Consider the following 60,948-nt stretch of genomic DNA (forward strand, 5'->3'; position numbering starts at 1 on the left):
ATGCATGCGAGTGTGTGACTACCTACGTGTATGTGTGGGTGTATAGTATCTGGTAGACTGCTTCCAGATAAAACATTTTTGAGCGTCAATATCGATATGCTACAATTACCATAACAACCAAAGTGACAGTGATGGCCATAACAACAACAACAACAACTGCGACTGTGGTGAGACATTAAACAAGGGGGTTGAGGAACAGTAAGGGATATAAAGTGACCCAGCCTTAATAGTCCTTAGACAAAGCCGTCTAGTGTGCGGCGTGCGCTAAAAACCTGTATTAACTGCCAAACTTTAAAGTTAGTTTGTTAAATGCGTGTTATCTTAGTCGGAAGTGGTTTCAGTAGAGCCAAGCAGTGGTGTTCTGGTCGCGAAATAGTTGTCCATTAACATACAGTCTGTCTACTGCGATGACAGCTCGGGCTCCCTCCGCAATGAATTTTTTCCTGAGCTGGAACAGGATTCTGCGACGATCCAGGATTTCTTTGGGAAATTGGTCGTTGACGCTGAAGTCCGTTCCTCTGAGCTCCCTGCCTTGGCTTTTCACCAGCTCCTTTTGTTTGAAATGTTCAAACTTGGCCACGATAGGTCTTGGACGCTGAGCTCCTTTCCTCACCCCTCCTATGCGGTGGACCCGATGAAACGTGATGTTGTTGACAGTGTCCCGAGGAAGTTTAAGTTCTTGTTGCATGAAGTTTCTGATGGTAGCTTCTGCATCTTCCTCTGCGCGCTCCGGAATTCCGGCGAACACTAAATTGTCCCGCATACTTCTTGCTTGAATATCAAGCAGGGACTCTTTCATGCACTTATTTTCTGTGGAGAGTTTCGCCATACCTTCCATGAGGGATTTTTCTCTGAGAATCTTGTTTTCAGATGCTAGCGATTCAACCTGTTGTTGACTGTACTCCAGAGATTCCCGTAGTGCTTGAAATTCCTTGTGTAGGATTTCTACAAGTGCCAGTCGGGCGTCAAAACTGGAAAGTTTGTTATTAATGGAATCTAGGATATCTCCGTATTCCTTATCCGGCGATGAAGGGCTGCTTGAGGGGCTGTTTGAAGTACAGTCCAAGCGGGTTCTCTTCGTGGACGGAGTCGCTTGGTTCTTCTTCATGATGAGTTGCTCGTAACACTCGTCCACGTAATCCTGTAAATCTTCCAAGGTTTCTTCGTCCAGGATACATGTAATGAGTGAACTTATCTATCCGATAAAGTACTATAAATACTATTATTAATATTTTGGCTTGGTTAAGTTGGCTATTGAAGTAAGTTTTGTTTGTTTTTTTAGTAGGACGCTGCCATGTTGGATTACGCACAGCTCTCGCGAGATCTCACAGCATTACCGCCCCCTAGCCACCTTCATTACTTCATTACTTAAAAAACGTCATGGTTAAGGGGTTTTTTTGAAATAACAGGAGTACCGTTGTTGCCGCCATTTTGAAATGGAGTGTCTGCGTGAGTGCGCCTGCGCCAAGTGCTGCCCCCACGGGCAATCATTTGATGCGCAAGTTATGAACAGGCCGGCAGCATGTCGGGTTCGCTCCGAATAATGGCCGCCTTGACCCCGCTGTTTGTGCGCCATCGACGGAACCCAGAGCTGCTATCGTTGGATCTTCACGTTTGGTGAAATACTTTTTCTATTTTACATTGAAATAAAACTGTTAAACTAATTACGGCTTTTTCTCATTTTTAAAAACTTGGGCTAAAATAGTTGTGCTTGTTTTGCTTGGGCATGTTTAAAAGTTTAAAGTTTGGGACTTGTGCCAAAGTTGCAAACTTTGGCACAAGAATTTAAAGAATACGTGTATGCGCTAGCTTACATTGAGTCTACTACAAGCTTTATTATTCCTTAAAACATAATTAATAAATGTAACCATTGTTTTAATACAAGCTTTAAATTACTAATTAAAATTTTAGCTAGGTTGTGGGGGAACGGGGACAGCTGGCCCTGTCAGTCATCGTTTTGGTGGGGGTATGCAGCTGGACCTGTCAATCGTCGTTGGGGTGGGGTCATGCAGCTGGACCTGTCAATCATTGGTGATGACATCATAGATGGAGCCCTCATTTAAGCTCCGCCCAAAGTGCCACCTAACCTTTTTTCAGGTTGTAACCCATTATTCATATTTGTTTTCATGCAGGATGAACTAGATGACGTTGTGAGGACATGGAACTCTCATAAAACAATTCCAAAGCTAGCCCAAGGAGTGCCTGGAGGACACCCAATTCTAATGTTTTGTGTTCCGCAAATTTATGGGGGGGACAAACTAAAATCTGTTCTCTCAGAAGAGGTAGATATTTGCAAAGAGGAATGCACCCCAAAGGGTCAGTACCCCTGCAATGAAACTGTCTTTGAACTCTGTGCCCTTCTCATGGATGAAAATGGTTGGACTACACCTGAAGATGCATACTGTACCATGCAGCTGAACTGTACACTAGACAATATATAGAAAGAAAAATTACTCTTAAATGAGCATGAATAGGCAAAGCTAGCCTAATCCAAAATGAGACAACAACCTAAGAGAAGTTACATTTATGTATACTATATATTATTTATGGGTTAAGATTTTAGTGAAACATTTTGAATTCTTCACACATGCAGTATGTTTACAGAAAAGAAATGAGCCGAACAAATATATGTTTTGTATATTCAAAAAGTTTATTCAAAAAGCTCTTTATACACAAGTGCCAGTTGGGCGTCAAAACTGGAAAGTTTGTTATTAATGGAATCTAGGATATCTCCGTATTCCTTATCTGGCGATGAAGGGCTGCTTGAGGGGCTGTTTGAAGTACAGTCCGAGCGGGTTCTCTTCGTGGACGGAGTCGCTTGGTTCTTCTTCATGATGAGTCGCTCGTAACACTCGTCCACGTAATCCTGTAAATCTTCCAAGGTTTCTTCGTCCAGGATACATGTAATGAGTGAACTTATCTATCCGATAAAGTACTATAAATACTATTATTAATATTTTGGCTTGGTTAAGTTGGCTATTGAAGTAAGTTTTGTTTGTTTTTTTAGTAGGACGCTGCCATGTTGGATTACGCACAGCTCTCGCGAGATCTCACAGCATTACACCTACACCTCTTTATACACAATGAATGTGTAAATATTTTAAACTCCCTATTTCAAACAAATTTTTACCTATTAATTCAATTACTGCAACTTTAGAAAAATACTTTTAGAACTCAAAACATATTTTAAGGTGTTTTGAACAAAGCTGCAATACGAACAATCTTTCAGAAAAGTGTCATTAAAGCTATTTCAGTAACAAATTACTAATGTTTTTGTAAGGAAAGCAGGAGGAACAATTTCAGATAGCTCATCTGGCCCATAAATTAGTGTGTCACTCAGAGAGTCAACATCAATCACTTGCAGTGCACCAAAAGTGATCTCAGGGTCAGAGTTATGTGTTACTACAGTATCTGAAATTAACCTGACATATGTGTTTGTAGTGTGTTCTGTGTTACCTGAGGACTGTGTGGTTTCAATTTGATCTGAAACAATGAAGACCTCTGGAAGGAAAGCCTGAGATCTGTCTCTCTCATATTGCTCCCCTGCTCTTTCCAGTGTAGACTCAGATGTAAGCCCATCACAAAGTGTTGATGAATCTGTTGCTGAGACAGAAATAGATTGTTCATCAACAGATTTTTCATTCAGGTTTGGTTTTGCATGGGTTTCTATGTAGAACCGCAGCATGGGGAGTTTGACAGTGTTATGTATCATTTCAACAGATACATCAAACTCAAAGTTAGATTCATGACCTTTGCTAGAATCTCCATTTGGAAAGAATAAGCCCTTTCCTTCTTACAATATCTCACTGAAGTCAGCCTGTATGTTTATTGCAAGTTTCATTGTTCCTCCACCTTGCTTTGCTCTAACCTGTTTTATGACTTTATCCTCGGTGTGAATCCATCCAATTTCAATATTCCGTGTTGAGTGTCCTGGTCTACCCCTTGTTTTGTATGAGGTCTGTGGTTCCTCCTCAGCTTTGTCTTTTGCCTTTCTAAGTTCAAGTTTTTCCCTTAGCTTTTTGAAATGGCCCAGCTTTCGTTTAGAGGACGGTGTCTGATGCCGGCAAAAATTAAAGAGTGCAATCCTGTCTCCATATGAGGGTAGGTAATTGGCCAGTTCTGCATTCTCCATGAGCATGATGACATCTCTGTCAATCTTTAAGAGGGGAAGGAGCAAATGTTAACTTATGTGCAAGGGAGTCATAGAAGCAGGTTACCAATTCATAAATGTATAGAAACATCACAAGTAAAATGACTCAAAAGAAAAAATCAGAAATATATATAATATAATATATATATACACTCACCTAAAGGATTATTAGGAACACCATACTAATACGGTGTTTGACCCCCTTTCGCCTTCAGAACTGCCTTAATTCTACGTGGCATTGATTCAACAAGGTGCTGAAAGCATCCTTTAGAAAAGTTGGCCCAAATTGATAGGATAGCATCTTGCAGTTGATGGAGATTTGTGGGATGCACATCCAGGGCACGAAGCTCCCGTTCCACCACATCCCAAAGATGCTCTATTGGGTTGAGATCTGGTGACTGTGGGGGCCATTTTAGTACAGTGAACTCATTGTCATGTTCAAGAAACCAATTTGAAATGATTCGAGCTTTGTGACATGGTACATTATACTGCTGGAAGTAGCCATCAGAGGATGGGTACATGGTGGTCATAAAGGGATGGACATGGTCAGAAACAATGCTCAGGTAGGCCGTGGCATTTAAACGATGCCCAATTGGCACTAAGGGGCCTAAAGTGTGCCAAGAAAACATCCCCCACACCATTACACCACCACCACCAGCCTGCACAGTGGTAACAAGGCATGATGGATCCATGTTCTCATTCTGTTTACGCCAAATTCTGACTCTACCATTTGAATGTCTCAACAGAAATCGAGACTCATCAGACCAGGCAACATTTTTCCAGTCTTCAAGTGTCCAATTTTGGTGAGCTCGTGCAAATTGTAGCCTCTTTTTCCTATTTGTAGTGGAGATGAGTGGTACCCGGTGGGGTCTTCTGCTGTTGTAGCCCATCCGCCTCAAGGTTGTGCGTGTTGTGGCTTCACAAATGCTTTGCTGCATACAGTACCTCGGTTGTAACGAGTGGTTATTTCAGTCAAAGTTGCTCTTCTATCAGCTTGAATCAGTCGGCCCATTCTCCTCTGACCTCTAGCATCAACAAGGCATTTTCACCCACAGGACTGCCGCATACTGGATGTTTTTCCCTTTGCACACCATTCTTTGTAAACCCTAGAAATGGTTGTGCGTGAAAATCCCAGTAACTGAGCAGATTGTGAAATACTCAGACCGGCCCGTCTGGCACCAACAACCATGCCACGCTCAAAATTGCTTAAATCACCTTTCTTTCCCATTCTGACATTCAGTTTGGAGTTCAGGAGATTGTCTTGACCAGGACCACACCCCTAAATGCATTGAAGCAACTGCCATGTGATTGGTTGATTAGATAATTGCATTAATGAGAAATTGAACAGGTGTTCCTAATAATCCTTTAGGTGAGTGTATACTGTATATCACAATACTTGAGGACAAACTGGAGACTTCAGAAGCTTAGTAGTGATTTCTCACCAGTGAAGTGACTTAATTATGAGGTAATAATTGTCAGAGATTCAAAGTATATAAAAGGCATGTAGTTCCTAAAACTACAACAAACACGACAGACATTACACTTAACATGAAACAAAGACAAAATAACAGAACAAAGCAGAATAAAATCAATGTGCAAGATGGAATATGGAAAAGCTTAATTAAAATTGGTTCCCTTAAAGTAATTACTGTTTGTAAGCCTTTGATCCTAGAAGCAAAATTATAAAACAGATAAACAAGATAGGTTGGATCCACAAGTGAATGAAAGGGAGTTTATGTGGTTCCAGATTTTACTTGGATACATGGTTACATTTCTTTAAATCTTTCCTAATTACTAGACGTGAGAATAAGTGGACATTGGCAGGTATATGACTATATACCTATATATCCTTTAGGTGAGTGTATATTATATCAATACAGAAGTAATATTTAAGGCATTAATTCAATATATAATGTACAAATATGGCAATGTATAATGGGCAAAAATAGCAGAGTGTTAATATAACAGTAGACAAACACAGTAGAGTGTCAGGATCTGTCATGTGTTATGTTTCCATTTGGCCAGCAGGTGCTGCTGGCCATCTGCTTCTGCTGCAATTCCAGAGCCCTGCCCAGTGTACGTTGCCACCGTGATTCCAGAGCCCTGGAGGTTGTCCTCCAAGCTGGAGGTTGCCAGCTTGATTCCAGAGCTCTGCCCAAATATGGTTGCCACCAGGATTCTTGAGCCCTGCCCAGAAGAAGTCACCGGTGCATCTCTGCCTAGGGCAGGCTATTGTGGCATTTTTAGCACCCATGTCCAGGGGAGACTGCCACCCATCCTGAGTTTCCAGAATCTGGCCCAGAATGGGGCCCCACCAGTCCTGAGTCCAGTCTTCATGGTCCTGCTCCACCCAAGCCTCCCTAGCTCAGCCCGTAGGGTTCTGCTCCTGCTCTGCCTGAGCTTCCAGAGCCTGGCCCACAGGGTTCCACTCGCGCTCTACCAGAATCTCACAAGTCCATCCCAGAAGGGGCTGACACTCAACCTCGGCCTTCCAAGTAGACCCCAGAAGGGGCCGCCAGCCATCCAGAGCATCCCAAGCCCGGCCAACAGGATCCTGCACCTGCTCCACGCGAGCTTCCAGAATCTGACCCACAGGGGTCCTCTCATATTCTGACCATGATAATGATTGGTTTTCTTTCATATTACACCTAATGGGCTAGATAAGGCTAACTAATATTTCACATGTCACTATTAAAAAATTATAATAAATAGCTTATGAATGGGACTATATCAGTAATAGTGTCCATAGAAACATTTCAAAGCCAAAGTTGGATAGTAAAATAAGTGTATTTGATGTTGGCTTGTAATGGCGTGTTAATTTCAAACATTTCACTTTCATTTTTATTTTTATATATGGTTATAAATAACCTTAAATTGCATGCCTCATTCCCATAATATTATACTGCTCTGTAATGTACTTATGATATAGACTGAAATTCATTCAGTAAGGCACATTCATATAATAGCTCCCCGTAACTTGCTGTAACCTGTAATTGATATGAACTCATTTTACACTGCCTATCCCCTAGAAAACATTTTTTTAAATTTTTATTATTGTTTATAGTATGTGAACATGTAAGTTTCAATAACAGGGTGTTTTGGAGTCACATAAGGGTGGCAAGGTGGTGCAGTGGTTAGCACTGCTACCGCACAGCAAGAAAGTCCTGAGTATGTGTGCCCTGCGGTGTGTTGGTGACTGTCACGGGTTGGTTCCTGCCTGTGCCCATTGTTCCTGGGATATGCTCTGGTCCCCCCTGCAACCCCAGTTGGGATTAAGTGGTTTCAGAAAATGGATGGATGGATGGAAAATATAGCCCCGATATGGGTGCATTCTACCAAAAAAAAATCTAAATTGTGAATTTTCAAGTTTTGGTCTTGATTAAAAGTCTTGATCATGCTTTGTTCTTGATCTTGACTTGGTCTTTGGTTGGAAGAGTGTTCATTTTGTCTTGATCTTGAAACAGATACACTTGAGCACATCACTGGCGTGACCATGTCAGGTCCTCAGAGAGGTGTACTGCTGTATTTAAAGTTGCTTACCCTCTCCACTGGTGCCCTCCCTAAATATCCAACTTCCTGGTTGTGCATTTTTGTGCTTACATGCAGCAGGTATGTGTGCAAAGTGGCAGGACCATCATGTAAATTTCAGAAACATAGGATGACAGGGGAAGGCTCGTTGATATTCATGAAGGAAGCACTGCTTTACATTCTTTGCACTACAACTGTTTTGGGACACTCACTCCCTAATAGTTAACATAATATTTATGCTACAGTATCATGCTTTTGTGAAAAGCCCTGTTTTGTAGATTAAAAAAGTTGTTCTTTGTGGTAATTTTTTCATATTAGTCCATATCTATATCACAGTATAATTCAAGTTATTATTTCTTTACTTCAAGGTTCCATTTTTTCTTAAAATTCTTTTTAGATTCCTTTTAAACATGCTAATTTAATGCCACAACTGAAGGACAAAGGCAGCAGTGAATGAACTCTTATCACGGAAAGCAAACTGTTATGTAAGGCTTCTAACTACTGTCTTTATCTCCATGTGGTAAAACGGCAAAGCTTGGATGGAAGGGAATGCACAAGAAACATATTACAAAATGATACCTGGATCAACAATTAATGTACTGAGAAGCCAAAGGGTTCTATGTGGCAATGACATTTGTCCAGCAGTTATTCTCATCAAGGATGGGAAAATCAAGAGCATTCTCCCTGAAACTGCTTTAACTCTGGATGCTGGTGAAACAGAAAAGGTATTCTCTATGCTATAAAATAATCCTACATTTGTTTGTCCCAGAATTCTCTAGTATTTTTTATCATAGTGGACATGTGGTATTTAATTGATTTATCTGTTGTGTAGGATTTTGCTTTATTGTGAGGTGCACCAGGTCCTGTGTTTATTCATCCATATGAGTAGGAGATGAGTGGTGGTGATCATCCTGCCCCAACTAGCATATAGGTGGCCATGTATGGAATATACATGTCAGTGGGGCATTTATATATATGTATGTGTGTGTGTGTGTATTATGTGTATATTACTTTGTGGGTGTTATTTTGACATTGCAGGAATCATTTTTCAGGTCCCTACAAAGACCTGTGAATGCAATCAAAAAACTAAAAATGCCAAAAGTCTTGCATTTGATTTGGTTACTTGTGATAATAGTTAAGACAGGGTGTGGTTAAGGTAATCATGTTGGGATAACAGTTTTCCCTATAGAAATGAACGGAGAGTTCCCCCAAAAATATAATTACAAACCTATGTGTGTTTGCATATAGTAATCAAGTAGTCTGCTTAAAGTGTTCATTTTGGGTCTTTTATTTTTGTACACTTTTATACATGACAACACATGGAAAAATGAAAACTACACTATATATATTTTTTAACTTTACTTTGATAAGCCTACTTTTCCTTGCGATAACCCATCTGCTTCTGGCTACCTTACCTGAAGCTAATGCTGCTTGCACAGAAAACATGACAGGAAAAAGAAGTTATTTTCTCTCAATGACAAATATAGACTCATCAAAGCTTTTGATAAAATACTATAAACTAACCACTGAGATGCAATGGTGAAACTACAATAAGCTATATTTTATGTACAATATTGTACTGTATTGAAGTGTTGAGCAGACTGAGAAATCGTGCCAGCAGTGAATGAAAACGACAAGAAACAGACTGACAAGTTGTTCTTTATGTTATTCCTTAAAGCAGGGGTGCCCAAACATTTTCCCTTAGTGGGCCAAAATGAAAATCTATCGGAGGACCGCGGGCCAAATGTAATATTTTACACAAAATACAAACACTAATAGTAAAGTAAAGTAGGCTACTTTTATTTATCAAACAGTTATCTAACCTTCCTTTCTGTGTAAATAACATTAAACAAAATATGACAAATAAGTCATATATAGGCATTTAGAGCACGTCTAAACTTTTGTAATCACATGTAGTGCAAAATGTCAAAGAGTGCATGTCCAACAGCAACACAACAACAGTAGCAACAATATAAGCAAAGACTCATGGGACTTTTTGTAAATTGTTAAAATATGACTATTTATGAAGTGTGGAAATGTACATATGTGCACAGATATACTCTACATTACCCTTATAGTTGCTTGTATTTCAATTTTAGTCTTAGATATTTCAAATGTAATCAAAGCACCATGAGTGAGGACTGTATAATATACAGTCGAACCCACTTATCTCGACCTCAGCTAACCCGCCAACCCTATTAAGTCGACGTTTTTGAAGTGGAACCGCCAAATTCCCTTATTGCAATAGCATTTCTCATCGGTTATGTCGATTCTTTTATGTCGCCGAACCCTAATATCTCGAGCACGAAAGAGGGCCAAAATCGCCACTTAACATCGGTTATCTCGATCCCCGTAACTAATCGCCGGCTTTTTAAAATGTATCACAAGTGCTAAACAGCGCGTATTCAAATCGCATTCGCATGGTAATTCGCTGAACAACGCAGGTGAAACGCGATCTAGGTAAATCCCCATCAAAACCAAAGCCAAGCATATCTGCATGCGGCAATGACAACGAAGATAAAGAAGATGCGGACGAAGATTTGGAACCAATTCCCTCTGCCGGTGAGGTGATAGAAATGCTACAAAAAATTTGACAGTATGGTTCTTTTGTAGGGGATGGACTGTTTTAGACAGCTTAAATAATATCGAAGCATTTGTTTTCAAGCAGACTGTTAAAGGCAAAAAGCAACTAAGCATTTTAGACTTTGTAAAGAAACTATATTAACTGCGTGTACGATACATTTCAGAGCTGTCAGAGCGAAATGACTTGTGAATGTAATTTTGACACTGCAGATTTGCTTTTTGTAACAACGAATTACACCCCGCAGGTTTTTTTGTGATTTTGTGAGCGATCTTTGTGTTTGCAGTGTTGGATAATATAATTAAAGGTTTGTATCGAGAATCGACGGTGGTTTTTATTGTATACTGGTAAATCTCCGCTTTTAGTTGGTACACATATGCCTTTTGTTGTTAGCCGACATGTATGTGCATTTTTATAGCATGCCGATCGCGTCATCAAACAAATCACGGCAACGCCAAAAACCCGTGCATGTACATTCTAATTTATTAACGCACATAAATACATTTCAAGCATATCTTAATACAGTATATTGCCGCCATATTGGTTTTCGGTTATCTCGATCATCGGTTATCTCGACGCTTTTTGGCAACCCCCTAGTCCGGCGACATAACCGGGTTCGACTGTATATTAGTTAGGCCAACGTACACTAAAAAGTAAACGCACTGATAGCTACATTGGGATTCTTGCTTTAAGAATTTTTGAAACAAATTTTAGTACAGTATAATAAAAAATTTTAGATATTCATTGGCGGGCCAATCTAAATAGTACGGCGGGCCAACCTTGGCCCGTGGGCCCCACTTTGGGCACCCCTGCCTTAAAGGGACTGTCGTGAAATTTCTTCCGCCTGTGAGCATGACAGAACTCCACAACAAGCAATAATAATATGAAAGCCATGAATGACAGGGAAACATGGGGAAGTTACACTAAGGATGGCAAGACACACACACAGTGGGTAATTACACAATGGCTAAGATACACGAGGATCAGGTACAGTAAGTACCAAGTACAATCACAGTTATGGGCACATGTGAATACACAGCACAAGTAGTACCTACACTATAAAATACAAACATGGGCTCTATACAAGATATGCATGGGGCTATATACACACGATCGTGAGGCATACTGGGACAAGCAGATGCCACCGGCGCTACTTTATTATAGCATATTTGAATTATACATAGTTCAGTAATTTAATTTGTACAGTACTGTACTTTGAAAAGAGTTTGAAACTGTATTTTGAAAGAGTCAATAATATTCTGTAAATAGCGATGCTGTCTGTTCTATTACCTTATAGGCTACTCATGTAATAAATATACCAATGTCAATTAGGTGGTAATCTGCCTGAGACATAAAAAGAAAAAAAAATCGGTTATGACGATAACCCACTTGTAGTGATCAGTTTCACCCAGACAGACGTGATCATTATATGTGTATTCTAAGACAGCAGTACACAAGAAGGTTAAACAGGAGACACTGGGAATGACCAGAATCCAGTCAGATAATGGACGGAAGTTACCTTCCAATGCCAGAGATGCCCGTAAACTTATCTGACAGTTTCTCATGAATCGTAGGATGACCTTCAAAAGGACTAGGAAAGAATAAGTGCCAATATGGAGTACACTGCTAGGACAGTTCGTATCAGGCTCCTAGAAGCAGGACTGAAGTCCCATAAAACAAGGAAGAAGCCTTTCAGTGAGACACAGAAGAACCTGGCTGCAGTTTCCAAATAAATATGCATTATTCACAGATGGAAACCCGTAAATTGAGAAACGTTGTGCTGTCAACTCTTAATTTTTTCCACAGCTGTATTTATATTTTGTGTATAGTCCTGTACACAAAGTATAAGGCTAACAAACATAAAAATTGCTTGCATCGAAATACAATTGTAGCGTGGAGGTACTGGCGGGTAGTGCAGCATGTTGGACTGATGCCAGCCTTGTAAATAGTGTCCTGTAGTCACTTGGGATGTCACACAGCGAACATGGTGGCCAGTGTGAGTGTGTAGTGAGTATGAGTGGTATGGGTGCAGTAAATACCACCAAGTGGTTAAACCCCTGAACCATCTCTGCCTGATTTCTACCTACAACATGGCTTAGTGACCCACCTTTACACTGGTGTCAGAAGTGGAATTGGAGTCATCTTATCACAATCTTCAACAACCGGAGCAAGGATTCCGGCAGCAGTGGAGGGGAGCACCAGAAGACTAGATGGGAACCACGGGGTCCAAGCAGCGTGCCTTCCCTGGGAGAACTGATGGCAACAGCATGGTCCACCCGCTCTGCAATCAGACAAAGCGAGCCCAAGCGAGCATGCCAGGATGAGCCCATGGTGAAGCTCCTGTGCTACGAAGGGAATTAGTCCCTGGCACAAAGACCAATGGAGCAAAGAGGAGATGGCAGTGCAATTGGCATTGGCACTGGAGGGGGACGTGCTCCAAGCACTCCTCAGCATGTCCCCGATGAGCAGCAAAATCTTGCTGCCTTAGAGGAGGTGCTGGAGCTGCATTTTGGCCAGTGGAAGTCTGTGGGGGCAGAGAGGGCAGAGCTGGTGAACCCAAGACAGGTGGGACGGAGAGTCTCTAGGGGTGTTTGCGGCAGACATGGTGGCCCTTCAGCACATTGGTGGCGGCCGGTAGCGGAGAATGACGAAGACCACTCTCTGTGGGAAGGAAACAGCCCACAGTACCTGGAGAAAGAACATCAGCAACACAGCCTCAAGCCCTGCCATGATCGTGAAACACGGCAGGAGTGTCTCCCGCAGATGGTGCAACCTGTACGGGAGATGAGGCAGCGTAGAAGCTGGGACCTGATAGCTTAGCAGTGGGATGAGCAAAAAGCTCTGTTGGACTCGTTCCAAGATATCTTTGACTCACTTCCCAGGTGCAGCATCACATAGATACAGGAGATGCTCCGTCCATTCACCTGCATCCGCACAGACTGCCCCTGAGGAAGTGACAAGTGGCAGAACAGAGGATAAGTGACAGTGCTGCAGCAGAAATTATAGAACCGTCATATGTCCCCCAAACCGAGTGTGTCATGTACCTCAACGATCTTCTGGTTCACGCTGCTGACTTCACAGGGGCAATAAGACTGTGTTCTCCACGATCCGGCAGGCATGGCTACAGCTGAACCCCCAGATGTGCTCCCTTTTCTAGCGTTGGATGTGCTACCTGGACCTGACCTGGGTCGTTAGTGGGGAAGGTGTGGCCACCGACCCAGAAAAGACAGCAGTGGGAGTGACTGACCCTACACAATGTGAAACAGCTATGTTGCCTCTTGAGGCTAGCATCCTACTAACTTCACTTTGTGAGAAGAGGTATTGGCGTGGTCAACAGGTTAGCATATTCTTCAAAAATGCTTTGAGTTTGATTTTCTTGTGTACACCATATCTGGATTGTCGCGATACAGCATCCAGCAGTAGTCGGCCATCATGCTTTCACTGTAACCAGCTGCACCTTCTCTGTACTCCTCATCACCATCTACAGAATCAAGACCATCATGTGGCGGTACAGGAACAGGCAATGAATTGTCATGAGGAACAGGCCTGATTGCAGAATCTAGGCTGGGATATACAATTTTGTGCTTAGTTTTAGCTGAGAATCCACTTGTATTCGTGCGACAAAAGTAGTCCTCGAGATGGCCTCTACACCTTCGGAATTCCAAATGGCATTGCTGCCTTTTGCTAATTTAGCCAGTCATGCAGATCATTTGAACAACTGGTACAGATGACATGTGGAGCCAAAGATTTATCCTGGTCTCCAGGTAGACAGCCAAAGTAATATTTGTATATCTTCTTAAGATCTGCAGTGATTGGGCGACGTTTCGCTTTCGTTGTGAATGAACCACACACATAACAGAAACTGTCTGGATGATTAATACAATTTCTAGGCATGATAACAACTGAAAGCCAACACCGTTGATGTTGTCTGTCACCTCTGCCTTCGATTTCCAGGTCGATGACCCAGAATTCAAACTCGAGAGTTAGATTTAGTATTTCATTTGCAACAATTCAAGAAATAATAAAAAATTCGTCAAGACTAAAAAGGCGAAACTAAAGAGCTGATAGTGGACTACAGCAAGAAGCAGCAGCGCTCCTTCTCACTCCTCCAGATCAACAGTATTCCAGTGGAGAGGGTTGACAACAACAAATACCTTGGGGTTCTGCTCACTGAGGACCTCACTTGGAACTCTCATGTAGAATCCAATTGGACAGCCGAAGGCTTGGAATGCGTGTAGGTCCTTCCAAGCACTCCTACAAAGTTACTTATCCTTTTTGGTAAAACTGAATTATATCTGACTCCAATTTAATTAACCCCTTGGGACCGGCGATCCCACCGGCGGGATCTGACAGAAATTTCGCAAAACCGTTTAAATAACTCCGCGAGTTTTTGTCATATACACATTTTAAAAATACTCTCAGAAACCTTGGACGGTCTACTTTTCAAATATATATAGGTAGAAACTAAATATATTTTTACAGCTTCGTGATACGAATTGAAAGAACAAGAGTGACTGACTTAAGCGTCTGCGTCTCGAAGCGGCTCTGATCGCCCACCCACTTGCAAATCGCGCTATTCGCATGATAATAACATGATAATCCGACAGTTAGTATTGGGTAAAGAAATATGTGAATACGCCCATTGTGACCGAAATAAACAAGAGCACATGTCTGGGTAGTGTTTACACTGATCGGCTACAATATAGCACACGGATACGTCTCTGCCGCTGAAGCTTTGCGCCAGTGTTGCCACTTTCAGCAGCGAAGCTCATACCTGTGTTCTTAGCTCAGTGGGCTAAGCCTGTGTGCCTGCAATCACGTGGTCGCCGATTCAAACGCAGCGTATTTAGAACGTGAATAGCGATCTTACGCTGAGAGCGGTCCTAAACGCTCCCGACGCAAGTAAAACCAAGAAAGGTGACACGATTTGCTTTTTTGCCTATTTAACCTAATTTTAAAAACTTTAATACTTCTGACAATGGAAGTTTTGAAAAGAAGACAGATAACGGATTTAGTCAGTGTTTTTTTCATGATTCTACATAATGATTTCAGCGAGATATAAACTGAAATACACGAGAAAGATACGCGGTCGATGATGCCCTCGTCCCCAGAGCGTCAATAATAGTCACTGCATCATATTTATCGCTTTCTATATTTATATAGTCACAGTTTTTCATTTTTCATTCCATCTATCAATAAACTGTGAAAGGGATTTTATTGTTGCTACTTTTCTTGCGTTTCAAACTGCCTTTCCAATGTGATGGGTGTGGGGTGCAGTGACATTCCAGACTGATGGGCCATTGACAGTATGCAAACTACTACAGGTGTGAGGACACCTATCTCATCAATATTCATTGTGAAGACCACTGACTTTGAGAAAAAGAGTGTCACTCCAAAGTTCTAACACTTTAGTAATCAAACCATATAAAATTTCTGAATGTCACTTTCACCTATGTGTAGCCAACCCCTGTGTCTATAAGCTTCAGAGCTCAAAAGTCTTACCTAGAAATGTCTATAATGTGATTTTTTACAATTTCTCAGCATGTCTGAAAATAGGTTTTTGAAAAGTATATGTTTAAAGTTCATTTTAACAAAAAATAGAATAATAACATTCTAAGAGGTCTCAGATTATTGGTGCTGAGTTTGTGCTGAATAAAAGCAAATGTATCACTTTGGGATAAATGTTTTTTAGATAGGTGAAATATTTTAAAATGTCAAGGCATGTCAGACTACCTCGAAAGTGGAAAAAAGGCCTCAGGGCCCAGGGGGTTAAAGACCTTTTATGGTGTCTTAGTTATGACATTTCTGTTATTCAGATTTCTCCTGGGCTGTGCCTTCTATTGCTAAACTCCCATTAATCCCAGACGGTGGAGTACACCGTATTTGCCTCAGCCGAGAGGGCAATAGCGGGTCTGCTACGTAGGAGGGAAAGTGGGAAATCCCTACAACATAATACAGTGTCAGCCTAGACAACTGTTCGGGCCCAGCGACCTATAACTCCTCAGAGGCTGGGCTGGTCTTTTACCGTAACTCAGCGTGTGTGCGCCTCAGAAGCTGGGCCAGACTTTGCCATAACCCAGCGTGTGTGCTCCTCAGAGGCTGAGCTGGTATTCAGGTATTCACCGTAACTCAACTAGGGCAGTCGCATCGGGTCTCGGGGAAATGGGATCGAGTCAGAGGCTGCAAGAGAGTGTTAGAAATAAACCCAGTCTACGGGAAACATGCAGAGGTTAGTAATCAAAACACAGTTTATTCGCAATTAATACAAGGCACATCAATTTAACCAAATATAACATTAATGTAATTTTAACACATGGCCACAATTCCTAAACTATACCATCCAATCAAAAACAATAGCAAAATTACATACCTCAGCTGAGTGGACAACTGCGGAAAATATTTGATTACAGATGTAGATTCATGCAGGACTATGTGGGAGATCTGATGTGTCTCCTCTTGCTACTCTGGAGCTCTTCCTTAAGTATTCCAAACCAAGTGACAGAATGTACCAAACATCGTGATTGATTATTTTAGGGACTGTTTTGATCTTGTGTGTGTGTCCTGGAGAACTGCTGATCTTATCAATTTTCAGACCCTCAGCCAATCAAAATGCTTTAGGAGAAATGTGGGAATTCCTTTGTTCCACCAGGTGGGATTAGTCTTATTTTCTATATTTCTCTTATGTTATAACATACTGCTTTATTGTACTTGTCATACTGTGACCATTCAAATGAGAGCAAACATGGGTGTTTGGGTCCCTAATGTTAGTCTGGGGTAATACCTCCTGTGTTAGTGTGAGTTAGAGAGTGTAGGATGCATCTGTGTCTTGAGACAGCCAGGCCTTGTCGCTGGAATTTGGCTGCAGGATTCTGGCCACCCAGTGGGGGTGAGGTGTCCCTTTTGATGTAGTGATCGGGTGATTTGGGTCCAGTCCTGTCGGAGCCAGTGGACACTAGGTTGAACATTGCAGGCTTGCCAGAGCTCAGACCGACGGGGCCTGCAAGGCTTGTGGCCTTACACAGGTATGGAGCCAATATATCTAAGCCGGAGCTCATTTTTCTGGCCCCAAAAGGTTGCTGATCGGGATGGACCACTTCATTTGTACATCTTGATTTAAGCATTTTTGAGACATTTGTAGTTCAATTTGAATATCTTTCAAAAGAGTATATGCAAGTGACGAATGCAATGGCCCACAATTTTTTTCCCACTGGCAACAGCGTCACTTACACTTCGCTGCGATCGCAGCCCCTCGTGTATCATAAACTGTGGCAAATGTGCAAAGAAGCATCTTAGATACAAGCCTCTCATTCAAATGACATGTAAGTGCAGTACTGAAGGCGTGCTTCCTACAGTTAAGCCACATTGCCAAACTGACAATTTCTTACTATTCAAGACACAGAGACACACTCTCTTGATACATTCCTTTGTATACAGTAGGTTAGAATACTGTAATGCTCTCTATCTATCTGGGAGCACACACTGCACACTAAACTGTATTCAAAATGCAGTAGTTTGAATTGTCACCAGAAGCAGGAAGTTTGAACACATAGCCCCTGCTCTTCCTTCCCTACCTTGGCTTTCTGTTTGGTTTAGAGTTGACTTCAAAGTTCTCCTACTTACATATAAGGCACTTAAAGGTCTAGCTCCTGCCTACCTGCCAGAATCACGTGTAAGAACGAGCTCAAGGGTATGGGGCATTAATATGCTGGATACGATCAAATGAGTCCAATAGTAATAAGAAGTCATTAACCAAAAGTTTAGATTGACAAGAAACATGTATATTAAAATTGCCAACAATACGTACTTTATTATAGGAGAGCATAATGTCAGCCAGAAGATCAGAGAACTCAGAAATGAATAATTACAGGAGACCTATAAACCACAGCACACAACCACGAAGATGAGCTACACACTTCGAAAAGTTGCAGTTCAAAGCTACTAAATGGACCCCTTGTGAGGCTCCAACACAGGAACATACTTTTTAAAACAGAGGCAATACTCCCACCAGCACTCCCCCCCACCGCCCCCACGACGAAACCACCAAGGAGAGTTTAAAAATAAGTAACCTGTTGTAAAACAGGAAGAGTCACCATTAACAATCCAGGTCTCAGTGATGAAAAAGAAGTCCAGTTTCCTTGAGGTAATAAGGAAGGTAATAAGGTAGTAAGCTGCGAAGATTAGCAGCATTTACTCCCCTGTACAGAGGAAGACTGATACCGCCTTGCGACAGAGAAATTAAAACCGATATCCAGCACCCAAGGGCCAGGTTTGGAGTCCTGTATGGGGGAAGATGGGTCATAAACAACTCTCTGGAATCGAGAGTCCAAGCCCAGCAAGTAAAAAATGAGTCATTACACTACATAACAAATCTTTATTTTATTTTTGTTCCTGGGTATACAGTGTGTTTTCCTAATCCCTTATACCGAAAATAAATAAACTTTGCTTCTGTGGTCAGGACAATGATATTTTTAAATGTATCAATTTTCGCAAACAATTTCGGTTCACATTAAATGCTGAGTAGACTTCCAGAATGGAAGTTTTTAAAACTTTCTAGAATTTTCTAAGACTGCCCAGTAGCATCAATAGAAGTATAAAAGTGCGGGTGCCCGAAACAAACATTTCAATTTATATTATTGCAAAGTGATAGAATAGTGAATACCAATATTATTTTGGATGGCATCAAGAGGTTGATTGCACCCAGATGCATTTTGCTACATTTGTGGACAATTTATCAAGACAAAAGCAAAAAAGTACTCGGTGAAAGCCTCTGTTAAGATGTGCGAGGCTAACAAGGCATACTTCAGGATGCCTGTTGGGGATCAAGACAAGCCATGGGCATCTCATTTCACATGTGAACATTGCAAGAAAACTTTTGAAGGCAGGTACAGGGGAGAAAAAAGAGCAATGAAGTTTGCTATCCCAAGAATTTGGTGAGAACCAACTGACCACTCCAGGAACTGCTACTTCTGCATGGTGGACCCTTCCAAACGTCGAAGTGGCAAGCAAGCACCTCCTGTCATGTATCCAGACATTCCTTCTTCCATCACCCTGGTATCACACTGCCCTGAGCTCCCCATTCCCACCCCTCCAGAGAGGGATCAGCCTTTTTCAGCAGAGAGCAGCCAGTCAGACAGTGAAGAAGATATTTCAGATCACGATTTCACAGATATGGCTAAGGAGAGAAAGCCATACTTCCCCAACCAGAAAGACCTTAACGATCTGATCAGAGACCTTGGTCTTACAAAGTCCAATGCTGAGCTTCTGACATCTAGGCTCAAGGAGAACTTGGTGGATGAAGATGTGCAAGTCACAAATCAGAGAAAGCGTCACAAATGTTTTTCAAATGACTTCAGTCACCAGGATGGGCTGTGCTTCTGCAGCAATGTGGCCGGTCTATTCGAGGCAATAGGAATCACCTGTAACCCAAGTGAATGGCGCCTATTCATAGACTGCTCATCCAGAAGCCTCAAAGCTGTGCTGCTTCATAATGGGAACCAGTACCCATCTCTCCCTGTGGCTGTACCAGTACCCGTCTCTCCCTCTCCCTGAAACAGTACCAGTACCTGTTTCAGGTGCACCTGAAAGAGGACTACACCAGTGTCAAGATGTTGCTGAATTACTTGAAGTATGACGACTATGGCTGGGAGGTCATTGGAGACTTAAAAATGGTGGAATTTCTGATGGGCCTGCAAGGCGGTTTCACAAAGTTTCCTTGTTTTGCCTCTGGGATAGCAGGGACACTCAGGTGCACTATCACAGAAGTTCTTTGTGGAGAAGAACAATGTCAAATGGAATCCGCTGGTAGACCCTCGGAAGGTGCAGATGCCACCTGCACATCAAGTTAGGCCTCATCAAACAATTTGTCACGGCTTTAGACAAGGAGTCAACAGTTTTCAAGTACCTCCAAGATCTCTTTCCAAATCAAAGAGATTTGGCAAAGGTCAAAGCTGGTGTCTTCGTCGGAACACAGATAAAGAAGATCATAGAATGTGACGATTTCGCCAAGAAGCTGAACAGGAAGGAGAAAGCAGCTTGGAACAGTTTCGTTGCAGTGGTTCATGGATTCCTGGGCAATCACAAGGCTGAAAACTATGAGCATCTGTTTCAGACTCTCATAAAAAACTACGCCAAAATGGGATGCAGAATGTCCCTGAAAGGCCTTATCCTTGATACTCATCTTGCCAAATTCAAGGAGAACATGAGAGCTTACTCAGAGGAGCAAGGAAAGTGCTTTAACCAGGATATAAAGAACTTTGAATGTCGTTAGCAAGTACAATATAACGAAAACATGATGGGGGATATTTGGGGGCTTGTTCGAGAAAGTGATTTGCCGTGTGTCCGCAAATTTTGAAAATTTGCTCATTTCTGAATCATACTGAGTCATTTTGACTGTATTTGTGTATTTGCCAGCAAGTATTGTTCGTACTCTGACTGCACGTATGAACACAAAAAAAATCACCTGCTTTGTCTCTATAAACACGATACTTTATAGACTGTGGTCATACAGGCAAAGTTTGCGATGAATATAGCCATTTTTCAACCTCCAAGGGTGGAAGTTCAAATAAAGTCCCATCAGAAAAAGGAGATTGAGTGGAAAGCATTCAAGAAAAGATGTTAAGTAAAGAAACACGATTATAGAACAGTTGCCGCTGGGATAAACTAGCACATAAAAACGAAATTAAAACATAAATTATCAAGACAAGCAGATGGCCAGCCACACCATTTAGCGGCAGCTTGACCTGGTAGCAGGACAGAGATGCTCCAGGAATGACAGGCACAGAGTGGCTGTCACGTTTGGCGAAGGAGGCGAGCAGGGAAGCAGGAGAGCAAGCCAGGACTTCAGGTAAACTGGGTTTAATTAACCAAAAACGGACAAGCACGGACAATACACGACAATACAATGACAGATCTGGGGTACACTGACTTAGACACGGACTAAATACAAGAGACAGGCTAAGGGTAACGAATCACAGGTAAGAACAATCAGGGAATCACACGAGGTAACGAGGTGGGCATGGCACACATCGGGAGCAGGCGGAGCGGGGCGTGACAGTGGCCATCAAATTCTCAGAGAGATATGGATTCTCAATGAGTGACTGAATATTGTTTGTTCTTAATGAGGCTGAAGGAGATGAGCAATTAAGTTTAACCCAAGATATAAAGTCAACTCCAAAATCAAATCTTCCCAATGCATAAAAGCAGTAGGCCCACTCCATATGTTGCAATGCATTCTCAGCATCTTTGGCAATGAGGGCTCCTGAAACAGAGTGTGAGGAGGAGCTATAAACTGTGCTAAACACTTCTAACATTGAAAGAGTGTCTCTTTTTGATTAACCCAGTCTGTTAGGTCAAAATAATTGTTGGTAAGCGTTTTCAGTCAGGCTAAGTAATTTAAAATCTACATTTACTGAGATGAATGTAAGGAACATTCCAGATGATATTTTCCTTTAAAATCAGGAAAAGTTGGAGGTCTCATTTATCAACCATGCTTACTGTACAAGCAGTTTTGTGTGTAAACCATGCGCAACCACATTGTTACACACAAAATGGTATTAATGAATTTCTTTCTCTGTGTATAAATGTGTGCATTATTTATGAATTCTGCCAACCACACATATGCACAAACCCCTAGCAACAGAGAACTGAAGCAAACTGATCTGCACAATGGATATGCATAGACTCCATATTAAAAAGAATAGAAATGGCAGGATACAAGCCTTAGTTAGAAAGAATAAAATTGTTCAAACTACACAAATGGAAAAAGATACTGAAACCCGGACCAGTTTCCACTGCAAAGGCAGGCACATATATACAATTATTATTAGGGTTAAATAAGGGACAAGTGTGGACTATTAACAATTACAAAGCACTACAGATACAAAGACTGAGATGAGAAACAGGGCATAACTATGAAACTAGACACAGGAAAGTATAGGTTAGAACAAAGTGCAGATTAAAAACTTGAATCCAGGGGGGAGGCGCTGCTGAGTGGATCATGGAGTAGATGTGTATAACTGAGCTCCGCACAATGAAACATTAAAATTATGATTTTGTGAACTTTATAACCTTTCTCAAACTTTTGTGTTGTTAGGAAGCCCCTATCCCCTTTAAATGCGAGATTATGGCCAGGAAGATGACAAAAACTCACAGTACAATTCAAACTGTTTTGCGAGTGATGCAGCCCTGCTGGAAAAAGAGACATCATCTGCTGACCAGTCCCTAGACGCCTTAAGGCAAGAATTGTTGCCATTATTACGTAAGGATAGCTGGGAAATAATGAAAATTGAATTTAAGACAGCTCTAGAAAGTGAGATGATATTAGGTCTGTCAACGCTGAGCTGAAGTCCTACCAGGGAACTATCGCAATGGAACTAAGAACATTAAAAGGGACAGTGAGCGAAATGGAGAGGAGCCTATCGTCGTACTCGGACAACGTGGTGACTTCTTCAGCAGGAAGTTCAGTGGCTTACTACTTTGGCTGAGTTGCTCCAGACTAAATGTGAAGACTTAGAATGTTCCAGAATTAACAATATCAGGATGCGGGGGCTCCCGGCACAGTGTCAGTACTATTGGAGAAGGCGAGTGGTCTGATGCTGCATAGAGCTCACAAATTGCTGCAGTCTCCCCCAAGATCAGGGGAGCTGCCGTGAGTTATTGTGGCCCACCTACACTACCATCATGAATGTGCCAATATTTTGTGCCTTGCCAGGGAAAAGTAACAGATCACAGTGGACGGAGTGACAATATCGGTTTTCCCTGACTACACCTCCTGTTTAGTCAAAGCCAGGGTGGAGCACAATGACATTAAGTGCTAGCTTTGTAGAGTGGAGAGAGTTTGTTTTGTACCCGACTCACTTCACGATTACATATAATGGCCAGGAGCGGATTTTCTTTAAATCAGCTGAGGCTCAAACATACATTTTACAGTCCATTGTAGCACTCCATTCACCAATAACTACTTGAAGGACTTAACCAATGTTAGACTAGCAGCTAGAGAATTCTGTCTTGGTCATTTGTCATTTTATTTGGTTATCCAGAGTGCTATAAACTGGTAAACACTATTGCCTCTTATTACATTCTTTCTGTCTGGAAGTGGTACAATACGGATGTGAGCATTATTTGAGAGCTTGTCTGTAGCTCCTTTGTTAACTATGACTCTATCAGTAGCTCAAGAGATTTTGTACTAGCCCTCTTATTTAAGTAAAAAGGGGGAGAATAGGTAGAATTAGCCTTGCATTCAGGAGGGATATGGTGACCTTTCATTTGGGGAAAGGCTTGTAAGGGGACCTGAAGCTTTTACCCTGTTGGTTTTTAAAATATGATTTATCTTTTTATTTATTTATTTTTCTATTATGTTGTTTGTATTCTCTGAGATGTGTTTTTTCAAAATGGTTACACTTCACTCCATACATAACCCAACCTCAGCTTCTTCAACATCTTACCACATTTACTTTCAATGGCAAGGAATATAACAAGGGTAGAAGGGCTGTTCTGCAGGATAAATTTATAGAAGTCGCCAATAAGTTTAGAAGCAGAACGTCCATGGTGGTATTTTCTGAAATACTCCCCGTGCCACGCGCAAGTCAGGCTAAGTTAGCTGAGATAAGGAGATTAAATGCGTGGCTAAAAGGATGGTGTAGGAAAGAGGGGTTTAGGTTTATGGGGCACTGGAGGACCTTCTGGAACAGGTGGGACCTGTTTAAGCCAGATGGGTTGCATCTGAACCGGAGGGGAACCAGTGTACTGGGAAGGCGTATTTGTAGAGTAGTTGAGGAATGTTTAAACTAGGGACTGGGGGGGCAGGGAGGTTAGTTAAGTATGTAACTGGGGGGAAACGGAAAGCCCCAAAAAATCATATTATAAGTAGGCACTGTAATAGGCCTACCCTTTGTTGTCTGTACTTAAACGAGAGGAGTATTAGGAATAAAATTCATGATTTAGAGGCTCTTATCACAGCGGACTCTTATGATATTATGGCAATAACTGAAACGTGGTTGAGTGAAAAGGATGGACAAGAATATAATATGGATGGTTACACGTTGTTCCGTAAAGACCGTATAGGTAAGAAGGGAGGTGGTGTTGCAGTATATGTAAAGGAAAACTTGCAGGCAAGGGAGCTTGATATAAGTAAAAGTACGGAAGCTATATGGGTAAAATTAGATGCTAAAAACTCAAATAGCCTAATTGTCGTTGTTTGTTACAGAGCACCTAATGTAGCTGCCGAGGAAAGCAGATTGTTATACAGTGATATTAGGATTATGAGCAATAAAAATTATGTGGTAGTTATGGGTGATTTTAATCTACTGAGGATGCAGTGGGACATTGTCGCTGGCTCTTCTGAAAATGAACTTGAGATGGTGGAATTAGTACAGGATTGTTTTTTTACTCAGTTTGTTAACACCCCTACCAGGGGAGATGCCATTGTTTTCTCTAATAACCAGGACAGGATTGGTAAATTAGATGTTTTAGAACCACTTGACAGTAGCGATCATAACATGGTTAAATTTGAGGTTAAGTTTAGTGCCCGAAGAGCAAAGTCCAAATCAAAAATATATAATGTTAGGCAGGCTAACTTCAATTGTATTAAAACTAGAAACTGTGAACTAGATGGAGTTAAATAACAAAACTGTTGAAGAGGCATGGGAATTTTTTAAAAGCACATTATTGCAAGTGCAAGAGGACTTCATACCTGTTTCCAGCAAGAATAAATCTAGGAAATTGCAACCTAGGTGGTTTACTAGGGAAATAAAGTATAAAGTAAGGAGGAAAAGGGCTTTGTTCCAGAAATGGAAAATAACTGATGATGACAGAATAAAGCAAGAGTATCTAAATCTACAGGCTGAATTACAAAATGACATTAGACGAGCTAAAAGGAATGTCGAAAGGAAGATCGCATTGGAGGCTAAGGATGACGTTAAAAGTTTCTTCCAGTATTTTAACTCTAAAAGAGCTCTAAAAGCTGAAATTATTAATCTGCAGGATAGTAAGGGTCTTATAATTGAAAACGACATTGATATAGTAAATGAGTTCAATGATAGTTTTGCACGGGTATTCACTGTTGAGGACACTAGTAACTTACCAGTTCTTATTACTAATCCAGCATCGTCTATAACTAATATATATATAACTGAAGCTGATGTTTTGCAAAGCCTAGCTAAGCTCAAAATAAATAAATCACAGGGCCCCGATGGCATCTTACCTATAGTGTTAAAAGAGATGAGGGATATTATTTGCCGACCCTTAACTTTACTGTTTCAAAAATCCTTATCTGAAGGTGTGGTACCTTCTGATTGGAAGCATGCCAACATAACGCCCATTTTCAAAAAAGGGGATAGAAGTAATTTGTCAAACTATAGGCCAATCAGTCTAACTTGTATAACTGGTAAAGTTATGGAGGCTATAATCAAAGAGAAAATGGTAGATTACCTGGACTCAAATAACATTTTGGGGGATAGCCAGCATGGATTTAGGAGAGGTAGATCCTGTTTAACAAATCTGTTGGAGTTTTTTGAGGAAGCTACTCAGGAAGTTGATGATAAGAAGGCCTATGATGTCATCTACTTAGATTTCCAAAAGGCTTTTGATGTTGTCCCCCACAAGAGGCTCTTAAACTCAAAGCGACAGGTATTTTAGGAAATGTAGCGACCTGGATTGATAACTGGTTAACAGATAGGAAGCAGCAAGTAGTTATAAGAGGCATAATGTCACAGTGGGCCTGTGTTCATAGTGGGGTACCGCAGGGTTCAATTTTAGGACCACTATTGTTCCTAATCTACATAAATGATATAGACACCAATATATACAGTAAACTGGTGAAATTTGCAGATGACACCAAGGTGGGTGGTGTAGCAGATATTGAACTAGCGGCTCAGCAGCTACAGCGGGATCTTAATTTAATTAGTGACTGGGCTGACACCTGGCAGATGAAATTTAACATAGACAAATGTAAGGTACTCCATGTAGGGAGCAGAAATATAAAGTACAGGTATTTTATGGGACCTACTGAAATAAAGGTAGCTGATTATGAGAAAGACCTTGGTGTGTATGTTGATGCTTCCATGTCTCATTCTCGCCAGTGCGGGGAAGCAATAAAAAAGGCCAATAGGATGTTGGGGTATATCTCCAGGTGTGTGGAGTTTAAGTCAAGGGAGGTAATGCTAAGATTATACAATTCCTTGGTGAGACCTCACCTAGAATATTGTGTGCAGGTTTGGTCACCATATCTTAAAAAGGACATAGCGGCCTTAGAAAAGGTGCAGCGTAGGGCCACAAGAATGATTCCTGGTCTTAGAGGAATGTCATACGAGGAAAGGTTATTTGAGCTAAATCTGTTCAGCCTCAAGCAAAGGAGACTGAGGGGGGACATGATCCAGGTCTATAAGATTCTAACAGGTTTGGATGCTGTTCAACCGAATAGTTACTTCAGCATTAGTTCAAATACAAGAACTCGTGGCCATAGGTGGAAATTAGCGGGAGAACATTTCAAACTGGATTTAAGGAAGCACTTCTTTACACAGCGTGTAGTCAGAGTATGGAATAGTCTTCCTGATAACGTAGTGCAAGCTGAACTCTGAGCTATTAGTTAAGTTCTCCCCAAGCGAGCTCGATGGGCCGAATGGCCTCCTCTCGTTTGTATAGTTCTTATGTTCTTAATTCTAACAAGTACTATGTTCCAGAACATGAGTGCAACACTTAGCTCAAACCTCAATTCTCTTTTAGCCAATCTCGTGAGTGTCAGCTGTCTGTCCCCCAGGTGTACTTGCAGCAATATTAAAAAATGCATTCCAAAAGCAGTTTATCTAAAAGCTAGTTAAGAAAATATTCCCTCTCTTCAATTTTCTCTCACAGGTTTTATTTAATTATTTGTTACTTATTTATCTATCATTTATCTATTTCTTTATCTGTTTAAATCTTTGGGTGAAGGTGGGGGGAGTGGTGGATCTTTGTTGTTAGGTTTGTTATTTCATAAAACCCTAAAATAAAGTTTAAAAAACTACAATCCATCCCCAATTTAAAAGTAGTTAGCTCTAGATTACCGAAAGCTGGTGCCTCTTCAGTTGGCACCTTCAACTGACGTGAGAGTGGAGACTTGTTGCACCTGGCTGCAAGGGATCAATTTTAAGATATGTCGACATTTTACTGAACTGAAAAATCCACACAAAGGGCACTAGAATGGTTACTTAGCTGTTATAGTCTGGAGACATCAAAATACCAATTTAACTGTGCTTTGAAAAGTATAAATAATGTCACATTCTCTCACAGCAGAAGGGAAACTTTACCATGTGAAACAGTGCTTCAAATTATTTTTAACTCTTGGCTCTTTCACTTAGAGATGGCAATTTCGAATCATCAAAACAATTTAGAAATATTCGAAACAATGTTTTGAAACGGTTCGAAAATTTTCGAAACACCGGCTGTGCACAGCCTGCTGGCAAAAACCGGAACTGCAGCTATAGCAAATACAGCAATACCTATAGACCTTTTTTTTACAACTTCCGCATTTTTGACCGGAAATACATAATCGTAGGGTATCTTTACTTCCACCGGTTTTTAAAAAATGACGCAAGCAGCGAACTCTTCTTCTTGCAGTGTGCCGGGCTGTTCTTCTAATGCCCAAAAGCAGTCACATCTATCTTTTCATTCCTTCCCTGTTAATGGTGAAGTTCAACGTAAATGGATTCAGGCTATCTGGCGGGATGAAGGACCAAACTTCACAGTTAAAAAGGGGAGCACTTACGTCTGCAGCAGACACTTCACCTCAGACAGAGCAAACACCTTATTTTAGGCACAAATGACACAAGGTACAAACTTTTAAACAAGTAGAGGCATGTCCGACTGAAACACTGTCAAAAAGAGGAAATGCGAAACAAGCACAAATATTTTAGCCCAAGTTTTTAAAAAAGAATAAAAGCCGTAATCAGTTTAAGAGTTTTATTTCAATGTAAAAGAGAAAAAGTATTTCACCAAACTGAAGATCCATCGATAGCGGCTCTGGGTTCCGTCGATGTGCTTAGGGTGTTTTATTTTAAATAACACACTGGCCGAAAAGTGCTTCATTACTTAAAATACGTTATGGTTAAGGGGTTTATTTGAAATGTGCATGTCTGGGGTTTTGCTGTGTGTGTGTGTGTGGGTGTACGCTCGCATGAGCGTGAACAAACATTTACTGAAAAAGCCTGTTTATTAAAATAACTAAGGCATTATTCTACCAAAGTTTCAAAATGTTTTTGATGTATGTCACTAAATACCGGGCACTAGTTCCTATAGCTAATAAATGTAATTAAATAAACCGGGGCCAACTTCTTTAAAATGAACTAACAAAGTACAGCTAAAATCTTTTTTGATGCTTGTTGCCTAAATGATTTACATCACACTCACACTATTTAAAAATTTCGCTACAACAAAGCGATCCTTATACATTTTAAGAAAACTCTAAAGCCCCACTCTTGGTTGTGCGCTTGTGCACATGTCCGGAGTTTTCTGTGTGCGTGTGTAGGGTGTTCATTTTGCGTCTAAAATTAAGGTATATTTATTTATACTAATTTAATGTTAATGTCTTTCTGTAAAAATTTACATATGGTGAGCAGTTCAGTAACAGTTACCTTGATACTTATGGACAAATTCTTCGTGGAAAAATTTGTAGCCTTTATCAAGTTTGCTCTTTCTCATGACGGAGTTTTCCTCCACGAGTTTAGCAACATCCGCAAATGTAAATTTGGGCAAATTTCTCAGAGAGGTTGTATACATTCTCTGCTCAATTTTCTCTGATCCCGGGTTTTCTAATGCATTGACGCTTGACCGGAACTAAGTTTACCCTACGATTACATATTTCCGGTTTTCGTGAAAAAGGTCTATTGCGGCAAATTTCAAATGTCACGAAGCTCGAACTGTCAAAAGTGTGCATAATACTACGGTGGCCGAATAGGGCAAATCAAATTAACATTGCATAAAACAAATTATCATATCATAAAATAAATTAACATATCATAAAACAAATCAACATATCATAAAACAATATTACAAAAATAAAAACAAATTTACAAATGCAAAACACTTTAACCAGTCCCAAAACCAATTTACAAAAGTGAAAACAAATTTACAACATGCGAAACACTTTAACCAGTACCAAAACCAATTTACAAAAGTGAAAACAAAGTTACAACACGCGAAACACTTTTACCAATCACTGACAAAAATTTACAAGCGGAGAATCACAGGGAAAGGGTAGGTATGATACAGAGGAAGTTTGTGCTGTGTCAGTCAAACAGTTTCGCCGGGTGAAGTAAACGGTGCGTGAGAAGTGATATTTTGTCAGTTTTATGGGAATTATTACAGCCAACTGGCTCGCTTTTGTGTTTCCTGTAAGAAACACCACCGCGGTTAAGCCTCATATTCAATATTCAATTTTCTGGCTTTAATAACTTTCAACGGAAGTAAGGTGGGGCGTTTGTAATGACAGAATTGTAATGTCCAGTACACAGACAGCGATGCACACTGATTTTTTTTTGCGCTTCAAACCATTTCGTGATTTGTGCAAAATCGTGTTGATAGCTAATATAATAGGTCCTTTCAGCTGTAATGACATGGTGGTTTAGCAATTTGGGCTCAAAGCGATTGTTGCACACCCCTTTCCCTTATGAAAATTCACTATGGTCTCCTATGGTTTTTATGGAGTAACCATAGTTTTACTATGGTACCTCATGCTACTTTGGTACTACCCATAGTACTACCATGGTTTGGAAAGACCATGGTAAAACGAAAACCATGGTTTATGACCAAGATTATACTAAGGTTTAACTGTAGCGAAACATGATAAAACAATAGTCATGGTTTCCATAGTTACCAAAAAAAAAACATTTAAAACTGCAAACCATTGTAAACCTTGGTTATTTAATCATAGTAAAACTTAATTTTTTAATTGTTTAATGAAATGTTAATTTGTTTTATGCAATGCTAATTTGATTTGCCCTTCTCGGCCACCGTAAAATACAATGTAATTTCTTTTTGATTATTTTTATATTCTGTCATAAGTATCCTATATCTGCAATTAGCGTGTGATAACTTTTTGCCAACCATAATTCAACTATTACGAATCATAAAAACGTTATATTATTAATGTCTCTTGTGTATAGTCTGGTCGCGAAACCTCTCTTGCACTAATATCAGAAGCAGAGAAGAGGATGTTAGAAATATTATGTACAAGTCTGCACGTCCACTTCCGTGGCCTCTATAATGGAGCATATTTAGCCACCGGGGCATTCTACCATGCTGTGCTAAAAATGCTACTGGGGATTATCGCTGCCTGAAGCCGTCAGACAACTGGTGACTGATATCACACTTTCTCCAGACATTACACTCTCCATCCATAGCCATAATACGTCAGGAAGCATCTTCTCTTGTTATAATACAATCCGGTGCCTGGTGTTCTAACTGCACGTAACTTATTTGCAGATGATTATTATTCTCATCTTTAAATATTCACGTTTAGTCTCACATTCTGCTCCTCAAGATTGTACATCCATTTGTGCACTATGTACTTTTTTAATCTGCTGCAGTATGTTTACTTTGCTCGCACCATGTGTACAGTATTTGTACCTTGTCTGTTTGGCATTATCTGCATTATTTGCAGGTTAGGGGCAGCATGTGGTTCAGTGGGCTAAGCATGTGTGCCTGTAATCAAGAGGTCACCGGTTCAAACCCAGCAGGTCCCTGAGCCAGGCCCTTAACCCCCAGCTCCCTGGGCGCTGCTGCAGGTGGCAGTCCTTTGCAGACAGCTTACTCTGCAATGAACAAGTTGAGGGAGGCATAAAGACAATTTCCACACGGGGATCAATGAAGTATTGATTATTTGTATGCACCAGAATTTCCCCCAGTCAATCATGTTATGTTATCACCAAATGGGTAAGTGTCGGGTAATATTATATCTTAAAAGAAATAGACGGAGAGCCGAGTCACTTGCATACACTTTACTGTAGAACTACCAAAATCCGGACCCAACCAGCCCCCCCGTGTCCCCTCCTAATGGGTCCCGGTTGCAACATCAATATAACACAATTATATCCTTTACAGAACAAATCAAAACCTACATTGGGTCTTATATCATTTATATCCCATGGTTGTGTATTGTTAAAACATAATTTCTGTATTTACATACCATCCGAGTATTGAGTGTGCATAGTAATTAATTAGCTACTGAGGTCAGAATACTCATCCTACACTAAAAAATGCCTGTAAAAAATACAGTAAAATGGCGACGGAATAATACCATAAAAAACAATCAGGTAAAATACTGCGTCAAATATAGAAAAATAACTGTAAATGTAAATACAAAATATTTTTGTATTTAATACATTGTTTGACTGTACAGTTTTTAAAAATGCAGTAAAAAATACTGTAAAACACCTTAAATGATAACGGGAATATCAGGTAAAATACTTTTTAAAATATATAAACTGTTTGTAAGTATAACATTTATCTTTATTTAATACGATTTTTTGTTGTAACATGAATTATTTTTTGCTTCAGTTACTAGTGTAATCTGTAACATGATAATGACATGAGAATACGTGTTAAAATACAGTTTTAAATATGTAGAAGTAGATGTAGAAGCTTTATTTGTCATTGCATAAAATACATGGTATCACACACAACGAAATTTAGAGTTGCAACTCTTGGTCAGTGTTTCTAAACTAATATAGTTGAAAAATAACAAAATGTATATAAAAAAATTAATAATAATAATAAATAATTAACAGACAGGTAAAAACCCTTCCATTTCACTCTCTCACACACCCACCCTCTCCTCAGCCCCAAGGCAGCCCACACTCATTCACTCATACACTCCCCCCAAGCCTATTCACCACTCCTCCATATTACAGTTTACGGACAGTTACAGTTTACTCCATATACAGTTTATGGACACAAGGTATACCGTTATACATTAAACAGTGCTCCTGTTATTTTTCAGTAGAATTTATACTGTGCCGTCGGTGAGTCAAGCACTGTCTGGCCTATTTGCATGTGTCCCAGCATGTCGCATTGTCGTGCTGACAATGGTCGCTGTCTATGTCATGCATGTAGTTAATGTCCCAGGTTCCATGCATTATGTATTCTGTACTGGTGCCCTGCTTAAGTTCAAATTTTATCCTCGTGTGTTTATCTCCGTGTGTTTACCCACCATGTGTAGTTCCCATTGTTCGTACAGTGACCCTCCCCCTGTTCCACCAGTTAGAAGCAATGCTTGTTCTTGTATGTTGTTATACAAACAGGTGTTGTGATGATTGATATAATTCACAGTCCTGTTAAGGATTATGAATAAAAGAGCTTTAACCGGACTGCATTTGTAATATGGCATCATGGCCGAAATCAATGGATACTACAATACAATGGAAAATCTACACCTGTACATTTTACTGCTACAATTTGCAGTTTTTACGGTTTTTAACTGTTATTTTCAAATTACAAACACATAATATTTTAACATGAACATGTTTGGAAAAATATGGATTTAAACCGTTTATTATACAGAATAATAATATGTACTGTATTACATTAAACAGTACTACTGTAATTTTTACAGTGAAATTCTGGCAACCACAGCTGCCAGTAATTTACCGTAAATTAAACAGAATTTTTTTTACAGTGTATCTAGGTTTGTGTATGTTGAGCAGGTTATAGGAATGGTTTAGTTTTAATTAATTTGTATAGAATAGAACAGTGCAAAAACACAATTTCAGACAACATTCTTTGTCTGTTAGCAATGTTAATATATGTATATGTAATCTATGTGTCTATGCGTACTCTAGCTTTTTGATTTATGTTTCTAACTGAATCTAAGCAAAACCTTGATATTACACCTACTATACAGTGTATACAGTGGTAGCTCAGAACTCGAACTTAATCCGTTCAGAACTCCGGATCGAATCCTAAAAAGTTCGGGTTCTGATCAAATTTTCCCCATAAGAAATAATGGAAAACCAATTAATTGGTTCCCGGCCCCAAAAAATTACACCTAAATATGTTTTTTTTAGCATTTAAACACAAAATGAACTGGATAAAACAAGAAGAGCATATACTGTACTAAAGACATCTAATTACATTTATCAAAACAGTAATTTGTAAAGTATGAAAATTCAAACAATGTGTAAACTTAAAAAAAACAATGTGTCCTGTCCTGATCGTCTGCTCCTTCCGTGTGCCACGCCCCCTCGTTAACCCCCTGTGGAATCCCCTTGTGATAAGCTGTTTCTGGTTGTTGTCATGAGCCCTCTGTATTTCGTCCGCGTTTCAGTTTGTTTCCCCAGTCCGGTCATTGTATTGTCCGTCTGCGTTTTGCCTGCCTTACCTGTAATTAAACCCCGTATTCCCCGATACCCTGACGTCTGCGCCTTCATCTCCGTTCCGTCCCCGCTCGGCACGACAAAATTATTATAATCAAATGTATTAATGGTTTATTAATATTAAAATAATTATTAAGAAATCTTTATTTTAAAATGTATTTTATTGTATAATAATTACTGTTACTGTCTATCATTGTCTAAATGTATTTTTACTGTCTAAATATATATATTCAGTTTGTGTAAACATGCACGATGCTATCACAGCAAATGCGAGACTGAGACTGAAACGTTACCCTTTGTTTCCGCTGAGAGACGTGCCGGCATGACTCATTTCCCCGCGCGTACAAGTTATCTTAGGTCGACGTTCACGGTTTGACTTCTGAGATTCAGATCGAGTACTAGGTAATTTTTTTCCGAAGTGGTTGGTTCGCCTTTTAAGAAATTTGAGTTTTAATGAGTTCGAGAACTGAGGTACCACTGTATATGCATGTGTGTTTGAGTGAGTCTGGAAAAGAGAGCAATTAACCAGATTTAACCATTCAAAATATGAGTTCAGTCATCAGGCAAGATAAAGTCACCTGTTCTCCAAAAATCCTTGTTATTTTGTGGGGAAAGAATTGGTATTGTCGTGACCTGCTCGTACAATCCTCGTGTGTGCCACGCCCCCTCCTTAACCACATGTGCTGCCCCGTTTGTAATCGGCTGTTTCGAGTGATCTCTGATTAGTCCTGTGTATTTAAGTCCGCGTCTGAGTCCGTTTCCCTAGGTCTATCATTGAAGTCACATTGTGTAGTGTTGCCGTCCATTGCTTGTTCCATGTCCCTAGTCCCTTTGTTCATTAAATCTCGTATGCCCCAATCCTACATCTCTTTTTCCTGCTTCCCCCTCTCGCGCACCGCTACTGATCGTAACAGGTATACTCTAAGACCTTGGCCACATGGCACATGGACATGGGTATTTTTAAAAAGGGTGTTTTTCCTCCCGTGTTAAAAAAATCCCATCCACACAAACACCGTTTTTGAAAAAATCTTCATCCTCATGAAAATGCTAAAAATTTGCTGTCAATAGCAAAAACGCCTAATGTAAACTGCAAACGGCACACAGTCTGACATTACAAGCCAAAAACTCAGTTTTCTCTGTCTACACTTTGATGCTGAAAATGGAGTTTCTGAAAATCTTTACCCCAGATGGACTTTTGAAAAAGCTCCATCTTCAGTGACCTAAAATGGCCAAAACAGACAAAAGGCCAAGAAAAAGCTAAGTTTTAAAAAATACCTGTGTATGTGTGGACAAGGCCTAAGTGAAAGTAGAGATGGCAATTTCGGCACCCAGGATCGATCCGTTCCAAAGACGTCTGAAACTTCTGGTCTCAATACGGAGTTTACAAAATGTTTCGAAACATCAGTCACGTCACTGCCGTGTCATTGTTCATGGCAAGAGGAAAAAACTATTAAAAAACCCCCCGGAAAAAATCGGGGCTTGTTGGTTTGAGCGAGTAGTTTGGCAATCATTATTATTTGAAATCCAATTGTATTAGTGAAACAGGTTAGCAGTTAGTGTGATTTAGGCATAAATATAGTGAGGGACATACACTCACCTAAAGGATTATTAGGAACACCTGTTCAATTTCTCATTAATGCAATTATCTAATCAACCAATCACATGGCAGTTGCTTCAATGCATTTAGGGGTGTGGTCATGGTCAAGACAATCTCCTGAACTCCAAACTGAATGTCAGAATGGGAAAGAAAGGTGATTTAAGCAATTTTGAGCGTGGCATGGTTGTTGGTGCCAGACGGGCCGGTGTGAGTGTTTCAGTGCTCAGTTACTGGGATTTTCACACACAACCATTTCTGGGGCTTACAAAGAATGGTGTGCAAAGGGGAAAACATCCAGTATGCGGCAGTGCTGTGGGCGAAAATGCCTTGTTGATGCTAGAGGTCAGAGGAGAATGGGCCGACTGATTCAAGCTGATAGAAGAGCAACTTTGACTAAAATAACCACTCGTTACAACCGAGGTATGCAGCAAAGCATTTGTGAAGCCACAACACGCACAACCTTGAGGTGGATGGGCTACAACAGCAGAAGACCCCACCGGGTACCACTCATCTCCACTACAAATAGGAAAAAGAGGATACAATTTGCACGAGCTCACCAAAATTGGACAGTTGAAGACTGGAAAAATGTTGCCTGGTCTGATGAGTCTCGATTTCTGTTGAGCCATTGAAATGGTAGAGTCAGAATTTGGCGTAAACAGAATGAGAACATGAATCCATCATGCCTTGTTACCACTGTGCAGGCTGGTGGTGGTGGTGTAATGGTGTGGGGGATGTTTTCTTGGCACACTTTAGGCCCCTTAGTGCCAATTGGGCATCGTTTAAATGCCACGGCCTACCTGAGCATTGTTTCTGACCATGTCCATCCCTTTATGACCACCATGTACCCATCCTCTGATGGCTACTTCCAGCAGGATAATGCACCATGTCACAAAGCTCGAATCATTTCAAATTGGTTTCTTGAACATGACAATGAGTTCACTGTACTAAAATGGCCCCCATAGTCACCAGATCTCAACCCAATAGAGCATCTTTGGGATGTGGTGGAACGGGAGCTTCGTGCCCTGGATGTGCATCCCACAAATCTCCATCAACTGCAAGATGCTATCCTATGAATATGGGCCAACATTTCTAAAGAATGCTTTCAGCACCTTGTTGAATCAATGCCACGTAGAATTAAGGCAGTTCTGAAGGCAAAAGGGGGTCAAACACCGTATTAGTATGGTGTTCCTAATAAATGTATATTGTAGCGCTGGCAAGAGAGGCTTCGCTAGCGGAGCTTTTCCCCGTGCATTCTGGGTGTTCATGCCCCTTTATACTTTCACTATAAATAGTGTTGTGTAGCCGATATTGTATGCGACCCTGCTTAGATTTGTGCTCACCCCTTGTTAGATCCAGATGTGTTGTAGTTACCGTGTGTATCACCTACCAGGTGTATGTGTTACTGTTCCCATTGGAACCTCCTGGTGCTTCCATGTAGAGAAAGGAGGAGGTCGGATCATTGTGATTTACTGTCCTGTTGAGTGTTGAGTCCTTTTAAGGGCTATTAATAAAAGAGCCTTTCCTGGGAAAAGATGCTGCCTTGCTTCTTGTCTGCCACTGCCTTGCCGGGTCCCGGGAATGCTGCTTCCACCCTTTACCTGTAAACACACTCCTAAACCTTGTGGACAGCCTTCCCAGAAGAGTTGAAACTGTCGGCAAAGGGTGGGCCAACTCCATATTAAAGCCTATGTATTAAGAATGGGATGTCATTAAAGTTCATGTGTGTGTAGAGGCAGATGTTCCAATACTTTTGGCAATATAGTGTATTTAGGGTTATGGTGAAGTTGGTTTATTCATATTATACCCAGCTGTCACAAATGCCACAAAAACAGTATTCTTGTATTCTTCATGTGCTGTGAGTTCTATTTCTGACCAGTTGTTTTAAGTTTATCCATATTGTTAGATACTGTGGTTGACAAAACAGTAATGGGGGAAGTTTGTCACACCTAATAGTCAGAATTGTATATGTTTTTGTAATGTTGATAATTTTGTACACGGCTTTTTGGTTTTCCAGTAAATTTCTTTTGTTAATCTATTGTGGTGTGCTTTGAATCATTGTAAAAAAACAAGTGATGAGAGGAAATATGGTCATTTTTATAATGCACTACACCCTGTAACAGAGTCCTTTTGGTTCTTCCAGTGGTTTAAATTGTTTTCAGTTTTTTAAGTATTTGGGAGAAATTAAGATGGAATATTTCTGGCATATTTGAAGAGATATTTATGCCATTAATTATAATGAATGGAAAGTGGAGCTCCTGACAAGCAACTAACTGGCAAGTTCTATCTAATAGAATACCTGACATCTTTGAATAAGTGTCAATTCATTAACAAGTCATTCTGACAGATTAGAAAACCATGATTAAAAGTTATTTTCTTGTGATCATTTAACAATGTAATATTTCTTACATTTTATCTGAAAAGAATATCTCAATAATTGAATTGCATGCTAAATTTCTGTAAAAATCAGCACGGAATGTTAAATTGTGATGCCATATTGCTTGCAGGTGGTAGATGTGGGCAGTAAGCTGATCATCCCAGGCATTATTGACTGTCATGTCCATGTTAATGAGCCAGGCAGAACAACTTGGGAGGGGTACTGGACTGCAACACAAGCAGCAGCAGCAGGAGGGGTCACTACTATCGTAGACATGCCCCTGTAAGTAAATATGCTTCCTCAGAAACTCTTATCAAAAGTTCATAGGGAAAAACAAGTTGTATATTGTATATCGCATTCTTTATTAAATATGACAATTCACTGTGCTTGGTAAAGGTAAAGAAATATATCACAGGTATGACTCTTAATTGTATTACGATATCAGTCTCCATGATTTTCATCCCTAGATAATTTCCTTTGACTGCTTAAAAGTTGTACACATATCCATATACTGTACGTGTATGTATAATAGAACAAAATCATGATTCACACACCTATCCAACGCAGTATCTTGACAAGTCTTGTGTGGATTCTAAGAAACACAGGAAGAAAATCGGGGTGTGCCCTAACCGTCAACCATAAGGGCAATATCAAGGCATGAAGCCACATGCCACACCACATGCCTCTGGGAGGAAACTCAAATGAAAACCAGGAGCATGTTCAAATAGACAAAGAGCTGGAATCTAGAGCTCTGGATATGTGAGGCCCACTGAGCCAGTCCATGTATTTTTTCTTAAAAAACAGAAAAGACTCTTGCATAATCTTTAAGTAAATTATAATATTGAGACTATTGTAAAACTTGCACAAGTGCATTTTCTTACAGCAACAGCATTCCACCCACTACCACTCTGGAAAACCTAAGAGACAAAATTCAAGCAGCTGAAGGAAAATGCTTTGTGGACACTGCATTCTGGGGAGGCGTGGTGCCAGGCAACCACGTAAGTAATCAGATCTTAATACTTTAGATTTAATTAAGTAGCCCTAGTGTGGTCTTGCAAATTGTTCAATATATCATTATTTGAGTATAGTTTAGTTCTGATATATTGGCTATTTGCCCCTTCTGGCCATCATCTTGGCTTATCCAGTGGGAACTCCGGCCCATGATTAAAGCAGGAGTCGTCGGGTTCAAGTGTTTTCTTATCCATAGTGGTGTGGATGAGTTCCCTCACGTTACAGACAGTGACCTGCATGTCACTTTGGAGCAGCTCAAAGGCACTGGAAGCGTTTTACTAGTAAGCCCACTCCTGTCAAACTGTGTTGAAATATACTTTGCCATTGAATATTTAGTTTTGATGAATTACACGCATGCCTCATTGACTATTCTTTGTAAGGATATTTCATAGTTCTTACTTATCATACTTCTAGTTCACTTCTTAATAGTTTGTGTTGATAATATTGCTGACCTACCCACAAAATATCACAGGACAGGGGATGCTTATATTTTTGTAGTCATTAAATTGCAATTCACATGACCATGTCACAGGCACCTGGTTCATTAGTTAATGAGGCATGGCCAGAAGGCAAGATTCATAGTTTTCTTTCTATGTATTGACACTTTAGTTAATGTACGATAATCATCTTGTTAATGCACCTGAAAAATCTGAGGAGTAATGTACTTTAATTAATGACATTTGATACAGAATATACCCTAGCATATGATCAGTAGACTAGCTTAGGCCAATTTTAGTGCCATGGAGTTCTATTTATTCAGATACCAACCATGCTTCAGATGGATTTGTTTTTTTCTTTTATAGTTCCATGCTGAGCAGGAAATTCAGCCTCCATCTGATGAAGATGGTAAGAAGATACATGGAACTACTGAAATAGGGAATGAGGATTCTGTAATGTAGTCATCTATAGTTAAAATACTTGTCAAAACTCCCCTTTTTCATGTTTCACATCATATATTTTCCTGTGAATATGAAATTGAAAAAAAACTAGTGAGGACCAAAGTAGTGTTCAAGAAAACTGCAAACCTATAAATCTTGGACTCCTAAAAATAGACTCCTTCACATGATGCATTCAGTTGGCTGAATATACTTACAACAGAGCAACACAGAACAAAATGAAGACAAAGGATAACATATATATTAGCAATGAGTGCACTAGCTATTGTATGCTATGCTAAATGCTAAGTCTAATGAGACCTCAGTCATGATTTAAGGACTGAGAACTAAGGAGGCATCATATATTTTTGCAGACATGTGGGAGCCCTGTAGCATAGGGCTCTACCTCAGAGCATTAATTTGGCAACAAAAATGTATTTATTTTTGACATGTGAGCAAGGCATGAGTTTAATGAAAAGAGAGTGAAGTTTGACTTGTAAACATTTAATAGTAGAGATAAATTTGGTGGTCCTCAACCATACATTGCCTTGAGTGAGTAGCAGGATTTCGAAGTGCACTTTAGACTTGACTGAGAGCCGTTGTGGGAGCCAGACAAAATATATTGATTTTAAAAGATGCCATCTTTAATAAGACTGAATGTATCTATTCATAGTTTCCACTTCAGATCCTTGTGAATACTCAACTTTCCTGAGATCCAGACCAGACACCATGGAAATGGAGGCCATTAGAACAGTCACACAGCTTTGCCTCAGATACCAGTAAGCCGGCATTATCAGTAAAATCTACCCATTTGCCTGGCCACTGATCAGGAATCATAATGATTAACCCTGTACTGCTGGCCTCACTCCAGGGTACGATGCCACATTGTGCACCTGTCCTCTGCTCAGGCCCTGGGCCTCATTCAAGAGGCACGCTTGGCTGGTGCCCCACTGACAGTGGAGACCACCCACCATTACCTAACTCTCTGTGCTGAAAACATCCCCCCCAGGGCTACCCAATTCAAATGCTGTCCCCCTATTCGAGGGAAGGCTAATCAGGTGAGAGCAGGAGTAAAGAGTAACTTGTTTCTTTATTAAAGATCAAGGAACGTATTCACAAAGCATCTTAAGGCTAAAAGCACCTCCTAAGTTGCCGATTTAGGAGAAACTCCTAAAAATAATGGGCGCGATGGACTCCTAATTTTTTTGACTAGGAGTAATTCACAAAGCCCCTTAGCGCTAACAGTAGCACTTAAGTCTGGGAGAACTAAAAAGTAGTCGAGAAGACTCCTAAGCCACTAAGACCAGGGGTGTTTCACGAAACAGAATTTCTTGCTTAGCCGGTTAACTTGTTGGATTTAAGGTAGTCTGGGTAAATGGTCTTCATCATCGTTTACATTTAGCCCAGACTACCTTAATTCAGACAAGTTGTCCAGCTAAGCAAGAAATCCTACTTCGTGGAACACCCCCCAGTTCACAAACAATCACAAAACGGCTGCTGTCAATCCACATCCCAATGTCTTGGAAACATTAAAAAAAGGCTGAATTACTCAAAGGATACCGCCTCAGTTGCTAGGGAATAACGATTGTTGTGCAACTTGTGAGGGATGCAATAACATCTACAACAAACAGAAACAACCCAATCATGCACAGTGGGAACCGCTTATAGTGATCATTATAACCAATTAAAAAAAAATATATTTTTCTTTATGCCTCTGGCAGATTACCATCTAATTGACGTGTGTATATTTATTATTTGTAAATAGGGTAATAAAACAGACAGCGTCGCTACTGTATGTACTGAATTTTATTGATTCGTTCAAAATACAGTACAGCTGTTTCAAATGCTTTTCAAATTACTGAACTGTGTATAATTAAAATACACTATAATACAGTACTGTACATAAAATACACCTTATTGTAGTTTTACTGCTGCATCTCATTGGCTCAGTTTTGACAATTTATCATTGATAAGTCTATAATTGTCATTGACTTTCTTCTTCCGTCATGTTTTCTATGCATGCAGCATTAGCCACAGGTAGCTAGCCAGAAGCAGACAGGTTACTGCAAGGCAAAGTAAAAAAAACAAAACACTGTAGTTTTAATTTTTTCCATATGTTGTCATGTTTAAAAATAACAAAAATGAACACTGTAAGTGGGCTATTTGATTACAATAAGTGAATTATTTCATTTGTACATGAATGATCTGTCCCAAGCTTTTTGATCCATATATGCTGTTGATCACTATAACCATGATAACTATAAACGGTTTCCACTATATTTGTGTTTATGGGATGTTGCACGTACATTTTCACCAGCATATACTGGCCTCTCGTCAACCAGTCCCTTTGGTTATTGCAGTCAAGCTCATGCATGAGAACTGATGTCAGACATTCTCGTAACTCTTAGCTTAGGAGTTCTTTTCCTAACTAAAAGTTGCTCTCAGACACTTTGTGAATAGGATTTAGGAAGAGACTCTGTAAAAGCTTTTAGTGTGATTTGGGAACACTCTTAGTGGTAAGATAAAATGCTTTGTGAATATGGGCCCAGTACCATAGACCTTTAAGGCTTGCAAAATTTGTTTTTTTCTCTAGGAGCAACTGTGGTCAGCACTGAAATCTGGACTTATTGATATGGTGGTATCAGATCATTCCCCCTGCATTCCAGACCTTAAAACCCTTCAAACTGGAGACTTTTTTCAGGCCTGGGGTGGGATTTCCTCCTTGCAGCTTGGTGAGATCCCATATATATTGTGAAATTCACAGTTCTGTCCAATAAATTTGTGTCTCTGCATTCCCAAGAGCATTTTCTAATATTTAATAGTCTAATTTTCCCCCTAATTTTAAATGAATGTCAAATCCATTTTCACCCCCATCCAGCTAAGCTTTTGGTTGCGCTATTTTCAGTACAAAAGGCCACACAGATAAAGAAAGCAAATAATATGTTTACTAAGTAATTATTTACTATAGAAAGGAGAAGGTAACCAGTTTGGTCAAAGTCCATACACATTATTCTTCAGAACAGAAATACAAAATGTATATTTATAACTACAGTTCATTTTTTATTCTTTTCTAAAGTTTAAGCTTGTAGAGGAAGATGGATTATGTTTTTTTCAAGGCCTAATGTTTAAAGCTTAAGTGGACTGGGAGGCGTTACTGTTGTTCCCAGGAAGAACATGTCATGGTTCAATTTTTGCCTAAAATTCCCGTAGAATTGCCCTTAAGCAGGCAACAAATTAAATGGATTGCAATCTGAAATCTAATTTTAATAAATAAATCATACAAAATAAACACTTTTTTTGTCAAAGGACTTACAAACCATTGACAGTATATAGTGGTTTGGCCAAACCAATTAACACACAAAGGGGTAAACCAAATAATCACTACATATAATTAAACAGAGCAAAACACAACTAAACTCCAACTCCCCACTCTTGCCATGGCAGCACATGGTTCGCTCCTGCTCCAGGGGTTGTCCTTTTAAGATATCTCTGCCCTGAGCCACACCTTTATGCTGAATAGAAAAGACCATCCCCCACAACCAAAGTAACTGCAAACCAAAATGATTGTCTAAATGAATCATTGCACACAACCCTACAATATCAAAATATGTATACTACTCCAACCACAAAAGGCAAAACACATCAACTAAGACCTATGAATTACTGTAAATAAAGCAAAAAGCATGTAACATAAATCAACTAAGGATATAAGTATGTTTCAGGTCTTACTGTGTGACTGTAGCCATCACAAGGGTATTGCATCTTTATAGATGAGAGAGTAATTTTTGTCTCCTGGGAAATGTAGGTTTGTCACTGTTCTGGACTACAGCCAGTAACAAGGGATTTTCAGTTTTGGACATGGTAAGATTACTCTGCCAAAAACCAGCAGAATTGTGTTGCCTTGACAACCAGAAAGGCAGCCTTTCTCCAGGCCATGATGCTGACCTAGTTATATGGGATCCAGACGACGAATTTGAGGCAAGTATTGAGTATTTTATATACTTTTCAAAGAAATATCTAAATGTCTCAATGCTGCAAAACCATAATTGTATTATATTCCAGGTGAAAGATGCAAACATATTTCATAAAAATAAGGTAAAGTATTTATCCACACTGTAAGTTATATAACTTCACTACAGATGTTGTAGTAATACTAATGGGATTGCATTTATAATTAATGAGTGTTTCAAAATATAAGCAGGGATGTTTCTCTTCAGCTGACTCCATATCTTGGCTGCAAACTTCGAGGAGTGGTTTATGCAACTGTTGTCAGGGGGAAGATTGTCTACAGTCAAGGCTCTTTCTCTCCTCAACCTCTCGGAAAACATCTTTTCATTACCCAGCCACAGGCTAATGAAGAACAATCTAGTTTTGCTTCATAGATTGTGTAAATGAATGAATATTGTTTAATTCAATGCATTAATATGTTATGATACTGTTAAATGGACACATTTTACTAGAAAACTAAATTTCAGTAGTTCCATATTTTCTGACTGCCTGTCTATAATTTTTTCTTAGAGTTATATTTATAATAACATGCAATGATGTGCAATATGATTTGCCTTCTGATTGAATAAAGAATAACATTAACCAAATTCTTTGATCAAGAATTAGTTTTCATTTATGTATGTTCACCTTGCCAGCAAATTTTTTTTATGGATATTAGACATTCTCTAATCCTGGAAGCAGTGAACCTGGAGCGTATCCACAAAAAGATAGAGCACAGGGCGAGGGGAGCACTCTGGATAGGGGGACAGTTAGTATGTTCTCCTCACTGCATTTGGGAAATGAATATATGGAGTCACATGTGTGTACAAGGGCTGTGCAAAAAAAATCGATATATCGCGATATTTCCTTTCATGATATACTATATCGATTTCTAGCTCCAAAAATCGATATTTCCGAGGGGGAGTATCATGCAAAATACAACCAGACATTTTGGGAACACCCTGAAGCCACGCTAAGGTGATTCCAATGCGAAAACATTATGGAGGTAGCTGTGCCCAGGGTGTACTAGGAGGTAACGCAAGTTGTAAAAAAATCTCTTCTTTCTGCAGCACGAGTGGCACTTACGTGCGATTGCTGGACTTCGCGAGCCACTGAATCTTACGTTACGATCACCTTGCACCACATTAATGAGGGTTGCCAACTGATTTCCCATGTGTTGTTGAAAGGGGGACCTTTTTCACTGCTGCACCGCTAAAAATGTACAGCGAAAGATCAGAAACGCAAGATATAGCTGACACTGGAGTTGTCAAAAAAAAAGATTCTCAAATACTAATCGATATTAAAAATAAGTATCTGATTAGATACTCATTTTCACCATTATTGATACCAACAGTGCAATTTTCGCCTCATTCGTCACACTTCACACAGCACCACTACAGTGCAGGCGCGCAGCCCCTTCCCCGCCTCTCAATAGCCGCTGAACGCGCTCGCGCTGGTAAACATACACATACCAAGTTGGCCGATCATGAGATATGCTGCAGTTGAAGGCACTTAGCAAGCTGCTTTATTTTTTAAAATACATTTTTGCCATTTGGAATTATTTTGCAGAGGAGCATGGAAAGGCTAATGATGTCAATAAGCCTCTAAGCAAACTGCTACAAAGATGTGGCGACGAAGTCAAGTAGCACGATATACACTCACCTAAAGGATTATTAGGAACACCTGTTCAGTTTCTCATTAATGCAATTATCTAATCAACCAATCATATGGCAGTTGCTTCAATGCATTTAGGGGTGTGGTCCTGGTCAAGACAATCTCCTGAACTCCAAACTGAATGTCAGAATGGGAAAGAAAGGTGATTTAAGCAATTTTGAGCGTGGCATGGTTGTTGGTGCCAGACGGGCCGGTCTGAGTATTTCACAATCTGCTCAGTTACTGGGATTTTCACGCACAACCATTTCTAGCGAAAATGCCTTGTTGATGCTAGAGGTCAGAGGAGAATGGGCCAACTGATTCAAGCTGATAGAAGAGCAACTTTGACTGAAATAACCACTCGTTACAACCGAGGTATGCAGCAAAGCATTTGTGAAGCCACAACACGCACAACCTTGGGGAGGATGGGCTACAACAGCAGAAGACCCCACCGGGTACTACTCATCTCCACTACAAATAGGAAAAAGAGGCTACAATTTGCACAAGCTCACCAAAATTGGACAGTTGAAGACTGGAAAAATGTTGCCTGGTCTGATGAGTCTCGATTTCTGTTGAGACATTCAAATGGTAGAGTCAGAATTTGGCGTAAACAGAATGAGAACATGGATCCATCATGCCTTGTTACCACTGTGCAGGCTGGTGGTGGTGGTGTAATGGTGTGGGGGATGTTTTCTTGGCACACTTTAGGCCCCTTAGTGCCAATTGGGCATTGTTTAAATGCCACGGCCTACCTGAGCATTGTTTCTGACCATGTCCATCCCTATATGACCACCATGTACCCATCCTCTGATGGCTACTTCCAGCAGGATAATGCACCATGTCACAAAGCTCGAATCATTTCAAATTGGTTTCTTGAACATGACAATGAGTTCACTGTACTAAAATGGCCCCCACAGTCACCAGATCTCAACCCAATAGAGCATCTTTGGGATGTGGTGGAACGGGAGCTTCGTGCCCTGGATGTGCATCCCACAAATCTCCATCAACTGCAAGATGCTATCTGTAGGAATTATTAGCTCAAATAAATTTTAATATTCTCCACCAATATGTTTGAATTAATTAAAGTTTAATTAATTATTATTTAATGCTGATTATTAATCAATTGTTATGCCGAATGGTCGGCTCCTCCAAACTCAATTGCGGTATCCCTGTGAGTCTGTTAATGTGAGACTTAAATGGGATTCACTAATTACCAGTATCGCTTAGTAACCTGGGTTAGAAGGCTCGTCCAGCGAGCTGCATCACCAGGTAATGTACACGATTGGTAGCGAAGCTCCCCTCACGGCCAATGAGAGAGAGTCTCGCGATGTTTCAGGCGAGTTTGAGGTTCAGAGCGTGTAGCAAGATCGCACAATGGCAGGAACTTATTATGAGACACACAATGACGGAGGCCAAAGTTGTGTAAAAGACATGCATTTATTCCTAGCTAACACTACAACTGACATAAGACAGACATTACACCTAACACAAACAACAAACACGAAATAACGGAATAAAACAAACAATGTAATTATGAAAATGCAATGACCGGATTTAAATGAGTAACCTGAAATGGGAAATACTGTTCTGCAAAGCAAGCACAGTTTGTGGAAACACGACCCTAAAGTCTTATAGCAGGTTAACAGAACAGCTTAAGTTGTTAGAATGAAAGGAAGTTGGTTTACTTGGTTGAAGAGTGAGGGGGGGGGGGTCTTGGCAGTTGATGGCAGAGCTGCTGAGCCGATGGCACTCAGGAAGGCGCGGCGTTTGAAGCAGTGGAGTGGAGCCCCTTTGGATTCTCTCTCCTGGTGAAGCCTTGTCTTGGGTGCTGTTCTCTGTTCAGCTGGGCCTTCACCGGAGGGTTTCTGGTGGGCTTCTCTGCTCCCGGGCTGATGGTCTTTTCTGTACGGCTGCTGGGTGTTCTCTGCGCCCCTTTGTTCTGAGGTGCCAGGATTTTTATGGTCTAAAGTTCATGAATAGGGATGACCAGGAATTCGACTCCTGGCCCAATGGCTGGCCATCCATTTGGCGGGCTTTCGGAAGGGGGTCTGTATCAGTCCTTTTGGGATTTATGGCCCGCCTGATTCTACCTTTACTGATGATTTTCATTAAGCTGTTATAACTTTTGATACATCCACTTTTATGGTAATCACTGACCAGATTCGGAATCAGGGGTGATTAAGTTTGATACCAAACATGCCATACCAGCTTCACAGGTACATACCTCATACCATCTGCATTAATTGATTAAACAATTAATTATTGTATCTATGTGACTGATTCACATCAGTATAGGATACAGGGGTTTTGGGTTGCACCTCAACAGATGTTACACTTTGTGCGGATATTACATCGAATATTCCTATTACAAACAGCACATCTTATCCATAGATAGGCGTGGCCGTTAGTTTGTGGTAATATCAATATAAGTTGCACATCTGGAAACAACATATTTTGTTTGGTGTGGCTTGTGCCAATTCATCTTCTCCAGAATGGATAAGATACACCTTAATTCAGTTCTTTTAACATAGCATGGTAGAAACAAAGAAACTTGGTGACTGTCCAGCAAGATCAGATAAGGACCACAAAGGAATGTTGGAAGAGAAGGGGGGGTTTCTAACACAGAAGACTCTCTAAAAGTAGGACACATACAAACATAACGTATCTGTATATTGAGACTAGTAGTCGTGAGTAAATCAATATACAGGGTATACAAAAGCCAGACTTAAATGAAATTTCCTTTAGGGTGTTCGTCTGTTGGGTGAGTGAGATGTAAGGCCATGTATGTGGAGGGGGTTGGGTGCCAAGTCGAGGGACCCCTGTCCGTGAAGTCCACTCTGCTTGTCTGTAGGTCCCTAAATCTTTGGGCAATAAAAGTTGGAGTGCTAGCCTCCCTGGTTATCTGTGTGTGTGTGTTTGTGTGTGTAACCCCCCTTTGGTGCCTCTCGTACCAGGCTCGGCCCTGTGATATGTGCATGTGTGATCCTACATATCCTATCAATATGGGCCAACATTTCTAAAGAATGCTTTCAGCACCTTGTTGAATCAATGCCACGTAGAATTAAGGCAGTTCTGAAGGCGAAAGGGGGTCAAACACCGTATTAGTATGGTGTTCCTAATAATCTTTTAGGTGAGTGTATAGTTAATGTGGGAACAATGCAAAAACGTATAACAAAAATGTATCATATAAAATCTTGTAAAATGTGGTAAACACCCAATCATACTTTTTATAAAAATACAGTCGTATACCGTGAAACCGATATTAAATATAAATATAAATACCGCCCAGCTCTAATCATACTGTTTTATTTTCATTATAAGAACAGTTAATATGATCAGTCCTCTACAAGCACCACACCAAGACTAATGATAAGTGTGTGTGTGTGTGTATGTGCGTGTGTGTGTGTGTATTATGTTTATATTACATTGTGGGGACCAAATGCCCCCCACAATGTGATAAAAACCAGTTATTTTGATGTTGTGGGGACCATTTTTTCAGGTCCCCACAAAGATCTGTGACTGCAATAAAAAAACTAAAAATGTCAAAAGTCTGATATTTTGTTTGGTTACTTATGGTTAAGGTTAGGGCTAGGTTGGGGTTAAGGTCGTCGTGTTCAGATTAGGGTTTTCCCCATAGAAATGAATGGAGAGTCCCCACAAAGATATAATTACAAGCCTGTGTGTGCGTGTGTGTTTGTGTGTGGGTGTGCGCATGTGCGTGTGTGTGCGCCTGTAGGAGGTTCTGGCGCAGCATACTAACCTGACCAGTTTTCTGCCCTCTGTTCTATTTGAATTCCCTGGCTTTGCACCCCACGGAACAATGTCCTCTCTCTTCATTCCTCCACCAGCATGCCTTCTCAGGCCACTTGAAGTACCCCACCGCTACCTCTTTGGACCCGGACCATCCAACGTGTCACCGCGAGTCCAGGCTTCTGGGGCAAGACAAATGATAGGGCATCTTCACAGAGAAATGCTGGAGGTACAAAGCGTTTAATAATAGCTAAAAACCACCAGATTTTGTACATTTGTTTATATGTAAGTAGGTATGTTCTATTACATCTATACTTGTTAGGTGATACATTAGTAACAAAATACAAACCTTTAAAAAATATCTAATGATAAAATTTTGTATTTCACATGAATTTTTATTCTGGATCTGCTTGCTTATCAAATACAGCATTTCCATAATTCCATAATGTGAAAAGTACTTTATGAAACTACATAATAAGCATGATTTTAAATGACTTGTAAGTTATTTCATGCTTTGAATGTTTAAAATGAATAATATTTGAATGGATTAAAGACAATGTCTTATATGGTCACTCTGAATTTCTTTCAGATTATGGATGACATTAAAAAAGGGATTCAGTATGCATTTCAAACCCAGAACAGCATGACTATTGCCATAAGTGGGTCTGGTCACACTGCCATGGAATGTGCTCTTTTTAACACTGTTGAACCAGGGGACAGTGTCCTTATTGCTGTAAATGGCATATGGGGAGAGAGGGCAGCAGAAATTGCAGACAGAATTGGTATATAACTTTTACAATCTGAATTCTATCTTTAAACTATACTAGTTAGTTTTTCTATAGATTAACATTGCATCTTCCTTTTTTTTAAAAAAATATCTATAATATTCCATTTGAATCATTTTCTTTTAAACAGGAGCAAGAGTTAACACCATTGTCAAGCTTCCTGGTGGTTATTTCACAAATGAAGAAATTGAACAGGTAATATCTTTTAATACGATAATAAGGGTAGTTTTCTTGTATGGGGCTATTGCTTTCATTTAATTTATTTGCGTAACTGGACAGTATAGAGATTCTCCCCTTCCATAATCTGGAGTGGCCACTGAATCCCTTCATGGCTCTGCTGCCCTCAGCACAGGATTCCCGTTCCAGCTCAGGGGTGTTAAGGGTTAGCACAAACCTCCTAGAGGGGGGAAACTTTTAGCCACCCATTTCTTTTCAAACTATACGTGACTAAATTTATCAAGCCCTGGGTTCTCCAGCCTACCCTGTTACTTATATGTGCCCGTGTGTGTTTCAAGGCAAATAGAATACACGTGGACCTTGCATTACCCCATATAGCAATGCTGGGTATGGTTTTATTTCTAAACTATTTCTTTGAAAAGTAAATGTAATAGAGTAACTGGCTGTTTATCTTCCAGGCTTTATATGAACACAAACCAGTGCTATTCTTTCTCACACATGGAGAATCTTCTTCTGGAGTTGTCCATCCCTTAGATGGTATTGGAGAACTGTGTCACAAGTTAGTCAAAATCTCTGGTGAAATCTCTCATAATCATTAACTAAGTAAAATCACACATCACAAATTAACATAAAAATTAACATCCATTTTTTGCTCTCCACCAGCCAAAACTGTTTGTTTCTAGTGGATGCCGTTGCATCGTTGGGTGGCTCACCTATCGTCATGGACAAGCAAGGTATATTCAGGAAGCTTCTATAGCATGAGGATGCAAATTCACTTTTATCCACTAGACATATGTGTTCATTTTCACAGGCATTGACGTACTGTATACTGCCTCCCAGAAGGTTCTAAGCTCGCCACCTGGGACTGCACCCATTTCCTTTAGTGAGGGAGCTTGGTGAGAAAAGGGAAAAGTGGAAATGCAGAGTTTTCTATTAGTCTGATCGTTGTTTTGATCTGCTCTCTTAACCTGATGTTTTTGTAGCAAAAAAATTTTCAACAGAAAGACAAAGCCAGTGTCTTTTCTCCTCGACATGAGTTGGCTAGCAAACTATTGGGGTTGTGATGGCAAACCAGCAAGAATGTGAGCACTACCAGATAAGCAAATTATTATAATAATTTATTATTTAGTAATATATTTCCCATAAATACTTTAATCACACTTTCTTCTATTTAGAGTTATTATCATGTGATGGCTCATGCTAAAACTATAATGGTTTTGCTTTTAGGTACCACCACACAGGACCTATATCTGGGCTTTTTGCCTTGAGAGAAAGCCTTGCCGCCCTTTCCGAAATGGTGAGGCCATCTCCGTGATCTTTAGCTTCACCTTATATTTCATGCATATTATTTCTTAAATTATCATACAATATAAATGCACAAATTAGACAATTATTAAAATTAACAGCATGGTGTGTCAATTTGTGTTACTATTGCCTCAAATCCCAAGGGTTCTGGGTTAGAAATTAGTCAAACTAACTACAGAACTTTGCAAATAAGACATTTCTAAACTGCAGTGTATTTTGTCTTTTGGTCCAACAAACTAATTGCCTAAATTTACTAAAAGTTTTGCTTTACAATGGATGTATTTGTCTAAACACAAAGGCCATCGTTATCTCAGTAACAAATATCTAAAGTGGTTGATTTTTTTCAGATTTATTTTGTTAAAAGAATTATCTGCGTAACTGTTTCTTCCACAAGAATTTGTTGGTACTTTGTTGGTACTTTTTCACAAAATCTTGCCTTATGTCTTTTACTTTATAATTTCTGGGTAACCATGACCCTGTCAGATTAGCAGCTCTTAAAGATTGATGGCTGCATGGTTAGAAAGTTGTATTTAAACTATTGGCATTATTGGTACAGGTTGTGTCTTTGTGGTTCTGTAGGGCCTAGAAAAATCCTGGACTCAGCACAACAAGATTGCAGAGCATCTGCATAAAGGGTTGGAAAGTTTGGGTCTCAAGTTATTTGTACAAGAAAAGGTGAAAAATGAATAAATCCTACAAGATCAATGTAGCTATGAATTATTCATGCAATGTAATTACTTTCAGGTGTACATTTGGTGTATATTCAGATAATAAAATTGCCAAATGCTAAAATTGCTTGTGTTTGACAGTCCCTTAGGCTGCCAACAATAACCACCATTGCAGTTCCACCAGGGTATGACTGGAGGGAAATCATAGGCTATATCATGAAGCACCACAACATAGAGATCTCTGGAGGATTGGGGTCCTCCTCTGGCATGGTACGTCAGTGTGCATCATTTTATTTTAACTAAGTAAAAAAATTGATCACAGATTTTTTCTTACTCTGAGACAAGTATTTTTTAGGAACTAAAATTGCAAATATGAAGTGTTGTGTTATGCAAGTGTCCTCACCAGACCCCACTGATCTTCTATACCCTGTGCACCAGGTGCTGCGTATAGGCCTGATGGGGTACAACTGCAACCAAGCCAATGCTGACATGGTGCTAATGGCACTGAGGGATGCACTTAAACACTGTCACAAGAGCAAAGTGTAGAGACATCCCACAGATTCCAGGTCCAGTGCCTTGGAAAAAGCAAAAGCTCTGATGAAACCTGCAATTTGCATGAGAGGAGTATTAATAAAATGTCACAAAATGAATATCCTGTCTTATTAAGCTTTATACTGAGTTACTCCAAGTATATTCATTAGAATTTATATTCCATCTACCCACATTCCTTAACTGCCTATCTAACGCACGGTTATGGTAGAAAGGAGCTAGAAGTCACCCTGGAGGAGATTCCAGACCATTTCACTTACAAATCCTCACAGACTGTAGTGGGGAGCAAGGAGACACCATGGAGGCAATACCAGACCATTTAAGACCATTGCACTTAAACATCAACACAGATTGTATTAGGGAGGTAATGGCCACTCGAGGCGATATCAAACCATTTCAGAGCATTTCACTTACACATCATCAAAGACTTAAGTGAGGAGGTAGGGGTCAATCTGGAGGCGATAATAAATAATTTCAGGGAGTTTTACTTATACATAATCACAAACTGTAGTGTGTCAGGGTCAGCACCCATTCTCCCCAACCTTTCGTGTTTCCCCCCATTTGGTCAGCAGGTGTTGCTGGCCATCCTGTCCTCCCTGTTGTCCTTCAAGCCCTTATTGTCCCCCCCCCCGGACTTCTGCATACAGTACCTCGATGGCAGTGTTTCGCAACCCAGTCCTCGGGAAACCCCAGACAGTCCATGGTTTTGCTCCCTCCCAGCTTCCAGTCAATCTGGAACACCGAATACCTGGTACAGATGCGCTGGGAGGAAGCAAAAACATGGACTGTCCGTGTTTCCCCGAGAACTAGGTTGAGAAACACTGCTCTATGGGATAAGCATGTGATTATATGCCTTTTGCTCATGAGTTCGAGATTAGCTTCTTCCTTATTTGTAATTGTTCCTGGACCTTGTTTTTCTTGTAGTTTGTTGTTTTCCCCATTTTGCTTTGTTTTTGACCCCTAGTGGCCCTTGTATTTGTAGCTTTACCCAGTGCTTATAGTTTATAGTTTATAATTAACCCCCTTGTGTCTCAGAGCCACTAGTGCATTGGCACCTTTTTCCTGCCTGCGCCATGCCACACTGTCGTGACAGTAGTGGATAGGTAGGGGTCACTACGGTGGTCTAAGTGTCAAGGTGCTACAAATTCTGAAAACATATGCAACACAACAAATTCTGCGAATCAACTTGCAGCACACACGATGAAAGTGAGCCACAACACAATGGAAGTTTCCAGTGATCAGTATATTTTCTAAATGATAACACAATACCATTTATATCAATATACTTTTATCATGTATTAAAATGAAGGCTCTCCTAAAGATTATAAATAGAGACCAACAGTATTCCTTCTTGGGTGTAAGTGACGATAGGGCTGCAGTCGTGATGTTACACAGAATCCTAGCATTCATACCCAAAACATTCAGTTAACATCTTAGGGGGATTTTGTTGAAGGGGAAAGGAGATGAATAACCTTTCATTTCATTTTAAATAATTTCCAAACAGCTCATATGTTCAGTCTCAAAATATTCAATTCTAGGCTAAAAACACACTTGTTTAGTCTAGCTTATAGGGACTCTAGTTCTAGCTCTAGTTAATTGCTCTCTCCCAGTTAGACCTGTAGTGTGAGGTGTAGAGCTGGGTGGGGATCGGTGCTATTGGCTTTGGATGAACTGAACTGTCAGTGCTGTCACTCTAGTTTCACACTCCCTTGTGGAATTGGAGTGTTGACGTTTCAGGGACTGCCCATGCCTGCATTCCCACCTGCCTCTCCCTCCTAATTATGCTGCCATAGCCTTATCTGCCAGCGCTTACAGTACATACTGCACTTACCTAACCATTTGTACTGCCTTTAGTCTTCCCTACTTTTGCTAATTGCACATTTTATTTCCCCTACTTCTCCTATGGTGTGCTACCTGGTGTTGGAGCATGGCGTCTCCACCGGGTCCGTGGATGAGAAGAGATTCACAGCTGACACGGGGAGAAGTAGCAAATCATCGGTTTATTGTCTTGACTGATTATAATCAGGGAGCGGCCGTCTGACATACATTCAGCATGTACAGGAGGAGGCTCTGCCATATGTATCAGCTGTATCCCTTTTAAAGCCCTTTGGGCATCCCCCCCCCCCCCCTTTCTTGGTACCTTCCGTGTACGTGACAACCACATGTGTGATTCCAGCCGACTCGTAGTTGTCCTTCTGGAAGGCTAAAAGATAAGTAGGGGGCCGCTGATATTCTCTGTCGCCCTCCCTATCTGTTCCGATTAGGTAGCCTTGCCTTGCCGGCGCGCCAGTCAGTTCTCGTTTTGATTAGTTACAGCATTATAGAATCATTCCCTTTATTTTATTAATTATTCCCTCAATTCCCCCTTTTGATCTCCGCAAGGAGATCACCCTGATTATGCTGATTAGTAATATTTTCCCTTATTTATGAAATTTTGCATTCCCCCTTTTGGTCTCCGCAAGGAGATCACCCTATTGGCGGGGGAGTCGTAGTTCAAAGCTGTCCAAATGACCTTTGCCCCTCTCCAGCCTGACAGGCAGGAGAGGGATCATCTGCGCATAGGTGCCATCCCGCATCTCTATCACGGTAGTGATGAGACGAACTGACAGTGCGCGCAGGCAGGGAATACAACAACACCCGCAAGTAACTAAAATCACAGCAAAAGTAGCAAAGGATAATAAAAGCGAGCCCATTAAGCCTTTCCACTGTCCGAACGCTGAGGTCAGCCAAGCATCCCAGATGTTATTGATCCCGGAGTGTGCATGCATCGTTCTGGAGAGGGTCCGGAGACCCTCGAGTGCCCTGGTCACTGAGCCGTCTGGTGCTGTGTTATTGGGAATGTAAGTACAGCATACTTCCCCGAACATAGTGCACACTCCCCCCTTTTCGGACTCCAAAGACTTCCACACACAATCCTGTCCATCCAGCCTAGGAAGGAGGGCAAAAACCCTGAGCTTCAGGGAAATTCCACTCCCAGCCCGCCACAGGCGCGGCCCCCCTTCGGGGTCCATGGCTGGCATGGCTCACAAACCACTAATCATTAACACTTTAAGCATTTTAAGCATCACACATAACACACTTGTTTCCCCCAACATTCCCCTTTTTATCTTGATCTTCATCCTGGTCCTAGTGTTGTCTGGCGATGGATGAGGTGCTTTTGTTCTTTCTGGTCGTTGGAGCAGGGGTGGACTACCCTGCTCTGGTTGCTCAGGTCAGGGGATTATTCTGCCCCTTCTGTTGAGACCTGAGTTGCGTCTAGTTCAGCCGAACTGACGCTCTGGATTCCTTCCCTCAGGGCCTCCTGGATCTCTGCCGTGGTTCTCCCTGGCTCCTCCGCAGCCGTGCACTGGCTCCAGTGAAACCACGTGTCGCCTTTGCCTTTCAGACGAACCGCGTGTGACGTCCTCTCAGTGACCTGGAAGGGGCCCGTCCACCTGGGCTCTGACCACTTCCGTTTGATGACTTTCAGGAGGACCCACTCCGCCGTGTGTGGTTTGGCTGGCTGGTTCTCTGGTCTCGCCTCCTGGATCTGTTTAGAGAAATCTGCAACGAGACCTTGCAAACAATCATAATATGCCCTAGGATTTTGCTCCCCCTCCTCGTCGAGGGTCCAGGTTAACCCTTTCTGGGGTCCTGGGAACTGCCTGCCTGTCTGGAGCTCAAAGGGGGTGAACCCGGTCCCCCTGTTTATGGAACACCTCACTGACATCATTGCCAGTGGTAAAGCGTCAACCCAATTCATTTTGGTCTGCGCGCAGATTTTTGCCAATTTTTGTTTTATTGTTTGGTTCATTCGCTCCACTTTTCCCTGGGACTGCGGATGATACACAGTTCCAAACACATGTCTCAATCCCAACGCTTTCTCTACCGTCCGGAGGTCCTCGTTCTTAAAGTGGGACCCATTGTCTGACCGTATCCTGTTGGGAAACCCGTGTCGTGGTATATACTGATTAATCAGAAACTTTATCACGGATACCCCATCCTCCTTCTTTGTGGGCCATGCTTCTGGCCACCCAGAGAATGCGTCCACACACATCAACACATATCTGAACCCTCTCACTGGAATCACCATGTCTGTATAATCTATAATGATTTCTTCCCCTGACCTGGTGCACATTGGAAACTGCCCTTTCTCAGGCCTGATTGTGGGTCGCGAGTTATACAAGGTACAGGTAGCGCAACTCCGTACATATCCAAATGGATGCCACCAGCTTGTCAGATTCTCTAACATTTGTCTCACCCCTGCATGACCCACCCCGTGGGCTTCTGCCAAGATTGTCTGGCGAAGGCCTGGGGGAAGGGCTGGCTTCCCTTCCTTACTCTGCCTTACTCTTGTGCCCCCCTTTCTCTCTCCACATCGTTTTCTCCTCTGGGGAGGCCTTGTCCTGTTCATGCTTAACTTTCTCTAGGGTCAGTCGGTAATTCTGGTGAACTTCCTCCTCTACCGTGATCATCTGTTTGGACACCACGTACCTTGCGACCCTCTTTGCTTCCTCATCTGCGGCCTGATTTCCTTTCGCTACCATTGTTCCTGACCCTTCATGTCCCTTGCACTTGACCACTGCCACTCTTTTGGGAAGCATCAAGGCCTTTGCCAATTCCCTCATTTCTGCTTCGTGTTTTATTGGCTTGTTTCCCGCGGTCAAGAATCCTGCCCTCAGCCATTGGCTGAGTTCCACATGCACTGCGCCTACAGCATATGCTGAGTCTGAGTATATGGTAACTTCTTTCCCTTCTGCTAATTTCAGGGCCTCGATAACCGCTATCACCTCGGCTCTCTGGGCTGACTGGGCTCCCCCCAGTCTGTCTGCCTTCAAGGTTACATAATCCTGGCCTTGTCTGGCCACCACTGCATACCCTGCCTGCAAACCTCCTGTGTCTGTTCTAAAACAACACCAATCGTCTGTTTTCTCTATTTGGTCTGGCTTTCTCCTCCTTCTGAACTCGGTACTCACACTCGTGTGGTTCTCCCCCGCTCATGTGGTCTGCCATGTTGATCCCTTCGTGAGAAAAATTCAGATTAGGTGCCTCTAGTATTTTACTAAGTCTCTGTTGCCTGAGTGACGTCATGGTAAACGTCTGTGAATTCACATAAGCCACCACACTGTGCGAGGTCAGAATGTGCAGCGGATGTCCCATCACTATGTGTGCTGTTTTCTGAATAATTTTGGCCACTCCCGCCACGTGCCTTGTGCATGCGGGGTGTCTTTTTTCTGTAGTATCGAGTTTTATGCTGACGTACATCAGCACTCTCCTCTCCCCCCCTTTTTTCTGAAACAGGATGCCGTTGACGACCTCTCCTGTTTCCGAAACATCCAAGTGAAACGGGAGAGAGTAATCTGGAAGGGCTAGGTCCGCGGCCTGTGCTAGCCTCTGCTTTAAGGTGATAAACGCCTCCTCAGATGCTTGGTCCCAGTTAAGGGGCATCCTGAGGTTACGTAGGCCGTGTTCTCGGACAAGCGCCCTCAGGGGCTGTGTAATGGTGCGTTCGATTATTTCTCTCCAAGTCGGAACTCGGATGAAAACGTCACGAAACGTCACGAAAAACGTCACTTCCCGTCGGAAACACGCCCCTTTTATGACGTTGAAGTCGGACCAGATTTTGTTGCCCGAGTTGCCCCTGTGACGTAATTTCAACATGGCGACTTGGTTTGTTTGTAGTTTGTTTACCGATCGAAAAAAGAATATCGCTATGAATGTACTAAAATATTTTATAAAGCTTTTAATGTGGTTTGACTGGTTCGTGTTTCTTGTTTGTCTCTTGGAAAAATCTCCATTTCTCCATTTGGAAAACTCCAAATCTGCTAAAATATAAAGCAACAACACACAGCAATGTGTTCATGGAGGCAGCCATGTTTGTTCCGAGATGTGGGTAGCTCGAACGGGAGAATGTCGGACGTGATGTCACTCAACTCGGAATTTCCGAGTTCCGAGAGAAAAACGAACGCACCATAAGTCCCGTGTAATCTGGAATGTAGGTGCGACTGTAAACTGTGAGCCCTAGGAAAGATAACATGTCTTTTACTGTGATGGGCTTTGGGTAATGCAAGATAGCCGACCGATGAGCTGGGGAGAGGCCTGTTCCTGCCCCCGACAACACTCGTCCTAGGAAGGTCACTGCTGTCCTAGCAATCTGCAATTTGTCTTTACTGACCTTAAAGCCTTTTTCTGACAGAAGGCGCAGCACTGACTGGGTGGCCTGTAGGGCCGCCTCCGCTGTTGGGGCCACAATCAAAAGATCGTCCACGTATTGGACAAGGATGACACCGTCCGGGAGAGGACACCCCTGCAAAGCCTGCTTCAGGACCTGGTTAAAGATACCTGGAGAAAGGGCAAACCCTTGAGGCAGGCGGGTGTACCGCAGCTGGCAGCCCCTGTAAGTGAATGAGAATATGTCCCTACACTCCTCTGCTAGGGGCAAACAGAAAAAAGCATTTGCTAGATCAATGCATGTGAACCATTTTTGTTGCGGGGTCAGATTAGTTAGGGCAACATATGGGTTTGGAACTGGAACAGTAGGGGTCAGCAGGAGGTTGTTTATGGCACGTAAGTCGTGGGCCATCCGATATTTGCCTGTGCCGGGTTTTGCCACTGGGAGGATGGGGGTGTTCCAGCTAAACCTTCCTCCGCCGCCGGCTTGTGCGGGTACTGTCTGAGCCAGAGGGGACCCTCCCCTGATCGAAGTTGGAACTGCACTGGCGTGCAGGATATTAGACCTACATCTGTGGGGCTGGTGGACCACAGCGAATCTGGCAGAGACGCCAGAAGGGCCGCCGCCTTTGGGTGGTCCATCTTTTCACACCCGTGATCTCTAGCTATCTGCTCATGTTGCAGGAGGGCTGTGTCCTGTGTTGTGACCTGTATGCGATAGGTACTGCAGGAGGGCGAGAAGGAGACCTGTGGGATCTGGGTCTGTACCCAGTCCTCAGTTTCTCTGGCCCGTTTCACCATCGGGCCCAAATCCTTGGCCTGGTGTTTGGGATGGAGGGCCAGAGAGACATGTGGGACAGCTTCCTGTCCCATCATGTACCAGGGCAGCTGTTCTGGGGTGAGCAGTGTGGCTGAGGCTACCCCTTCGGGACCCACATATAAGTTCTCAGAGGCAACTTGCCACTGCTGGCCTTCTAGTTGCTCAACAAACAGTTCCTCATACAAATCAGTACTATCCCTGTTGTAGGAAAGGGTCATATGAGGAGGGTCAGGTGGGGGCACATAGGGCTCTAGGAGCGAGATCCAGGGCCGGCACGCTGAGTAGGCCACCAGGATGCCAGTCAGGCTGGGTTCTAGTAGGCCCCAATAGATGTCTGCTAGGGCCTGACTCTGGACCGGCTGTACCAGCCACTGTCCCGTGCCCGCGGTGCGGGCGTCGCACCGCAGGCGAGTGCCCTCCGGCAGGGTCACCACCAGTCCGTCTGCACTACACAGGATCGAGGCCCCCAGCTTCACCAGCATGTCCCGTCCCAGGAGGTTCACTGGAACGGAAGAAGACACCACAAACGTCCCCTGGGGACACCCCCGCCACCATCTGCTTTCCCTGCTCTTTCCTTTTAGCTTCATTAGCCTTTTGCCTCGCTTCGCCCACCTGCAGCTTCAGTAATTGTGTCTGTAATTCCTTAAGGTTACTCTTTTCCTTTTCTGCTTCCTCTTGTGCCCTCTGCAAATGGTGTACTACATGCCCGTCCCACACATGGGAGTCTGCTCCCGGGAGTTCCGGGTTGCCCAGTATAGCTGACCTAACTGCCTCTGGGACCCCCTCCATTACTGCCCGCCTAAACCACTCCCACTGCACCCCTTCCTGCCCCGGGTGGCACCCGGTTCGACGGGTCCAATCCTCTTTACATTTATCCAAATATTCTCTAGGGTGAACCTTAGGATCCCATGTAAACTTTGGGACGGCTGCTCCACTAGGGGCGGGGAACATCTCCCGCATGGCGTCACCCAAGTGCATCACCATATGTCTGCATATGTAATAGTCCCTGCTCTGTCTTCTACGCCCTGTAGGGAATGTTTAGTCAAGCAGCGGGCTGCCACCGCCCGGAAATCTCCCAGTGCAAGCATCATGCCCTGAGTGAGTTGGTCTAACTTCTCCATCCACTGTCCTCCCCCCTCTGCTGGTGGGGGGGCATTTTATCTGCCAAGGCCTGCACATCTCCTATAGAGAAAGGTTTATACCTTTCCCTTCCATTGCCTGCTCCCCTCAATAGGGCGAGCTGCTTGCCTCTGGAGCGCAGGCCGTAACTATTTCCAGACGGGCCTGGCAGTCCCTCTATGTATTCCTCGCTGAGTCCGTCTATCTGTAGGGCCACTTCTGTCTCCTCCTCCTCAAGTAACCCTAACAACTGGCCCAGCACCTCTACTTTCTTCTGCGTCCGGCCGCTGAGGCCTAGCTCTCTCCCTGGTGTGACGGGTTTAGCACATCCACCTCCCCCTAGGTTTTCTGCCTGTTCCCTCAATACTCTGTTGCTAAATGCTGGCTGCTCTTGTGCCCTTGTATTTTCACGGACATCTGACCTGTCTCTTTTCACTTGACTAGAGCACTCAGATCCTACGTCTGAGTCCCTGTCTGACTCCTCCTCTGTCTTCCCAGACCGGACACAGTCTGAGACTTCCTGAGTATCC

At 41.5% G+C, this 60,948-nt stretch overlaps 2 protein-coding genes across 5 annotated transcripts; both read left to right on the top strand.

The window, feature by feature from the left end:
- The first annotated feature begins 38,271 nt into the window (after positions 1-38,271).
- On the top strand, positions 38,272-44,050 carry LOC111842954 (allantoinase, mitochondrial). Of its 2 annotated transcripts, XM_023810126.2 has the most exons (9): positions 38,272-38,567; positions 38,715-38,861; positions 39,384-39,426; positions 40,129-40,234; positions 40,327-40,513; positions 42,049-42,187; positions 43,261-43,433; positions 43,518-43,550; positions 43,673-44,050. In XM_023810126.2, exons 2-9 carry the CDS (start codon positions 38,730-38,732, stop codon positions 43,835-43,837), a joined length of 978 nt encoding a protein of 325 aa, XP_023665894.1. In that variant the 5' UTR covers positions 38,272-38,567; positions 38,715-38,729; the 3' UTR covers positions 43,838-44,050. The 2 variants fall into 2 exon arrangements, with proteins under 2 accessions (XP_023665894.1, XP_023665893.1); XM_023810125.2 differs by having other exon boundaries at positions 43,261-43,550.
- Positions 44,051-48,854: 4,804 nt separating this feature from the next.
- Positions 48,855-52,430, top strand: LOC111842953 (alanine--glyoxylate aminotransferase-like). Of its 3 annotated transcripts, none has more exons than XM_023810123.2 (11): positions 48,855-49,074; positions 49,435-49,504; positions 49,761-49,825; positions 50,266-50,366; positions 50,471-50,541; positions 50,619-50,703; positions 50,791-50,889; positions 51,035-51,104; positions 51,692-51,787; positions 51,922-52,050; positions 52,219-52,430. In XM_023810123.2, the coding sequence occupies exons 1-11, from the start codon at positions 48,916-48,918 to the stop codon at positions 52,324-52,326; spliced, it is 1,053 nt and encodes a 350-aa protein (XP_023665891.1). In that variant the 5' UTR covers positions 48,855-48,915; the 3' UTR covers positions 52,327-52,430. The 3 variants fall into 3 exon arrangements, with proteins under 3 accessions (XP_023665891.1, XP_023665890.1, XP_023665892.1); XM_023810122.2 differs by having other exon boundaries at positions 48,856-49,074; positions 49,435-49,627; XM_023810124.1 differs by having other exon boundaries at positions 49,016-49,130; positions 49,435-49,627.
- Positions 52,431-60,948: the final 8,518 nt, after the last annotated feature.

Source organism: Paramormyrops kingsleyae, chromosome 15 (genome assembly GCF_048594095.1).
Source record: "Paramormyrops kingsleyae isolate MSU_618 chromosome 15, PKINGS_0.4, whole genome shotgun sequence".
NCBI classification, from domain to species: domain Eukaryota; kingdom Metazoa; phylum Chordata; class Actinopteri; order Osteoglossiformes; family Mormyridae; genus Paramormyrops; species Paramormyrops kingsleyae.

Excerpts from the sequence above, each read along its gene's own strand:
- LOC111842954 (XM_023810125.2), top strand. The coding sequence starts at position 38,730 with ATGATTAAAGCAGGAGTCGTCGGGTTCAAGTGTTTTCTTATCCATAGT. Across the intron at positions 38,862-39,383 it reads GCACTGGAAGCGTTTTACTA|TTCCATGCTGAGCAGGAAAT; the intron begins GTAAGCCCACTC and ends TTTCTTTTATAG. Across the intron at positions 43,551-43,672 it reads ACATATTTCATAAAAATAAG|CTGACTCCATATCTTGGCTG; the intron begins GTAAAGTATTTA and ends GTTTCTCTTCAG.
- LOC111842953 (XM_023810122.2), top strand. The coding sequence starts at position 48,916 with ATGTCCTCTCTCTTCATTCCTCCACCAGCATGCCTTCTCAGGCCACTT. Across the intron at positions 49,075-49,434 it reads TTCACAGAGAAATGCTGGAG|ATTATGGATGACATTAAAAA; the intron begins GTACAAAGCGTT and ends AATTTCTTTCAG. Across the intron at positions 51,788-51,921 it reads AGTTATTTGTACAAGAAAAG|TCCCTTAGGCTGCCAACAAT; the intron begins GTGAAAAATGAA and ends TGTGTTTGACAG.